This window comes from Toxotes jaculatrix, chromosome 21, assembly GCF_017976425.1.
Source record: "Toxotes jaculatrix isolate fToxJac2 chromosome 21, fToxJac2.pri, whole genome shotgun sequence".
NCBI classification, from domain to species: domain Eukaryota; kingdom Metazoa; phylum Chordata; class Actinopteri; family Toxotidae; genus Toxotes; species Toxotes jaculatrix.
In genome coordinates this window covers 4,167,686-4,237,203 of record NC_054414.1, presented here as the reverse complement: position 1 = coordinate 4,237,203, position 69,518 = coordinate 4,167,686, and the positions used below count along the sequence as shown (strand labels likewise).

The following is a 69,518-nucleotide window of genomic DNA, read 5'->3' as shown; positions in this document are numbered from 1 at the left end:
GATAATGAGTGTGAACAAAAGTCCTATTGTTTAAATATGAGAAATCCAAACAGTCCAAAATGTTAAATCACTTTATATCCATAACAAAGTCCTTTTATTTTTTATTGTAATCAGATGAAAGCCTGGAGACAGACAGACAGAGCGCATCATTATTCCAACAAATCCATATGAGCACTGTTTGGCATTAATTTCTCTCTATTGTAAGCCGTGGAATGAGAAAACTAAACAGGGGTTGCTCCATTAGGCGTGGAGAATGTCTATGAACCTCAAAATGAGCTGGTAAATTTCACAAACACACCCTCGTGGACATACTCTCATGAGGAGAGGTCTTTTTTTTTTTTTTTTTTTGGTCATGACAGTGGTTTTTTATAAAAGGTGAAACAGGAAACGGGATGGGATTACTCCCATATTGCTATATTCTCTCTCTGTCTTTAATCCCCTTGCAGAGATATCCCTGTACAAACCCTGGATAACAGATTTATCTGGGATAACGTCCATGTCGTTACATAGCCTCCCCTCCTCTCAGAGGCCAAGGGGAGCAATAATCCTTCTCTTTTTACAATGGGGATGTTAAACAATGTTAGCAGATGTGTCTGAAAGCCTGTGGAAATGAGGACAGGCTTTCCAGCAGGTAGTCTTAATCTCTTTTTTTCCTAATCTGCCCCCCCCCCCCCCCCTCTCCTACGCACTCACACACTTTATCTTTCTCTGCACTCTCTGCCTCCGAGCTCCAGGACATTAACCTGTTGCCTCTAGCAGTTAGAGTCCAGTGGTGAGGCTCGGTGAGGTTAGGTGAGATCAGCTATGTATGTGTTGGTGAGCATCTGCATACAATTACTCTTGCCTGAGTGTAATAATACATTTTAATGGCAGAAAATTGCTCAGAAAAAAAAATGCTGCTGGTTCTCCTTGTAAAAGCTGAATCAATATGGAATGTAAGGTGTTCATGCTTCAGCTGACTGCAGACGGGTCAATACCAAATGCATCGAGACCCAGGGAGAGGCTCTTTGCAATTACAATTCATTATTATTCCATTAGGATCCATAGAGAAACACTCTGTCGATACAGTCTCTCGCAGCACCTGCGGGGTTGGTCCTGCTTCTGAACAAAGTGTAAATGCTGCCCACCCTTCCATGTAAAAAGCCTTCATCCCTTCAACTGTGTTAATCTTATAGCTTAAAGAAGTTAGAGGCTGTGGCTCAGCTGATTAGCCCGACTCTGCTGCATTGTGGAGATATAGCCATGCTGATAGTGCCGTTGGCACCAGCAGAAGGGCATTAGGGCAGATTAGGGTCGGCCAAGCAAGCTCTTTAAACTGTTCTTGAGCTCTGGAGGAGACGTGACAAACCACAACCTCTGAGCAAGGACACGCAGTGGAAAATCAAGATATACTGAGGTAAAACAGGTCAGTTTAATTGCCTTAGTGTGCTTCAGTGTGTTGTACAGTGTGTTGTCCAGCCACATTGTAGCTGGCTTTTTTTCCTCCAGGAAGAAAGTCACAAAGCAATGAATTGTACCAATCAGGATAGCAGTGCACACTTTCACACAGTCTCTGCCTGAAAGTATTCATGGTGTTGCACATGGCTGTACCCATGATGTGAGCTGAACCCTTGAGAGAGAAGTTCAAATCCTTCTAGGATGCTTCTCTTTGGAAGTGCTGGTCACACACACACATACACTTTTCAGAAGGTAGGAATTGGGGGGGGGTTGACTATTTCTGTAGCTCATTATAACGAACAATACAGCATTCACCCCCACTCCATGCTGTGATTGGTCAGCTGTTTGGAGGTGAGAAAGGCACCAGGCTTTGAGGTCTTTTTTTTCCATTCTGTACACAACTATTACTTTTCACACGTGCAGCCGAAGGAAACAACATGAATGCCTTCCAGGAGAGACGGGAAGTGCACACCTCAACCCTTGCTGCCCTCTCTATGACGGCCAGGTTTTCACTCTGCCTTCAAGTGTGACTGTGTGGAACACTTTCGCCTTGTGGTAAAGTCGGATACGTCATCATACTATCAAGCATAAAATATAGAATTGGAGTTCCTGGCAAGTTGGCGTGTACGTTGCGAGCTATCTTACAGCTAATGTCCGCAGAGTTGGCACGTGTTTGTTGGAGGTGAATGGACACATTCCTCTCACAATTATGCTCCTGAAATTTTTTATTATTATTATCATGTAGTTGCTCATATATAGCACTAATGATTCAATCCAAAGAGCTTGATGCCCATTCAGGCCTTGAAAGGACTCAGGATGTCTGTCAACTAATACTGTCTAAACTGAAAATGAACCAGACATTTACTTCTGCCAACCTGGACAGGTTTTTTACTTTGCAACTGTAAATGAAAATGGTAGTGTTGATGAAGGTCTTTGGAAATGTTGGAAAAGTTTGAGGCCTGATATTTAACTGAAGGTTAAAATCTGACTAATTTCTCTATTAGCAGTGTTTACGTCCTTTATTCTGGCTGAGAAATGCATGCAATAATTCACTGTAAAGCTCACGTCTAAAACCTGGCCACAGCCTACAGACTTACTTAATTGAAACAGCTCAGTAGATCAGTGGACCATGACCTGTATTTTACAACCACACAATAACCTCATTGCAGCTACAACACGGAAGGGTCAAAGAAACACCTTGCTCATTAAAACCAAAACCACATACACATGAAAAAGGCCTGAGTGCTTACCACAAAGGAACTGAACACACACACACACACACACACACACACACACACACACACACACACACACACACAAAGCCCTCCCCAAAGCAGCATAAGTAGGGCTTATCCCTTCTTGGAGAGCTCTGATCTGATCTGGCACCTACCTCTCATCCCTGTTCACCCTATGGGTCAAACGCACACACACACACTCACACATGCTCACTCTTCATCAGGACACTGTGTGGTTTCTTGGCCAGTGTGTGGATCAATGACAGGTGGAGAAGGTGCTGGGGGTGCAGGAGGTGCAGGCCTCTGATCTGGGTGTGGTTCTGGCAGGACTCAGTGACCCTGCAGGCCTCCAAACCAGGGACACAAGCAGGACATCAGGGGAACTGAATACAGTAATTAGGCCACTACTACATTACCTATTAATTCATGATTCAGTTGAACTGAAATTCAAGTTACATATATAAAATAATTCCTCAATAAAACCAAATGGTAGTGAACAACACATTCGAAATACATTCCATATATTTTTAGCTATACATTTAGTTAGGAAGTTACTTTGTCCTTACTCAGGGGTAAATAAGACAAAGTGGACATCTCTGCCGTAAAGATAATTTTCCATTTACAAACAACCGAGGACATGCATGGAGCGGGAGTGTTGAAAACTGATGGCCATACATTGATAGGTACATGTTGAATCTATCTAGGTAATATAATGCATAATCCAGTGAGAAATGGCAGCTTGGCTACAGTCATTATAATGTTACCTGAGACTATACACAAAGTTTGCTCTGGCAACATTAGCATAGAAAAAGTAATGTTAGCATAGACAGTGTTCAAGCAAAACTTATCTCATAGAAAGCTGGCACACTGGGTTTGATTAGACAATAAATATTATTTATCAGGCTCACAGAATCATGGAGGGAGGCTCTGCACACGTGTTTGAGATTCTTTCATATGAAAAAAAAACAAAGTATGCATAACATTGTGGTGCATTTCCATCCGAAACTGCCAGCCACCTGTCAGCTGTCACCAAATTACACACTGAAACTCTGTCAAACTGAACTAAAACGTTGATCACAGAGACTGACAAATGTTTTGCAATATTAATTAAAATCCAGAAATAGGCAATAGCAGTGTGAGGAAGGAAGGCCCTCCTTCCTCACGGATCTATGTGCAAAACCACCTTATTAAAATCCATTTTCTGCATTCTGGTGAATATTTATGCACCAATTTGTGCCGTTTCTGCATCAGTTTATGGTGGAAACGTCTTTAGAGGAAAGGAAACCACAAAATTCGGTGACAATTCAAAATATAATAGAGCATAATGCAGTCAGGCTGTCAGGCATTCTTTATTGCTCTCAAATATTTATTCTCCAGCAGATCAGCTTTTCTCATTTAATATTATCCCTGCTGAGTAAACACACATATGGGCATGATTTACTCTTCTGTTCTCTTCTGTGTCTTTTGTTTGGTAACCTCCTCGAATGTGCATGTGGCACCTATTCATGCCAATGACAAATCAGTTCAATTTAATCAATTTATTAACTCCTGAACTTTAATAGCTCACGTGTTTGGGCAAGAAGTGAATGAATGTATTCTATAGCTGTCGACTTTACTCACAAACTTTCTCTAAGAGCCTAAAACGTTGCCTCCTGTTCACCTTGAAAACATCTATTATTTAACACTATGTATTTATAATGTGAATAGACTTCAAGTGATGAAATGAAAATTTCAAAAGCCTCATGCTTTCAACAAATCACACACTGCTGTTCTTTTGACTGTCTTTGGACAGCTGCTGCACAGTTAATGCTGGATTAGTTTGTCTGATGCTATCTTAGTTAGCTAGGAAGCTTTTATGGGCAGGCAACAATTCTTTAAAATTAGTGAGCAAAGTAGCAAACGACACTTCTAAAAGTAAACTCATTACCTAGTGGCTATCAACTTCCTTGGTTTTGAGACTTTTTGAGAAGAAACGTCCTAATATCAGACCTCCTCCTCCTCCTTTTCTCTTCTGGCCCATTCATGGTTATCAACTTGCCTATGGGCTACCTGAGATCACAACATGTGTGTGCATGCACATGTATGAACCCTACACATGTTTGTCACCAGACTCATTTCCTTGTTTCTGGTTGTGAAGTCACTAACAGTTTAGTGGTGGATCACAAGTCAAAGTCATCGACTGACAAACACTTTCTATCACCAAAGATAATGGTTGAAACGCATGGACAACAGAGCGTGTGTGCATGAGAGATGCCACTGAGTGAGGCAGAGGAGAGAGAGAAAATAATTAAATGCAGATAAGCTCAAACAATATCTTGCAAAGTGTAGGCTGCTGTGGAGTGGGGGAGTTAATCAATTATACAAAAGAACTGCAATTATTTCTGCAGTTTTCACTTGCTCCCACAATCTCACTGCAAAAAAACATCTAAAAAAATGGCAGCACGTATTGCAATTTTTTTTGAAAAGCTTCCATGAAATTAGACATTTTAGGCCACAACAATCCACCCCCCCAAAAAAGCTTGCAAAATCCAGAAGAGAGTGATATTTGTGTCTTTTTGCTAATTTCTGCTTTCATAGTTTCCAGGAAAGATTACGAGCATTTGAAAGTAGGTCATATCAAACTGGACTGACATAAAAAAAAAAAAATATCATGACATGTAGCATTTGTGGCAGATCAGGTTTAGAAAAAAAAACCACCTTTTCTCTCAGTCTATCTGCATGGCTCAATGCCATTAGTGGAAAATATGTTTTTTTTTGTAATTTGGGTGAAGTGACCCTGTAAGTGCACCACGCAAACCACTTCAGCACAGCCTGAGGTGCTGAGAGAAGTTACTACCAGGTCCTTATATTTGAAATGGATGGTGAGGTCAGCGGTCAGTGAGTGCGGTTCATTAGTTTGTGACTGTGATTGGCTTGCAGGTATAAGGCTCTCCACTGAGTGACTTATGGCTGTAATTTAGCCTTGATTACATACACCATTACTTTAACTCTAATTAGACTGTCACTCAGGGGACGGATGAAGGATGCAGACAGCCTGGCTGTATGGCTGATGACAAATATGTTGATTTAGAAAACATCACACTGCATTAAAGCAGAGTAGATTCCTAAAACTGATGACATAGACCGGAAACGTAAACTCATAAACATCCAAATACATCCTCAGAACTGCCAGCAGCTTAATAACACAGAGACTCATGTGTATATTTAAAAAATAAACATGTCTAAAGCCTCTTCATTTTATACATTGTGATGCAGGAGTGTATTAATCAGCTTACTCTGGCCCCGTGTCGGGTAATGAATCACTGCCCGAGCTGTGGCCCTGACCCCGGGGTCACGCTTTTATAGGCGGCCACTTCATCACTGAACAATCTGCAGGGCGACTGCAGACAAAAGACACACAACCTCATCTGATGACCTTGCCTCGTGATCCATGGAGGGAGGTTGGAGACTAAAATAAACAGGAAGTAATAATAAGAAAAAGACATCAACTTATAGCTGTTCATCGCTTCGTAATGTCTGTGTATAAATTTGGTTCTACCCCACTTCAGAAATGTTTGTCATGTTGAGGTGGAGTAGAGAGATGCTTTAGAGTGACTTGGTGAATTATAATTATATTTAAAATTAATAATGTAATTATAATTAATTATTATTATATTCAAAGAAAACTGGTTGAAGTTCACAACACAAGTATTATTGGTAAGCATTAGCAGTGTCATGCACAATTTACCTGATTAGATATTTTCATTGAAAATATCTGAGACTAACTATTATAACAAATAACTAATAACTGATAATAATTTCAACAAATATACAATGCCACTAACCTCCTGAAAGAAAGTCACCTGAAGAGCTGTGGTTCTGATGTTACACACAGGAGTGTCAACTTACGGCAACACGGCTAGAAAGCCTCAGTCGCTGTCAACAAATAAAATCCTATATAAACACTGATCGAACCTATTCAGCTAATTTAAAAGGAGTAATACACTGTTTTTTAAAATCTGGTTTCACTTGTTAATGAACCACTCTAAAAACCCAATGCAGTGAAAGTAGCTCATTTAGGCTGTTTTAATATGTGACTGTGGGGCTATTAGTGGGGGTAACCAACTTGGAATAAAGTGTGTGCACATCCAAGTTGGATTGAGAAGTTTCCCTGATTTCTTTCATACTTCAACCAAGTGCTAGAGATGGCTTAGTCAGCTTTTTCAATACGATTTCACTACTTTACCTGCAAGGGTTGATTACAGTGGAAAGTATATTTCATTAAGACGGTTGTGATGGGATACAGAAAGAGTCCTCGACTGCACCTGTTTTTCTTGACATTCACAGAATTTCAACTCTCCTGGTTCAAATGAATTTGCCCAGTCTGGTGGCAATTAGAGCAACTCGCCAATAAGGTGTTAATGAGATAGTAAAAACTGTAGCTTATTGACAGTGAGCTAATAGTACTCAATTTTTTTAACAGTCTAGATTAGATTATCTCCCTTTTCATTCAGTTTGAGATGAAAACTACAAAGTCATGACACGCAAATTAATTCTCATTAAACAGAGTTCATCATCATACACCTGCCATGTTACATTATAAATCCAGTCATATCTGGTGACTGGTTGTTTTGGTCTGTGGATGAAGTAGAAGACAGGACAGTGAACTAGCACAAAGTTTTATCTTGTTGTAGAAAATGGATGGCAGATCTTTTTAGTCTCTCTTTGCAGGACAATGCAGTGGTTTTATGGCAGGGGTCACATCTGCTGTGGGATAATGACAGGGGTAAGCCAAATGGAACATGAAGTATGTGCGTATTTGTGTGTGTGAGTGAGTGTGTCTGTGTGTGTGCGTGCGTGCTTGTGCACATGCGGTTGGAAGGGGGAACTAATGAGTCTCCTATGAGCTATTATCCGTACCTTAGCTCCGCACTCTGCAATAATAAAAGCCAACATTGCACAGCTCCCTAACCGGAGACTGCAACACAACACACTCCTCTGCTAATGCAAGTGATAAAGCATCCACCCAGGATGTGCAAACCTCTCCTTGGATCAAAAACAGTAAATTGCCAGTGTGTTTCTTTAAGAGCATTTGTCATTTGTTTAGAATTATGTCAATTTCAAATATTTATTCTGAAATTATCTGCTTAAGGGATCAAATGGAATCACTGTATCTCACAGTGTAGTGTGATTCTAAGACACTGAGACATTTCTGAATGATGCCCGAATGTGGGTTTACTCAGTCATGTCCTTTGGGGTCAGGATCAGCTATCTATTGGCAGCTGCACTACATAGTCTAATACTGTCTGACCACTAAGCCAATTATGTGATCTGTCTTAGAGAGCAGAGTGTCAGCAGAGTGTGATAAACCCACTTCCAAATCGCAGCATGCCCCTTGCTTGTATATGTAGATCAATTCCTGCCAGCACTAAATGTCTGAGTGGCCATTTATCAGAGAAGTAATATTATTAGATGCACGGTTTCATGTCAGAAAGTTGCAGAGAATATAACACACTGTCTGGCACCATCAATCAATCAATCAGATGAGAGATGATCGCACATATGAAGTATGGCACATGGTCTGCGCACTGGATCCATCCCACCCCCAGTTTCCCCAATAAATAATACTGGAATTAGAAGCGCCTCAGGCCATGACCCTCCAATCAGAGGTATCTAAGGAGAGGTAGAGAGGGGGAGAGAGGGAGAGAGAGAGGGTGAGAGAGGGAGAGAGAGAGAGAGAGAGAGAGAGAGAGAGAGAGAGATCTGGATGCGAATCCCCGTGAGATGAGCCGTGGAGGAGAGACGCAGAGTAATCCCGTGGACTGAGAAGGGAGAAAGATCCCCGCACCCTGTCGACTCTGATATTAGAGATTTATTCTTCTCCCCACGTTACCAGGGTGGGTGAGGAGGTGGGCGCACATCCTGGGTGTCACGCAAAAACTAGTTCCACTGATTTATTTGAGGCTGACTGGTTGGCTGATTTGAGGAGCCCAATGCGCTCCGAGCGCACAACATGAAGGAGGAGGAGATCAGCAGAGCGCACTAAACAGAGACTCTCCAAGAGTTAACGGTGTGTTCACGGCGTTAGAGTATGACGGGATGTGAGCTGAACTTGTGGTAGAATGGCACCTCATCTCCCATGGATCTCTGAGGGATGGCAGCTTTTCACCACCACCATCACCACCATCCGAGCGCGGACCTGCGGCGGCTCTTCCACCGGCTCACCATCGCGTCCTCTCTGAGCATCCTCTGCTTCTCCCTGGTCTATCTCCTCACTGGATGCTGCGAGTCGGAACTGACAGAAAACTCTGAGATCAAGACACCCACGCGCGAATTCCTCGTGTCCGGGTCAGGATGGCCGTACGAGAGAAACGGAACCAGCGTCGTCCAGGAGGGTATCAAAGCTGCTGGCGAAGGCGCTTTCAGTGGTCGTCCCGGGCTGGAGGCGAACAGCTCGGGGAAAGAATGGACAGCCACTCGGAGGCTACCCCAGGCTTTGATCATAGGGGTTAAAAAGGGAGGCACCAGGGCTCTGCTGGAGTTTCTGCGGCTCCACCCGGACATCCGCGCCCTGGGGTCGGAGCCGCACTTCTTCGACCGGCATTACGCACGGGGACTGGACTGGTACAGGTACGCACACATTACGCAGCGAATCCATCTCAACAAAGTCACTGAATCCACCACTGAATGCTGAAGAATTTCTGCTCTGTTTTTTTTTTTTTCGTTTTATAATCTTTTAAAGCTTTATTTAAGAGAAATTTGGTTTTATTTTGGCTGAAATGTACGCCTCTCTCCTTCTCACTTCATTTGCAAATTTCTTTTTTCAGTTTTACAAAATGTTACTCGGTGCCTGAGGAGAAACTTAGTGATGGGCACTCCTTGTCATTTGAATAATGGACGTTCACTTGGGTCCTGCTTTTTGTGTGATTGTGCAATAGAATGTTTTTATATCGCTGCAATCTAAGTCCGTGAGCCAATTAGGAGCCTCCAGCTTCCGCTAGAAGGAATGAATCTCTTTGTGTTGTTTGCATACCCAAACATATCCACGGCTATTCCGCGGAGGTTTAGGTGACAGTCAAAGAGACTCTGCCATCTGGCTATGCCAATCTGTGCGTGTGTTTGTGTGTGCCTGCAGTGCTTTCTGTGTGTGTGTGTGTGTGTGTGTGTGTGTGTGTGTGTGTGTGTGTGTGTGTGTACAGTAGGGAGAGAGAGTGAGGCCTTGCAGGATGAGTTCTCACAGAGCAGCAGAGTAATCATCTCTGGAGCCGGAGCCAGATGTTACTGTTGTCATGTGGCTCTGTTCTCAGCCTGTTCCACGAAAACTTGGAAATACTCAGAACACACACACATGAATGAGAGTCAGGGGAACCAGTTTGGAGCGACTCGTGTCACTCATAAGTAGCTGAGAATAATTTGGGGAGATAAAGGAAGGAAAAAGGGGTTTTCGACAGACCCAGGATTCCAGATTTCTGGCCTTTTTTCTAAATACTGTATGTGGATGCACCTATAGACACACAAACTGTTCCAAATATGACAGATTAAAAATGCATCCAAATCTGGCGTGCTGTTAACCAGCTTACAGTATATTACTGGGGGCTCAATAGTGGTATTGGCTCAGTTCTGGGAGCCTGTTTGGCATGTCAGCTACAATTTAACCTATGAAGGAGATAAAGTGGAAGGATAAACAGAGCCAGAAAATTCATAAAATCTGGAAATACTGGAAAAGCCTCTGCAGCCTTCCCCCGTCTGCCAGCATGTGCAGCATGTCTGCTGTCTGTGCGTTACACCAGGTGATGTGAACGTGACACCAGATTGTCATGTCTTCCCCCTCGGGCCAGATGGGGCTCGCTCCGTGTCGAGCCACTTGACATCGCTGTCAGCTCTGTCAATTGACCTCTGACTTCAGGTCACTTTACACTGGGAGTTAATGATGTGTTCACACCACTTCATAACAAACAGAACAGACCCAGAGTATACAGACTGATGAAGGAAATGTGGCTTTGTTCTGGTTTCTCAACAGAAAAATACTAAGAAGCTGCAAAAGTGTAACTTTAAAATGAAGACGTGTATACCTTTTATCTCAGAGGATAAATCTGGCTTATTTTCATATTTTGACCATCATATCTACCAGTTACGATAACACACAACAAAGTAATTGCTGGGATCTGGGACAACAGTGACTTTACTACAACAAAGTCTAAAAAAAAAGTCAGAGTTTAGCCAGATTTCCAAACCACCTAATATGGAAGGAAAATCAAAAGCGAGCACACCAGAGATGATGTTTTAACTGTGGTGGGAGTATCTTTATGAACTGGGTATGGTTTGTTATTTGGTTATGACTCAACAAATACATGAAGGTTATAATATCGTATTTTCAAAGGACGTTAGCTTGAACCAAATGAAAGTTTATTTTATTTCTTTCAGAATCGTTGTCTTTACATTTGGGATTTTTTGCATTGATTCCTGATGAACAGAACCTGAGTCTTAAGTGTAAGACCCAGGTTCTCATGTGCTTTCATATCACGCAGCAAATGGAGGGTCAGCTGTGCTTCTTACTGAGTCAACATTACATTTCTGTACCGCTTGCTTTTTTTTTCTCTTAAACCCTGCGTGGACAATCAAAGAGAATGAGATATAGAGTATCTTCCTCTGAATCACTCCTCGTCTCTCTGAGAGTAAAATAACATTTAGCTTCAGCAGGGCAATTGAGATCAGAGCCCCTGACAAAGATCCACTAATGGCGTTTGGAGCAGAGATTGGATCTGGAAGAGTGCTGCGATGAGCCCTGAGATGGGCTGGAAGTTTCCTTCTTACTGTGCTGTCTGGGATCGATAGCTCTATCTCCTCGCTCTGACCTTGGGTTGACTCCAGCATTAGAGCGGTTAGCGTTGGTCAGCTCGGCTTCTGTTACAATTAGCAGGAAGCTTTATCCTACATTGGCATATTCCCCCTGCATAGGCACACAGGGGTCATGTTGCATGCAGCTCTCTCTCTGTACCTCTGGAGGAATCCATTAAAATTACTCAGCTGGAAATTCACATCTCACTCGTGATGGTTTCTCGTTGAAAGATGACATGACATGTGGATAGGAAAAAAAATAAAGGGGAGATAAAACACAGGGTGAAGAGATAAGACTCAGATGGGCCAGAGGTTAAAGGGTGAAGTCAGTGTTACCGCAACCTCACACATCTCCGCTGACCTTTGGTTCAACCCAGGAGACTGTCATCAGAGCTGGGCTTTTGTGTGTCTGTGTGTGTGTTTGTGTGTAAATGCTGACTTCTTCATGTTCTGTCCCAGTCTGGAGACCGCTCTGTCCTCCAGACAGGGCGGCTGGTTGTATTTTGTTCTTGAGGTACAGAAAGATTTATCGATATATTATTGACTCTGAGTTACCAGCACGGCTTTAACCTGAGAGGCTGCAGCGTCAGTGTTTGCTGCTCCTGTTCATTTCCAAGAAGTCACATTTTTCAAAAACATCACAGAAAACACCTCTCCAAAAAAAAAAAAAAAATGGTGGGGAATATGGATTTTAACAAGCCATTCGCTGTAGCTAGCTTTAAGATAATGTTAATCTTAAAACTTTGTGTGTAAAAGGGTCTTAACTTAAATATGCACATGATGACTGCATACATGACATCACGCCAAAAGACTGAGGCTAAAGCTACAAGAGAATCCGATTTGAAGAGTCTCTCTCTGGCTTTATTTATCTCTTCTGCAATTTCTCAAAGTTCTCGTTTGTTGTCCTGTCAAAAATCTTTGAATTTAAATTCCTCTCCCTCTCTCTGCCCATGTTTCCTCTCTTTCTCTTTACTGACTATCAGAGAAAGAAAAAGACAAATAGACAAAACAATAACAACAACAGCAGCAGCAGCAGCAACAAAACTCTTTGAATTCCATGTGTAGACTCTTGACTCTGACATTCATCCCCTCCTCTTCTACACTGCAACTACACTTCTACTATTTACTTTGGTTTTGGTTTGTAATGCTTGTATTTTGTCATGGCCCAACTCTTTCTGTTCCTTTTAGAGCCACTTTCCGTCGAGCTTCATCGGTTTGGGAGACTTTTAATCTATTTGCGGGGAAAGTGTTTTCCCAAACTGCTATTCTCACAGACACACAGGCAGAAGCTCCTGAACTTACATGTTTGGACAATTTAATGTAAAAGTAATTTTTTTTCAAAGGGATCAAAAATGTTGTCAACAGCATATATTCTATCTCTGAGGCCCTCAGCTGGTTTGAATTCAGTTTGAGACACCATGCCTCTCAGGATGTACAATGACAAGATGGGAGGGACTAAATGATTCTGTCTTCTCAGAGTCAGCTGCTCCGACGGCACAGATTCATTTGCAATTCATATTAAACTCGTTAAGAGAGGCTTTTAAATTCATACCCATACATTGGCGGCTTTGTCCTGCCATGACACAGCACATGGTGCTACTTGTGTTTTTTTGTGTTTGTACAATGGCATATAATTGCCATGCAAATCACAGAAGAATGGCTGCCAAAACATTTGATGTTCAGCAGGATTCAGTGGGCGGGTATTAGCAGCAAACATGAAAGGCGGATTTTCTGATTCTTCTGATGAATCAGATTTGTTGATCTGCAGGAGGGAAAGTACTATAAGCGGTATCAAATATTATATATTTTTAGTATTTTGAGCTGTTTTTGCACAATGAGACATCATGCTCAAGTGTGAAGTCATTAAAGCTTTAAGAACAGATTAGATTTGTTTTCCACGCTAGTTTTTGTTTGCTGCGTGTGTGTCGCTGGGGTTCAGGTGTGGTCTGTCCTGTCCCTGTACTGTACTGGTGGTGATCAACATAAGGCCCAGACGGGTGAGGTTGATCTGGCCCTCATTAAGTCCCTCCCCTGGGGCTTGGAAAGCAAAGGCGGGGGGGTGTATGTGGGTGGGGGGGGTCCTGGGGACCCTCTATGATGGATGTCTCCTGGAAGTGGACAGGGCACAGCCACAATGGACCGACTCCTTAATGGTCCCCCATACAGAGGGAATGGATGAGCGGTCTCCCAATAACACACTCATGCCTGCATGCGGACACACACATACACACGCAAATCTCATGTTTGACTCATAAATAAATAGTCAGGTGTGTATAATGAACACAGTCAATACGTTGCTCTTTGATTGGCTGTTGTTTCCTCCTTGGATCAAGCATCAAAGGTAAACAGACCAGATTTTACATCTTTGATCCACCCTCAAATCCCACACTCCTTTGCTGCATATTTCGTGCTGTACATGTGATGAACATTGCAATTGCTTCACATTTGTTAACAACACACACACACACACACACACACACACACACATCACATGACACAACATGCTACTGATGGGGCTCCAGAGGGTCCTGGCTCCCCCAGTCTCCACCTGCCACTCTTGGTCCCAGCTGAGGCCCAGTGCTGCATTACCATTCTCAGTCTGTCCCCTTACACTTACACAAGCAGCTTCCTGCCTCATACACCCCATCATACAGCTCTCATCCCAATACGCACAATCCCTACTGTTCTCGGTTGTACACCATCCACACCCACCTACGCCTAGTTAGCCTAAGCCCCCCATAGGATCAATAGCCAGTGGCCTTGGCTGGCCTGCGGTAATTCACCGGGGAGGCCTGCTGAAATATTGGGAAATGGACGACAAAAGAGAGGTCCCTCAAAGGCAAACAGAGGCTTATTATAAGCTCCTGGATAATCCCTGTGTTCATCATACTGGATGTTTGATCTTACACTCAGTAGTAAATGAGCAGTGTAAGGTTGTTGCTAAAACAGGGTTTTTAAACTGCCAATTAATTCAGCTTTTTTTTGGAGGGATTTCCTCTCCAACACATGGTGTGGCCAGTCAGTTCTATTCACCTGCCAGTGAGACGCTCTAACACTTGGGATGTTAATGCTCCCCCTGTTGCCCATTTCACTCCCCCGTTATGCAGACCAACCAGTAGAAGTCCCACACATGGTAGTGTGGAAAGAAGAAGATCGGCCAACAACTGCCTCTGCTGGGAATCAACCCAAACGTGATTGAAGTGGGCAAGAACTTTACCCCCCAGTGCTACTGACTTCAACAAAGTAGTTTTAGTTCCCTGAACCAAACCTTAACCATAGAGGTGGGAATTCAGAATTTGTTTTTTGGAACAATCATATGGCTCATTATGATAGCATTTAGGTGTGAAAAGTATTCACTTTTATATTTTTCTTTATGTGTCAGTTCATTGATTCATGACCTTGGCAATCATAAACAGACTCAGTTAAACACAGGACAGACATACATTCAAGCCTTAGAGAATTATTTCCATATTTATTACAATGCACGAAAACTGGGGAGTACTGAAGCTAACATAGAGCTAACTTCAGAGTTAGTTTAAGAAATGAATTCCATGTTTACCTGTTTCACACAACACATGATTCAACCGTGATGCTGAATTGCTTCTCAACATCCACATTAGAAAATCTAAATAGAACCATGGCTCTACTCACTCAGGTTCAGCTCAACCAAAAACTTTATTTCTCTCTCTGAGAAAATGTTGCATAACTAAAAAAGTCTGAAACCGAAGTGAAGTAACAGACATATCCTCAGGATCACCACGTTTTCTATGCCAAAAGTAGGATAAAGGCATATTTAGCTATTAGAAAAACTAACAGCTATTTGTCTGTCAATTAGTGCATCTGTGCAAAGCTCATAGCAGAAGCATATTTATAAAAGACCTTTTCTTTTGATGGTGCTCTTAGGGGCAGTAATTAGCTCTTTGTGCTTAGGTAATGGTATGGGGCTCTTGGCTCTGAGGCTATTCACAGACAGATTGCTAATGGAGGCACGTTTGTATCCACTCCCATCATTCCTTCATCAGTCACCCACCCCTTTCATTTAAAACACTCTAGCAAATGCTCTGAGACACACACACACACACACACAATTGGATGAAAACACACACACAGCCTTTAAAGGGTCGAGTAAAAATCCACCACACCCACCCTTTATGTCTTCAGAGTGTTTGTGTGTATGTGTGTGTGTGTGTAATTGTTTTTTTTTGTTTTTTATTTTGTCTTTTTATATGTGTGTGTGTTACACTGAGAAAGATGGTGGTCCATTGGGAGACCAGAAGCATGATACCAATTGCTTAACTAATGAGTGAATAATGACCGTATGTTTTTGTTTTGGTGTGTGTGTGTGTGCACCCATGTGCCTCCGTGCATGTGTGTGTGTGCATGAGTGTGTAACAGACTGTGCGGCTCCTCCTGCTCAGGGTATTGGAGTTAAAAGGGAAGTCTTCAGGCTAAGTGGCGGTGAGCGCTGCCTCACACCGATCAGATCAAATGAAATCACTGTGTGTGTGTGTGTGACATTCATAAAAGTGGGGCCAGTTTAGGGGATGGATGTATTGACAGGAGGTCGTGTTGCAGGCGCATCTGAAACCTGAGCCGATACCAGAGGACAGTCAGAGCATCCTGTCCTCATTGTATCAGCTCTGTGTCCCCTCTGGTCTCTTTCTGTTTGTCCTCCTTTTATTGACATGACATTTCTAAGTACTTGGGAACATTTTTATTGACCGCGCGTCCCTAAAATAGGAGATTACATAAAAAAACACAAGGGCAGTTTTCTCATTATGAGAAAACTTAAAGCTGCATTTGAGAATAATTTTATATGATCAATGGATTAAATGATTGTATGATGTGAAAGGTGTTGCTTGAAGTGACAGACTCACAGAGAATTATCACCAGACTCTTTTCCTTTCAGCTCCATGGAGCTTTTCAGCACATTGTTTTGGTTTTACATCCAACATTAGTGGTTGATATAAAGTACATCATATGTTTTTAATTTCAAATCTGCAAATTTTAAGATGGTTTGATTGACTGAAGAGTCAAATTCTTGAAAGATCTTTGTGATTGTTTGGAAAATTCAGGCATTGAAATCTTATATTTATAAATCTATCTCCGTTGAAAGGGACCGGGTACCAGGGATTTTATTTTGTAATTTTCATTCAGTGTGGAAATTAATGGAAACCAACAGGTTAATTTAAATATCTGAAACTGTTTGCATGTATTCAGAAATGGTAAGCAGTAAAATGAAGGGTATGGGAGTTTTAGTTAAAGAGAGAGAATTTGTAAACACACTGGTATGAGCCTTTAATTCCCAGTTATACAAGCCAAGATGCTGATTCAGAGCTGTGTGTGTTCAGCCAGTCAGTCAGGTGTGTGGCAGGTGTGTTGGCAGATGTCCCTGTGTCCCCAGATGGTCCTGTGGGGCCTCTGGAGTCATTTATCTCTAAATGAGTCCCATCTGCCGGGCTTCTGGTGTGGAGGTGGAGGTGAACAGAGCGAGACACGTTCAAGGAAAGACTCCTGTGTTTATGTAGCACGGCTGTCACCTGCCTGTTCGTCAGGATCACTGGAGATCTACTGTACGGACGCACACTGAGTCTGTCAGAGAATGATGTGTGTGTTTAAGTGACTTTTGGGGCTTGTATGAGTCAGAATCAGTGTGTCTCTGTGTGTTTCTGATCACTGTATGCCCTGAGGCATCGCAGGAAGTCATCTCAGTTAAACAGTTTAAGCACCTTTGCAGCCAAATACCTGTATCATTAACTTCTTGAGTTCATTTCCCTCCAAATTCCCCCATAAAGAGCCGTAAAGTTTCAAAGTTAATAGCTACTAGTTCAACATTTGGGTGGTAAAATGCTTCTTACTGAGCTCAGGATGGCAGCAGCCACTAAGATGTGCAACCAGCAGGAAGAAGCACAGCATAACTTTGTCTTCTACAGACAAACAGAAACACAGCAGCAGAGACTGGCATTGATTTTCCACCCACTCCCAGGACCCACCAACTGACTGAAAGCCATCCAATATATAAAGGCACCAACACCAACCATTATAAATACAAAAGGGGTGTTTCTACAAGAAGGGGGCTGCCATTATGTGCTACTAGTTAATCTTCACCTTTACACATTTCTCCAGAAATACCATATTAATATTTATATTATTAATATATACTCAGACTACTTTACCACACCCCAAAACAAATCAAAAAACATTAAACCAAACCTAACCCAACTCCCTCAAACCTCCCTCCTCTCCTCAGTCTGTGTGGTTTGCCCCAACAGGACTGATTGAACGCACCAGGCCCTCGTCAAACGCTGATGAGCGTGCCTCTATGACAGTGCTCATCCCTGGAAATACCCAAAGAAAGAGGAGAGACTAAAAAACTAAAAAGCACAGCAAACAATCATCACCATCACCAAACATCTCCTGAAAACGAGTCCAACTAATGCATGAATCAGCCAAACAGGATCCATCTTTAGCCGATTAACACACTCAAAAGAATCACTAAACAAATAACTGAAATTAATAATCATTGTCTGAGGTCAGTCTGTAGCAGCGGAACAGTAACTTTGGTACATACTGCAAGACACTAAATGCAATTGAAAAAACAAAAAACCTGATGCTGATGCTGATAATATTTGCCTCTGCTCTTCTAAAGGTATTCTGCCAGTAATGAGTTTATTGAAGTGACCATATTTTTCCTGCATTCACAGGAGTATGATGCCCAAAGCCCTGGATGGCCAGATTGTCATGGAGAAGACGCCTCGTTACTTTGTTACTGTGGAAACGCCACAACGAGTCCACTCAATGTCGCAGGACGTGAAGCTGATCGTGGTTGTCCGTGACCCCGTGACCCGAGCCATATCTGACTACACACAGATCATCTCCAAGACCCCTGACATCCCTCCATTTGAGAGCCTCGCCTTCAAGAACCGCACCACGGGTACAGAATGATTCTGGTGTTTGAGTTCAAGGTTTCTGACCCGGTACTCAGTACACACACAAAAGACACACCTACAGTGCTGGCTGCTCAAAAAAAAAAACAAATAGGTAATACTGATCAGCACACAGCAAACACTGAGGCTCAAGTGCAAGCAAGCAGCATGAAACAAATCATCATCATGGGATAACAAGCTTCGGATAGAAGGCTTAAAGATCTTCTGCTAGGCCAATAGCTAGAGGATAATAGCTTAAATGTAAAAGCTGGGTCAGGATCTGAGATGACAGCGACAATAGCGACGATGGTTTTGAATTAAAAGACTTTGTATATGTCTTTTTTGTCTCTAGGTCAGATTGACTCTCTGTGGAGCCCGCTGTGGATCGGCCTGTATGCCCAGCACCTGGAGCGTTGGCTGGCCTGGTTCCCTCGGACTCAGATCCATTTGGTCAGCGGGGAGAGGCTCATCTCCGACCCGGCCGGAGAACTGGGCAAAGTCCAGGACTTTCTGGGCCTCCAGAGGATCGTCACGGACAAGCACTTCTACTTTAACAAAACGAAAGGCTTCCCCTGCCTGAAGAAGCCGGAGGGCAGCAGTAAACCTCACTGCCTGGGGAAGACAAAAGGGAGGACACACGCCTTCATCGACCCGGAGGTGATGCAGAGACTGAGAGATTTCTACAAGCCACATAACCAGCGCTTTTATCAGATGGCAGGACAGGACTTTGGATGGCAGTGACCCTTTGATTGTGTGGAGCCAGTGGCTTTTGTTAGAATTACACTGCTTTGGGTAGAAGCCTGCACGAATCTTCCATCTGACTGAACCAGATGCAAAGACTCAGAGTACAAAAGATCCAGAAAACAGAGCCAATTATCCACCTCGGACCAGCAGAGCTGCATCTCAGAGACTTAATCATAAAAAAGCCAGTGTCAATACGTTCACCTCTACCGATCAATTATCTTGTTCAAGTGTTTGAGCGTCATTTTATATATCATAGATGTTCAGTGAAAGGGGTGAGTGCACTAACAGTTTGTGGTATGTAAAAAGGGTGTCATTTCTTAGCTTTCTTGTTTGGTAGGATACATATTCCTACGCAAATAAATCATCTATGTGCAAGTTGGTCATAAGGCTGTGTGTTGCTATAGGTTAAGGGTGCATTAAGTTGATGGGTGAAATACACAGTGTAGCTTTTAGTGTCTCTGGTCTGCAGTTTAATTAGGTTGTAGTGGCACAACTAACCCAGAACAGACGATACATTCTCACAGTCCTGAATTTCCATAACTTTCTTTTTCTACCCGTTTGTTCTTCAGTCCGACTGGTTAAGAATTTAAGGGCAATCAATGCATACATATTGAGTATCGTTCTCCAAGCTTTGTTCCCGAAAAAGGGGGGATGAATCTTTTATGTGGCGAGCAGCAGAGGGGTGAGCGAGAGAATCTTTATATGAGCTCAGATTTGACTGAGTGGTTTTGTATTCTTGAATAATGAATGTGGATAAATGGATGTAGGGGAACTGGTGTGGAACACTTGCCTCTTCGCCTACTGGCACATCTATGTGCCTAGGCTTAGGTTAGCTTTCCAGCTGCAAAACCACCCCCGCTGTACCTTGAACGAAGTAAAGGGACCACTGGAGGACAACCAAAATAAGAGCAGGTCAAATCAGCGAGAGAGGGTCGACCTGTCACTTGTCATTTCTACTGGATGTGATGTAGGAAACTTTCAGGCTTAACTGTGTTACTGTGAGGGCCTGCTTACAGGGTTGTCTGTTTTCAGTTTGCATGTATTTGCACTAGTTTGAAAGCCTAAAAATAAAAGTATTTTTAAACATGGACCTTCCTTTTCTTTCTCACGGTTCATTGTTTACTATAAAATGCTGTTATTTCACGGTCTTTTAGCCTTAATGGGTAAGGTTTGGATTTATGTTGAACGAGAGCTCAGAACACCAGTGCAATTGGTTTGCAAATACATTTATGTACATCACAGGTGTAGGGGCTACAAACTGCCTTGTTGATAAGATGCAAACGGTCTGTGGGTCATTGTAATAATGTGAATAATGAAATTATTTTAATGACATATCTGAGTTTGGTTACACTGTTGGTTTTTATGGTTCATTCTAATTTTAAAATGATAAATTAAAAATAAAATAAAATAAAAAACAACCTCAATGTGATATGTCCTGTCCTGTCTGTGTGCAGTTGCTATCAGTAACAGTAAGGAAACGGTGCCCTCTTGTGGACAATACATGAAAGCTTTGGGAAAAAGTTCAGCAGCAAAACATAGTAAAAACATGTTGCTTTATTTTGATATACCCTTCTCATTTACATTTAAATTAAATCTTCTCATAGAAAGTTTTATTCATAGTAATATATTAAGTTGCAAATAATTATCCACAAAAATGTCACTAAAGAACACTACACAAAATGTGCCACTGCAAAGAAGTCTGGCATACACAGAAAGACCACGATCCATGCTTCAGTATTCACTGCAACTCAGGGCGATGAAACGGAATTTAAACCGAACCAGAAATAATCTGAAAGTCGTCTGCAATACATTTCATTTTGAACTAACTAAATAAATAAAGTACACAAATATAATACACGTTTTCCAATGCACTTAAAAGTACTGTATATAACAACATTCTTATTCTGAGTCTCTCTATTGATACAATTCTCTGAATATATAAGAAAAGTCCCCATCATCAAGTAAATATTAACACTGAGAGCTTTAAAAGAGGCGTGCTCCTCTCACTGATGAGTTTTGGCAGTTTGCACAGACAGCTAGGGTTTCCTCTAAAGCAGTTATTATTCGGAGAAACAGCATTGCCTTTGCTGAAACGGCGTGAGCGCAGAGCATGCTGTTTGATCAGAGGCATGCTGCTGTAAGGAAAGGCACTCAGCATGGCCTATAGGCATCTTCTAACCATGTAACCATCATCCTTTACTCTTTAGGACAGTCCTCAGGTCCACCCTGTCCTGCTACAATCCCTCATCTTCAGTCAAAGCAGTTCTGCTAAACACTTCTTCCTCCATAGTGAGACACAACAACGCTGAATTCTGTTGTAGTACAGGGTGTGTGTTTTAAGCTACCTAATGCTACTCGGTTCACGTGTGAGAGGCAGTGCGTCATCACTCCAGTACAAAGTATGAGTACCATATTAGAATCCATATCATTGCGCCATTGTCCAGCAATTTGTATCTACAGCTTTAGCAAATTTGTACATTTTCCTCAGTGAATAAAATCCAACAGGCAGTGAGCCCAGAGGCTGGAGAGTCATCAGAGTGTGCTAGTTGTGGATGGAAGAGTGTCGGCTGAGGGGGGTGGGGGGGGTCGTTGATCAGGCCCTTGTCCTTTCCACAGAGCTTTATCTTGCCTCTGTTTGGTTGTGTAGTCCAGTCCTCAGCTTCACTCTCCATTTAACTCATAGATTTTAAGCAGTGACCCTTCACAGTAAAGTCTCTTGGACAGAGGTATAACATAAGTCATCACGTATAAACACCACAGTAGAGCCGATGTGATGCGTTCTGCAACACTTTATGTGGTTCAGCACTTGTTCTTGTGCTACATGTAGCCTTTTAGCATCAACACACCATCACTACATCCATTCAGAGACATTAATATAGTTACAGTAAACAACTGAGACCACTGCTGAAATCACTGTAAACCTCTAATCAACCTTGTTTTTTTTTCCCAGCAGGCCGCTGATTTCAGTATAAAAGCACAGATAAACCCACTGTACACAACCTGCCCAGCACTGAATGGCAGCCAGAGAAACAGAGTAACTAATTAATGAACTTTACAGATCATTTAGCAGCTAAAAGGCCGAACATCTTTCTCACAAGTTAGTGATGACCAAAACAAAGCAGAGCTTAAAGGAGAATATTGAATTCACCTTTGGCTTGAAACACAACTCCAAATGAAGGCCAGTGTTTCTGCATGTCTACTGGATGTTAAAATTGGCAACTGCTTTAAATAGTGTTACACATATTAGCCAACTTAATGGGTCAAATGTGTTTTCCAGTGACCTAAAAATATAGTTAATGGGGCTTAAAAAATATTACAATAAAACAAAATTGCTGACTTGAACATACAACAGTCTGTACAGGTAGGCTCAGTGTTTTCATGTTTAAATAGGCAACTGTTTTGAACTTTATAAGACCATAATATGTCAAACGTGTGTGATATTCTATCGCCAAATGGCCAAAAAAAAAAAAAAAAACCCTGATTAATTCAGCTTTAAAAATCACTAGAGCTCTCAGCTGGTGGTCTCACTTTGTCTACAGAAATTATCTCTCATTGTGTCAGACTAAACATTCAAACGTTGCTTGAAAACGCTTCTCGTTGCTCCTCTAGCAGTACTCCTCTCCCTGTGGGTCGGGCAGGTCGTTGAGGTCCAGGAAGATGGAGGTGTTGGAGAGCTTGCGGCCGTTGGACGACAAGTCCAACAGCTCCTCGGCAGTGCTCGGCACCGAGCTGATGTACATGTCCCACACCTGCTCCGGAGAGTCCAGCTCCAACAGCTTCTGCTTGATCTTCAGGTTCTTCTCAATGTTTCTGCGTTTGTGCTTGAACTCCAGGATGGTTTTGGTGTAGCGGTTGATGGTGGTGACCGAGGACGCCATGCAGGCAGTGAAGGAGCTCCATGCCAGACTAAAGGAGAAAGACACCAACAGATTCGACCTCTTTATTCATCCAGATATATCATCTGAGAATGTAAAAAAATATGTCCTGGATAATGTCTAAATCAATAAAGAGATAATAAACCTCACTCCAAACGGGCTAACAGTTTAGACTAGATAATATTAAAAACAGTTCTGTGAGCCAGAGGCCAGAGAGGGAGAAAAAGAGGAAAAAAGTGTTGTTGTTTTTTTACTTCAAAATGTCATTAAAGTTACTTCATGATCTTGACATAAAAAGCTTATTTTCTTGAAATTTCTGAATAATTATCTCTGCCAACACGTTGTCTTATTATTTCATTATCTTGACATAAGAATTACTCCAAGCTGCCAAGGCCATTTTCGTCCTGATAAAGTAATTAATGCGTGACAGGAAAACAAAGTCTGTACTATAAGAGATCACAAGCCAAACAAAATGTAAAGACATAATGATGTGTCTGTTTTGAAGACTTTTCACAGTACACTTATTAAAGCTGTAACATGAACAACACCGTATAAGATGCACTTTTGTTCAAAGGCTGTTTTTCCACCCTTTGGGTTGGGGCTCCTTAAGTTCCAATTAAATCTTAATGCTCCAGCGTGCAGTGACATTTCAGACAATAGTGTGCTCTCAACTTTTGACAACAGTTTGTGTTCCTGTTTCAACGTGACAATGCCCCCATACACAAGGCGAAGCACTGTACATAGAAAGAAATTACTGGAGGAGAAGAGGCTGTTACAACAGCACATTAAATCCCATGGTTCTCATATGAGATTCAACAATTTTATATGATTGTAATGTTTAAGATGTCCACATGGACTACATTGGACATGTAGTCCGTGTGTAGTTTAATATTCTGTAGCTTAATATTATTTTGATCTGGCAAGGTAATAGGGCCATTTGAACATGTTATTTTTTGAGATGCTACATATCTATATTCTGGATCTGGATAGTACTACACTTCTATGCATCATTATGATTTATGGCTTGCATGCATAATAAACTACTCTTAAGTAAACTAGTTAACCCATCTCAGATAGACCTGAACAAGCAGGAAATTACGAGCTGATGAACAAAAAGGAATCAGTAACTCCTGTGAATAACATTACATTTGATTTGGGTCTTGGAGTGTTGGTTGGGCAAAACAAGCAATCTGAAGATGTCACCTGGGCTTAGGAAAATCATGGTGGCCATTTTGAGTGACAGATTAATTAAAATAATGTTGCAGTGGTAAACAAAATACACTGCTGTACACCCCAGGCTTTGCAGATTTAAAAAAAAAACCCTCCAGGTTCAGCTCTGAAGAAAACTCAGTATTCTTAATAATCTCCTCCCACGCTTGTTTAAATTCATTATGGTAATTAAAGTTATTATGTTTCAAAGCATCTTTTTTAACTCTAAAAAAAACCCTTTCCTCCACTGGCACCACAGAGTGTATCTGTACGTACCTGCAGACTGTCAAACTGTGTGTAAACTCACATGTATGACCAGCTGTAGTCCCATGTCTGAGGCTTCCAGTCCTCCGGGCCCAGACTGACAGTCAGCTGGAAAGCAGTGGTGAACATCATGTGGGCCACCATACCCAACAGACCTGCCACACACACAGAGGAAACACTGCATCATCACACTGGAAGAAGAGGACTGAAGACAAACTCACACTGTCATCCTCCTCATCCTCACACGAACCGCTGCGCTTACCTTTAGTCACCACTTGGTGGCAGTGTTGCATCATGTGAAGATGAACACCCACTGAAACCCAGTGTAAACCTATTTCCTCATGTCATGTAAGATTTCCCAGCATACTCCAATGAGCAAACTAATCAACAAAATTTAATCTATCATATCACATGTCCTCCGACATGTGTGACCTTTGCTTTCCATTAAAATCTACAGCATCAAATTTGATGTAATGTATTTTACATTAAAACGTGATTAACTTATAAAACACAGCACATTGTCAAAGATCACACCAGTAGTTTGTGAGACCCCTCACAAACTTGTTGGGGCCCTCTGTCAAGTTTCAGGAGTCTATGAGTTCCACCAAAGAGATATGTCCCCTCTAAACTTCTTACATGATTTAATTCAAAGAACTGTTCGTTGCTCAGATGAAAAAAAAAAAGGGAAAAAAATGGATATAGCTCACGTCATATCATGTTTAATATGCAGCTGATTCTGTGGTTTGTAAATGAGCCACCAGTATTTTTTGGTTGCCTGTTTGGGTGCGATTACACCACCGGACCACGATCACACATCCATATCAACAACTGCACAGACAGAGCAGCAGTCCAGCTTTATAAGGGGAAAAGGCATGAGAGTGAGTCTACAGCTTAGAGCTAAGGCTGCAGAAATGATATCACTGCCACAGTCAAACAGTGTGCAGCCAAATTAGGATTTAGTTTTGTGTTTCTTTGGTTGTTTAAGACATTCTCATAAAATTCAGCCAGTAAACAACAATGTAGATAAATTATTCGCTTATGCATGAATCATAGGCCTCTGCCTGGGATGAACTGATGCAGTGGAGGATACTGAAAGACAAATCTGGAAATCACATTCAAGTGTTTTACAGAGAAAAAGAGTCAAAGACAGAGCTTTACAGAGCTAGATTTACAGTAAATATCATGATTATTATTTTGTTGTTCATATCCTTAAAGACTATGTTTGTAACTTTTGTAAGATAAAAGGCTTTGAGGATGAGGACTAAACCAATTGTCTGGCAAATTGCTGTGGTTGCTGAATTGTAAACTTCCCTAAATTTAATAGTAATACAAATAAACTTTATTTAAATAACATAATTCATGGGAAAAAGAAATAAAAAATTTAAATAATACAAAAACACAAAGTGGGTAACATAAAAAGCAGATAATTATAACATTTATGATAAAGCAATAAAAACAAGACAGATAAAACTAAAAAACAAACTTAAAACAGCAGGATGAGACGAGATAAAACACCTCAGGAGAAAGATGTGGTAAAAAGAAGTGTCTTAAGATTTGGTTTGAAAGTGTCGACAAATTTAGAGTCGCTAAGACCTTCAGGCAGACTGTTTCAGGGTTTGGGGGCGTAATTAACAAAGGCTGCTGCTCTGTGCCTTTTAGATCTGACCTCAGGAACAATCAGGAGATTTGAGACAGACGATCTAAGGGGACCTGGCAGGCACATGTGTCTTAACCATGTCAGACAGATAAGACAGGGCAAAGCCATTCAGTGATTTAAAAAAAACCAATAAATGAATTTAAAAATGAATTCTGTGACAGACAGGTAACCAATGTAAAGATTTTAAGTCTGTCGTAATCTGGACTGTCTCTCTGGTTTTCATCAGAAAATCTGCTCCAGCATTCGAGTTGTAACTGACCAATATCTTTCTCAGACACACCAGACAGAAGAGTGTTAGAATAATCCAGCCTGATGGAGGTAAAGTATGTTTTAACTTTTCTTTTTCTTCCTGGAAGAGAAATGGTCTAAAATGTTCCTTAAATGATAGAAGGACGCTTTGGTCACGTCTCTGATGTGACATTAAAAATGTAGATCAGAGTCAGTGATCATGCTAAGTTTTTGACCTATTCCTTGGTGTTTGGACAGTTTTCCTCTCTCAGATTTTGCTCCTATAACTAGGATCTTGATTTTGTCTTAATTTAGCTGTGAGAAGTTCTGAGTCCACAGACTTATGTCAGAGAAGCATGAAATAAAGTCATTGATAAAAGCGTAATCATTTGAACCTACAGAGACATACAGCTGTGTGTCCTCTGCATAATACATAATAAATTGACATTGTGATTTCTAATAATATTACTAAGTGGTAACATTTTCACTGGCGGTATTTCTGTACTGTGTTGGACCCTGAAACCAGACTGGAATGTTGCAAACACACACGTCAGAGGAAACTAAAATCTCATTCAGTGAAGGCAGGTTGGAGATTGGTCTGTCGCATGAGATAACAGGCCAATCTAAATTGTCTTTTTGAAGCAGTGGTTTAATTAAAGCGGTTTTAAAAGCTTAAAAGAACAGCGAGTGATTCAAATTTCCTCTGCAAAACAGTAAAACATTTTTTTTTGAAAGAGTGGTGGCAATGGGATCAGTGGCACAGGGGGAGGATTTTTAAACTCACCTACAACTTTCATGATCATTTCCAGGTCCACTGACGTGGAAAAGGCTAAAAAAAATGTTCAGAACCCTCCAAACGCTTTATATAGAGAACATGTCTGTTTTTGAATGTGGAGAAATCCAGAGCTTGGCAGACCAGCTGTCAGAAATGGGTGCAGAGCAGATTAGCTCATTTAGCAGAGCTACAACTGGTTCTGTCTGAACATTTTCACCTTCTGCTCCTTTAGTCAGAGTTACTCATTCCTCAAGTACATGTCTTCCTGTCTCTCCTTCTCTTCCAGCTCATCTGGTTTTCTGTTTTCCCATTCATTTATCATTCCTTTTCTGTGTTTTTTTTTTTCTCAGTTATGTGCTAGATTTTGTTATAAAGAACGTGCTCTGGCTCTCATCACACTGGACTTCTCATCACCCATAAAACAGAGCAGGAATAAAAACCAGCATGTGTAGCCTACCAATCCGATTACCACATAAGCCTCCCAAATCCCTAGACTGAACAAGAGCGCACCAGATTCAGCACCAAACACCTAAATTCCCATCTCATCCCCGTCAGTGCTCATGTTTATTCCTAAAGATATCCCAGTCCAATATTATCATAATGTTATGCAGATCAGAGGCAGCTTTGTGTCGGGATGAGCGGGACAAATCTGAGATCTGAGTCTTGGCACGTTCATTCTGTCATGTGGAAATTATGCGTGTTCTGCTCACACACAAGGTCAGTTTATTCTATATGAAGTCAAAAAATGTCAGTCCAGGTTGTTTATTTTTACACAGGACACAATAGATGCTCCTCACACAACTGAGCGGCAGTACAGAAAGGTTTAGCGACATCTGTATACACTGTCATGCCTTCTATGGTCACTAGGGGGAAGCAAGGTTAACCATGACTGAATAAATGAATTCATGAATGAACAGGTGCCACACAATATCCCATCTTTATTTCATTTTTTTTTTTTTTTCTCTGTTTTAAGCAGTTTTGTTGTCCACAGGCCTCATTGAAAGTGTTACTATTAATATGATCTCTTCATTATTATGATGTCTGGAAAACCTTATCATTCTATTCCAGTTTGTTTTAACGTTGTATTTGTTTAATCAAAAATTAAAGATTCACTGGGGTACGAGAGGCAGTTGAGCCTATTTTACACTGGTTCCCAACCAGAGGGTCAGGACCCAACAAGAGGTCTCAAGATGATTAACAGACAGGGAAAAAAAAAAAAAAAAAACCAACACCACCGCTCTCCACCCTACTAAAAAATAACTATTCAGATGAAACAAAGGGGTAAACATCACTGTGATGCTGGGTTACATGTAGACACTGCTTCTTGTTAAAGATCCTTATACACTTTTGTATTATGATCATCTAGCAGGTTTTCAGAAAACTGCCTGGTGAATTGTAGTGCTACAACATAAACAATAACAAAAATGCAAGTTAGAAACAAGTCGGCAGTTTGCATCATCCGTCTGTGTTGCTCTTGCAGCCAAAAAAAACCCCAAAAAAACATTTGGCCACAGCGCATGGATCTCTTAAAGCCCCTGAAAGCTTTGGTTTGAAATAACTAAATAAGAAACAAAGTTAAGATTGGAAAAAAACACCCTTAGTTTTTATTAAAGTGTTTAACACTCAAAAACTATCCTGCTTCATCAGGACTGTGTGGGTGTGGTTTAATCATGTTTGACTGACAGTGGCCTGGTTTATTTAATCCAAATCCAAAAGCAATGTAACACAATATTAAATGTATACACAGAAAATTCCATATTTTATTATTTCAGTATCTTCACAGTAAAAGCACATCCCGTGCACTGGGTGGGTGAACCTCTCATTAATGCCTCATATATGTATATATGTATAACCTCTATATATATGTCAATACAGTTATGTGTACATCTCTATATGTCACCTATATGTCACCACACAATGTATGTAATTTCTAGTAATTTCCACATACACTCTGGCTTGTTTGGGTTGAAGACCAAGATTTCACCAGGTTCTTCTCACAGTCCTGAACTTTCATCTGGCCTAAAACTAAACGACACACAGTCAGCTGAGAACCACTGCTCTGCTCCATTTCCATGTGGCACTATACGTAAGTTCATTGTCATTATTACCGAGGTGCAACACGCACAAATGCAGCACAGAAAGCCACTATTACCTGTCAAACCTGGAGACGTCACACATCTTAGTTGGCTGTAAAAACAGAACTAGGTGTTTTTCGTTCACCTGCAGCACAGTCACTTCAGAACAGATCAAAGTGCTGTTTTTACAGAAATTGTAAAATTGATCACCCACAACAACACCCATCACACCCCAAATGACTGACAGCTATAATAAAGATTAATCTGGTCCTTTCTATTGTTCCCCCAGACCTCATTACCACTCAATCTATTCACCCCATTAAAAACAGAAACAACTGCCTTCATTCATTCAAACATTCAAACAAGCACGCTAAGCCTTGATATCAAGAATGAAAAGATTCTGTTTCGCCAGGACAAAAACTACACTCAGTATGAACTTTAAAGGGTTCACATCCCCATTTATACAAACAGCTCACTTCTCCAGACAGTGAGTCACGTATAAATTAAACATAAGACGAGCAGAGAGATTTAGTTGCTGTTCGACCGAATGTTAGAGCGGGCATGCTGCCAGGGCAAGGCCACGAAAACATAACTCACTGAACCCTGAGTATGAGAGGCTTCGGCAGCAGGAGAGCATGCTGGGTTCAACTCCTGTCAGCTGAAAATGAAAGGCTGAGGACACTACAGCTGGATGACTGAAAGATGGTCTACAATTCCTCTGTTGTGTTACACTGATATTGAAAAGCTGTGCCTGTGCACTCCCCTCTGCCGGATATAAAATGCACCTAAACACAAATATTTTCTGACAATTTCCCAGTGTCCAATCATGCTGGGATGATGAGCTGGAGCTGTTTTTCTGTTCAGGGAATTTGTACTAGGTTGTTAAGGACCTTGTAAGATTTCCAAACATTGTTGGCCAGGGCAGAAGAGGCAAGTGGGAGCTAGTTAGGTTGCATCTCACCTCATTGTCTATTCCCGTTTGGGTGCCAAAAATATTAGGGTTTCAGTACAGTGGACCGGTCCAGCTCTCATTGTAAGGAGGAGCTGAATTTGCTGTCTAGAAAAAGGCATATTCAACATGGTTAGGTAAACATCATGTAACAGTGCATTCCCCAGGAATAACACAGGATGCTGCACCTTGTACTTGAAGGCTCTTAAAGGATAAATCCCATGAAAGACTCAAAACAAACCAATACCAAATACCTGTCTGTGGCTCTCAGCCCGCAGACCACTCTCACCTTATGGTGATGCAAATCATTAAAAAGCAATAACAAATGTATAATTTCATTTTTAAATAAAGTTTAGTAATAATTTCCTAAATAAGCTGGGCCATGTAGTTTTTACCAAACATTAATGAAACAAGAATAAATAGTGTATTTGTTGGGAGACTATTTTCTGCCACGGATGGATACACATTTAGTGCGTGTATGAGTATTTACTACAGCAAGAGCTACAGTTTGCGGGGTTGATTTAGAATTCTTGATTTCTTGACTACTCAAACTTTTATGTACCTTACAGTGTTACCGTGAACTTTGCTGACATTAAATAAATAAACAGATCATTGCAGTTTACTGCACAACATGGACTGATAAATAACAGGACTCTAATGAGACACCAAACAAGTAATACAAAGCCTGGAGGATATTTAACCAGTAAGGGCACAGCCTGTTCATTGCTTCACAGGCCAACCAGATCAAGGGGGACTTGGCTGAAATCAAAGCATTTGTCAGAGCAGGAAAATCTCTAACTCCAAACTGATCAATATGCAGCTTTAGGCTCAGGAAAGTCTAAATGTGCCATGTTTCTGAAAAGAGTTTCTTCAGACCTTTGTCAGTAGAATAAGAAGTGTAGCCCATGAGATTATCTAAACTTTGTTTTCTGATCAGGGCGTTCCTTTATAGACTTCAGAGAAGATAATACTTGCTGATCTCAAGATAGATCCAGGAATATGGAAACATGTGCCTCCTACAGCTTTCCAAAAAACTTCAAACAGAAATCACCTGTCTTTGAGCATGACTAAGAGCAAACACACAAAGTGGTCCTTTGAAAATACCTGTAGCTGTTATAGCCAACTGCATCGCAGAGCAGATAAACTCCATGGTCATATAGCCAGCTAACGTACATGCATTTGCCAGTGTGAGTTTGTGGCTTACTTTCCAAGTGTTTGAGATGATTTATGCTAAATTGAAGTTTGTTTTGAAAGCTGTTGGAGGCTCGTCCTCCTTGCCCCAGTGTGTGGACTCAGGTTGTACAGGGGGTACAACTCTTCAGCCCACGCCTCTTTGAGCCATTTCCTGACTCTGACTCTGACCTGTCAAGTCAGTAAAACGCTGAGAGTCATTGAAGTTTAGCGGAGTGTCTTTTGCAGTTGATTCCCTGCCCAGAGTGTGGTGGTCGAGATCATTTTCACAGAGTGGATTAGAGAGAAGGTCACTGTTAATTCCTTCGCCGAGAGAGGGAGGCAGACTGCAAACTGGCTGGAAATCTTCTCAGGGGCAGAGAGGCTGCAACTGGCCTGAATATGTGATTGGCCAAATGCCAGCGTGGAGGCAGAACTAAGGACTCAATTGTTTTAAAGTTGAACTGATTTTTGAATTTTACAGTTCTGCCAGGAAATCTGTATCCTCAGTCAGCGTGCGAACTGTGCCGTGGCTTTCAGGGGAGCTCACTTTTTCTCACTTTCCCGTGGTCAGAAACAACAGATACATCATTTATAAAGCACTTGATTTAACTTTTGTTTATTCTTATTTCTTTTAATAAGAATATGAATAATGAGAATAAGAAAACAGATGGCGTCTTTCAGCACCACAGAGGCGTTTTACTAATCCACCCTCCTCTGTGGAATAAGTACACCTTTGAATTCCTGAGTGCTTCGGTTCATACATTAGTAAGCAGTTTTATTTTTCTGTTTTACAAAGACGAGAAGGAAAACCAAGTCGCTTGCGCGTGCCACAAAAAGAGAGGACTCACTGTGACTCGTGCTGCAAAGAAACATTCATAGCTGCAAGCATGTAGACCTACGTCAGCATGTCTGACCTGTAATGATCAGTTAATGACCACATCAAACCTCCGGATAGGTCAAACAGCAAAACAGCCGATAAACACAAAAATATATGAGAGTTAACTCAAAAGTAGAGCACGCCAGGCTCCCAGCAAGGGGTCAAGTCCTCATCAACAAAGGTTAAAGTTCCCCATCACATACAGATGAGACAACAGCAGTCCCAGCAGGTGACACCCCTGACTCTAGCTGCTCTTCAGAGTCTATTGGCTTCAGTTTTTTTGGTGAATCCAAAAAAATTGCAAGTAAACTGCCTTGTTTTCTTTCCTTTGTTTACTCAGTGGAGTTTATGAAATTGCGTCGCCATGCCTCAGTGATGATGGCACATTTAACATGCATGACAGGATCTTTATTAAAGTAAAATGGTGATGACTCACCCTCATGCATGAATCATACATCAATAACAACCTAATTTTCCACATGATCCATGATGATGAAGATACCCCAAACTTAAGACGCTATTTCTACAAACATGTCCAAAAAAAACCATTTGATCATCTTTTGAAATGTTTAAAGTATACACAAAAATTTTTGATTTGATTTATATAACTGTTTTCCATTTGACATCACGTTGCTACTCACCTGAGAGCACAGTGAAAATGGCAGCGAAGGCGTTGAGCTTGAGGCCGTCAATGACATTGCCGAAGTGACACACCTCTATGGACATGAGGATGCCTCCGGTGGCCAACAGGAGAATGTACAGGCACTCCGCAACAATGCACAGCCACAGCACTCCTATGGAGAGAATCGATTATAGCAAAGAGGAAGTAAAAGAAAAAAAAAGGGGGGGGGGGGGGGGGAACCCCACACATTCATGTTGTGGGAGTGGGGATGAACACGGTTGAGTAAATGATGGAGGGGGAGTGGAGACAGGAAGTGAGAAAGAGGAGTGATGGGGGTGGGGAATTGAGAAAAAAATATAGGTAAGCAAGGGTGAAGGGAGAGAGGACAGGGATGAGAAAGGAAGGAGGCAGGGGAGGAGAATGAGTCTGGAAAGGTGGACCAGTGACCCCGTCACCCATATCATTAACCTTCACAGTCAGAGAAAGGATATATGATCCACCGAGAGGCGTACAGCATCCTGAGCTCGTGGCAGCGTATGTCGCAGGACGAAATATCAATGGATTTAAAAACCTGTAAATGTAAGCTGTGGTGTAATTGAATATATCACCCAAGGGCAGGTAGTTAATGTGTGCTTAATTAATCACAAGGTGGACTAAAGTAATATGTCTGTTACCTAAAATATCCCTGTATGAATTATGAACAGAGTTATAACCTTCAGCTAAAAAAGTCTTTTTTTACCTTCTCTGAATTGAATTCCACACTTCAGTTAAAGATGCCTTCAATTAAATTTAGAGAGAGAGAGGGGAGAGGATTAGCCAAAATGTTATAGTGGACATTTAAGGCCTCGAAATCGGCTGCAATTAAATACATTTTGTAAGAGCTTTCCTCTTATTTTCCTTTGAAATCTGATATTTTAATCATATTGATATCAGCATGTGGCGGAGCACCATGCAGATGAAAGTGAAGCAAAAGATACGGAAGGTCTCGACTGCACTGGCAACAAGCTGTGATTTCAGTGTCTCAGTGATTCAGATCTCTGTATTTCAGGGTCAGTGTCTGGTTGTCTTTGAAAAAAGGCAAATATGGACTTGCCTGGTTCCAGACCTCTACGTCGCTGCTCACACAGGTCTGCTGTGGTGCAAACTGACAATAGTTTCCATACACGGAAAAGAACCAAAGCCAATCGGAGGTTTGTCAGCAGGATTAAAGGATAAAGATGGTGTTTTTCCTATTCTTTCCTTTTTGTCCACAAATCCCATGAAAAGACCAAAACCAACACTGTCGAGTGACACTTAATGTGTCACTCGACACTGTCTGACACTGTTAAGCCATTTGAGGCAAATTTGTGAGTCTGGCCTATATAAATAAATCTACCTTGACTTGACTTGGTATTAGGCTCAGTTCGTTGTTGGTTTTGGTCTTTTCATATAGTTTGCTGATAACAAGAAAAATACAGAACATCACCAGGTATAATCTCTGGATGAGGACGTCATCTTTCTGTGATTGAGTCCGAAAAACCCTGACAGAAGCGTGGCGCTAACACCAGGAGACGATAAAGACCTGGGCGGTATTGTTGTTCTCATGACAAAGCGAGCAAATGAGCATATTTCCAAAAAGGCTTCCAAACTGTCCCTTTAAATCGTTTTATTACTTTGATTGACGTGACAACGGCTAACATGAGCAAGATGTGAGACTGACTAATGAGGTGAAAACAAAATGACGCTTCAGCCTGATTATCAGGCTGAGCATTGAATATGCATTGACAGGTTCGTTTCTGCTCAGGAGCTGATTAGGAAGCACGAGGCTGTGTGGAAGTGATTGATTTGTTGAGACTCCACTTAACTTATTACCTAACAGTGCAAGTGATCTGTTAATCCACAGCTCTGTTGACACTAAACCAAGAACTATTGATTTTGCCAAAAACACTGTAATGAGGATGATTTAACCTGAGCTTGTTGACCTTACTACAGCTGACCTCTCCTTAGATTTAGAAAGGGGGAGATTTAAATGTGTGAGGGAGGGATAGGCCTACAAGAAGCTTTCTGTTGACTCACTCCAGCATGATGGACATATTTTCATTGCAGTAAGCTCACTGATGTGGCTCTGAATTCAGTGTAGGCTTAAAGATTAAAGGAGGAATGGATGCGGCTTTTGTGGGGCAATAGATGTTCTAACAGCTGTTTGACTGATGCAGGAAAACCTATTGGCAGGACGCGTTGGCCAGCATTTCATCACAGTGACAAAAAGGTCTTAAATTCCTTTTCCAAAATGTCCCCTCCAGTCAAAATGGTCACCACCGCTCTAAGCAGCTTAGTTAGAGCAATCAGAAAACAGCCTTTCTAACACAAGAGCTAAAGATTTAAAGCCTCAAGATGACAAACCTGGAAAAAAAAAAGGTTTTGTTTTTTCCTTTTATGAGCAACTTCTCAGCCTCTCGTGAGATTTAAACACGTGTGAGCAGCACAATAAACTTTTTCATTTTAGAAAACACAGCAGGGTGATGCCTTGTTGCTTTTTAGGCTGGATCTTACAAACATTTTCACATTTAATCTCGGAAAACATGATCCATTACTTTATGCTCCCTTTGCAGCAGTGAGACTGCATTGCATTTCCACACGCTCGTAAATAAGGGTCTAGCTGGAAGTATGAATTTCTCCATTTCTCATTGGCAATATGTGAATATACAACAATATTTCATAAATATGTGCTTACCTCTTTCATTTGAAGGTGCAACATAAAGGAAATTTCTGCATTTTTCACCTGTAAAAAAAACAAAAAACAAAAAAGATTGTACATTGGACATTTCACTGACACGTCAGTCGCAGGACAGTCACTCCTACAAAACGATGATAAGTGAGACAGGGACTTCACCTGTAATTCATCATTTTTCCAGATTGGAATAGAGAGTCACAGGTAGCCTGTTTCACTTGGCCTGACAAAGATAAAACTGTGGTATAAAAAGAAATCCCCATTTTATCCAATCTGCTAAGGGATTTCCTTTCTTTGTGCAATAACAAGCTCTGCCACCTCCCACCAGCAATGTCAAAATCTCCTGCCTCAAATCAAGCTTGTGGCCAGAGTGTTGGCCAGAAATTCTCCTGTCAACAAAACAAATGCCTGCATGGAGCTCTGCAGACAGACACCGATTCTCTAGCCACATATTCCTAGATCCACAGTTGGAAGTGGCCCATAAATCAGATGAACAGCTTTCACACACAACAGTAAATGCTGTTGGTAAGAGAATGAAACATCAGCTCTGAAGTGGAAAGAATTCACCTTTAATCCTGCTGCTTTTTGTCCCTGTTTTCCTGTGACATTAAAATTAAACTGCAACCACGAGCCAATTAATACAGACACAGGACACAAAGTTAATTAGTAATTAGTGACTTTCAAACAAAAATCTATCATGATAAACACTGTCTGGTTTCAAATTTTAAATCCCCTAAATTAACACAAAAAACTGTTTTTCTAGTGAAATGTAACTTTCAAATTATTTTTTCAGATTAATCAGGAAATCCAGACTGTGTTAAAGCAAGATAAATAAGCTTTTGATTGGAAAATGCAACCAGAGGCAGGACTTTGCCTCATTTTATGGGTTACTGGATCAATGTGCCTCCGTGACGCACAGCCCGTGCGCCCAGCTGCGCTCCGGTCCCATCACCGGTGGACAGGTGCCTGTCTTAATAAAAAAAAAAAAAAAAAAAAAAAAACTTACCGGTCATGTTGATGTTCTGCTCGCAGGAGAACCAGATGCCGGTGTGAAACTTCCTCATCACGTACTTATCCTCCCCGGTCTCCCAGATGTACTGCACCAGACGCGTGTCGTTGATGTTGGAGCTGTTGAACCTGATGCAGAACGACTGCTTGGTGGTGACCGGGCCGGTGCAGAACGGCTTCACCACTTTCCGCGTCCCCTCGCACCAGTAGCTGGTGGTGAGCGCGGACACGGCCAGGAACAAGGCGAGGAAGTTCAAGGTGAGAGCCAGCGATGCTCTCCGCCGCCGGTCTATCCCCATAACGGCGACCGGAGGAGTGAGGACGCCTAACTTAATCCCTCGCCGTGTATGACACCGGATTCTGGCGACTTCTCCTCCTCAAATCCTCATAATCCGGTTATTCCCGTTAATATATCCGCGGCTAATTATCGCGGCGCGTCTGGCCCCTACAGTGCTCCTCTCACATCTGCTCCTCCAGTGCAGCTGACTCTTTTTGTAGGCTGCCCCCATACCCACCTGATACACCCCCCTCACACACACACACACACCTCCTCTCAGCCTCCTGTCACTGAGGAGAAGCGGGGCTCATGTGGTCCTCCGTGGACCCTCGATGGCATCTCTGTTAAAAACCCATCATCTGCGCTCCACATCCGTCACACAATAAAATGATGCTTTTCTTTAACCGACTTCTGTCAGTGGGGCTGTTTGGCACTTTCTGTTGCTTCCAGTGCAGTTGCCTTCACTTGTTTCAGGAATCTTCTTTCTTCAGAACTTGAAACAAAGCAGAGAGAGGCGGATCACTTCACTGCGTCAAGGATGTTAAAGACTCTTATTTTATAAAAAGCAGAAACAGGCTGCACTGAAAACAGGTGAAAACCCACTGGCACAGTTTTGTTTTTCCTTTTTTTCAGACAGATTTGTTAGTCACTAAAATGATTTATCCAAGTTAATAACATATAAACATGGATTTAATTACCACTGCACAACCTGCACAAGAGCCTATAAAAAGTATTCAACCAATTTAGGTCTGAGAGGAAGTGACAGCATCATATGGTTAAAGCTCCAGAAACACTGGATCCTGCTACATTACCCACAATGCTACCAATTCCATCTTTTCGTTAAAGATCCTCTCTGCCTGGTAAATGGCCATGTCTTTCAAACTCTGTGTCCACAGGTTGTAACAAAGACTTTCTGTCAAACATTTGTCGTCTCCGAGCCCCTCTAATAATCCACACAGCTGATTTATTGAAATATTTCTTGCACTGATCATTTGAATAAAAAAACAGATCTGTGCAAATTTATTTATGCAAAACAAATATAAAACACTAAATAACTGACTGGTCCATATTTCCCTCCATCACAACATTCACAGTGTGAAGGATATATACCATAAAAACAGAATTATACAACAAAAGGGAAAAATCCCTTTCAAACCCATTCTGTACAGCAAGGGAGATACATGGTAGTTAAATTTAAAAAAAAAAAAAGAGAGAGAGAGAGAGAGAGAGAGAGAGAGAGAGAGAGAGAGAGAGAGAGAGAAAGCAGTCAGGATTCCCACGTTATTGAAAATTTACTCTTGCTGGTGAGATGTATGTGAAGATTAAGATTAGATGCTGTGTGGTGGAGTGAATCTGTGAAAAAACCCTTTGAAAAACAGCTGCAGAGGGAAACCTATTGGAATTTCAAATCATGTGCCTCAGTATTGTAAATCAGGGCTATGAATTCTTTTTTATATACAGTATCCTTATCTGTGACTATTGATAGGATTGCAACATACTATGTGATAGTTCACACCACAATAATTCGTCACTGTCAAATCATTGCAGTGGGTGTTTTCTTCGTATTTGCTGGCAGTTTAACTGTGTCATTTAATACTTCTGGTGTGGAGGGAAACATTGATTGCATCAATAAAACAAAGGTTTTCAATAAAGCTTTTTTTCTCGCTCTGCCTGAAGAACGTTTTCTTTTCTGTGACCAGTTTTCCAACCTTAGGATATAAATAAAGTGAGGATTTCACTCGCTGAATTCTATGTTGTATACAAAAGTACATATTTGGACATTAACATTATAAAGTGAAATGAAAACTTCCAGTATTTGCCTTTAATGCTGCACCTCACAACAACACACCTGCATCTGCACCACACATTGTGTATATTACATACCATGCACTGCACGTTATATACAGCATAGTGCCAAACACTTCCTACTATATGTTGATTTCTGCACAAATATTGCACAAGTGTCATATAGTCAGTTTTTTTTTGTAAATGTAGGTTTTGTATGTAGCATTTAATTTCCCTAATTTCTAGTTTTAAATGTATTTATTAAATTCCAACACCTCTTTATCTGTTCCACTTACCTCTTAGCCCGTCTCTTCTGCTGCTCTAATGTGAATTTCTTATCATTTCTGCTCTGAGTCGTACAATAAAAATTATCTGAGGCAGGATCCAGTCAGCTTGAATGAAACTCTGCAGGGAGTGCATAATGTCACAGATGTCTGGAACCTGGAGAAGTTGCTAAGAATTCAATGTATAATAAAATAACTACGAAAAGAGGCTATAGACTGTAGGTTTAAAAAGAAAGTTTGCACCCTCCCCAGTTTTTTTTTTTTACTTTTAAAAATGTAAACTCCAGAACCCAAACAGAGTGTCACGATGGGGGACAAGGATTAGGACCCAAACGCAAAAACCCTCAAGACAGGCAGAATGGTAGAACTAAAAGTCTAATTAACCAAAAATCACTGCAAGTGTCCAAGGCCAAGAATCAAAACGCAAATAACCAAAAATACAAAAGTCCTCACTTGAAAACAGGAAACCAATGTAAGTCCATGAGGTGGGGAAAAAACACAAGGCACAGGTACGGGAACAAACACCAGGAAGACACAGACTCAGGAACAGACTTGGGTATTGACACAGGCATGGGAACAGGCATGGAACAAACCAGAACACAGGCCAACGACGAGACTTAAATACACAAGGCTATGGGCAACAGGTGAACCCAATTAGGGTGGGGCAGACAATCACAAAGGCGGGAAACAAGACAAAGACAGGAAGTAGAACAAGACAAGATACACAAGGGCCATGATTTCAAAATAAAACAGGAACTATTAACAGAAGCCCCCCTTAGGGGCTAGTCATGACACAGAGGAGCAGTCCCCATTTTTTGTTTTTTTAATTCCTGCATAAATACATGATTTATTTTTTTGGCCATAACATCTGGGACCTCTTCAGAAAGACCCCCGCCCCCCCCCCCCCACCCCCACCCTCCCTCCATCCTTCCTCCATGAAAGGAGAGAAAAAATAGCTGCTGACAGTAAAAGTTTATCAGTCCAAAAAAAACAGACAGATAGCGCCTCCATGTAACTGCTGCCAGGGGAATTACTCTGCTGGTGTCGGGTCAGAGTGGGCAGGACAGCTTTCAATCAGGGACAGAGACTCAGAGGAATCTGTGAGGGTGGTTAAACTGTTGGAGGTGTGAAAATATCCAGACTGTCCCAGAGTCACTGATGTTTGGGTCTGGTTTTATCATCGTGTCAGTATTGTGCGGACGTGCTTGTCTGAGGATATACAGCACACTGCGATGTCCATCAGTAATTTCCTCTAACTACATACTGTAGATATGAATAATAATGTGAGAAATGGTGTGTGTGTGTGTGTGCGTGCGTGTGTGTGTGTGTGTATGTGTGGGTGTGTGTGATGGAGCGACATGGTGGGGGGTGTGTGTGTGAGTGAAAGAGGGAGGCTGTGGGACTGCAAACGTTTGTCCCATGAGATTAAAAGTCATCATTCTTTCCTCCTTGCCCTCCCCCTTCCTCTGACCTACACCACCCCATTACACACACACACACACACACACTCATACACTTACACACACACACTGCAGCAGTTTCATGCTGCTGTACCCCCAGAAGTGATACAATACGGTCGTTCAATTTCAGCCCCTTTCACATTTGTCGAACTACAATCATCATAATTAATATCAGTGATGTATGCACTGCCTCTGCTTGCCATCACATCCAACATATCCGCACTGTGTGTGTGTGTGTGTGTGTGTGTGTGTGTATGTGTGTATGTGTGTATGTGTGTGTGTGTGTCTGTGTGTGTGTGTGTCACTCCCACGGGGCACCACAGATAATCAGTACTGGGTTGCAGTGTCCACAGTACATGGACATGTGACACACACACTGTTTGATCCTGCATCCTCAGGCCTGTTATCCTGATCCAGGCTCTCTGTCACCTTCAGGTTGATCTATAGTGCTACTGTAGGAGGAGGGAGGAGGAGGGAGGAGGGAGGAGGGTGCACTCAGACCAGAATCTCACCGAGGGCCAGGGCTGCTGCTTGACTCGTTTTCTGCCCCAAAGCCAGAGAAGAAAAACTCCAAGGATGAGCAGTGCGGTAGATTCCGGTCACATGTGACGACCTTGCGAAGGGTCCTTGAAAAAAAGATCTCAGGTGTCTCGTGTGTGTTCATGAATATGTGAGGATAAGCAGCAGAGGCAGAGTGATAAATATTGGAGGCGTCTCATCCTAACAGTACAGCTGGTTTGCATAGTCAGTTCAGGTGATGGACTGTCAGGGTGAGGGAGCTGCTACCGAGTGAGGTCAAACGCAGAGTTGGGGAAAGTCATAACTTTCATATTTGATTTATTCGTATATGTTTACGAGGGAAGTTGACAAAGGACTGTGCTATTTCCCAGCAGCACGCTGCGTTACAGTAAACACATTCACACTTGAAGCTGCTCTGTACGGTCATAGGCTGCGTCCAAAGGGTCAGGATCATCTGAAGCACCACATTTCTGGACCGAATACATAATAACAGATGGATGAGCTCTGTTTTATTTTTGAAAGTCCTCCAAGAAGGAGAAATATATTTGTTTTTGGAGAACACAAGCAGCCTGTCCTTAGCAGCAGTCAGATCTCATAGTCCATAAATCTCAGCCTGCAGGTCAGTTGTTTAATGGTGTATTCAGGTGATACCGCTCAACTTGTTAAATAGGGAAATAGTATGAGCATACAAGTTACTGGTGTATATACTTCACTCCTATAGATTTGAGCTACAGACTGCAGCAGGTGAAAGTTAGTACACCATGGACATAATGCCAGCGATGTATAAACTGCTGCAGACTGGATATATTCACATCAAATAACTACAAGTTATATGGATGTGTTTGACCACCCGTGTGATTTTTAAGGCTCCTGCACCTGAAATAGGACGCAGCTACATACAGTAATGCTGCTACCACTACTTCTTTCTCAACTCCCAAGGATTTAAACCAGCAACCTTTGCAGTCTGACCTCCAAGTGTTGTTCCCATTTGTTGATATAGAGAAATAAAAGAAAAAAGGGGAATAATGGAAAGGATTATGAAATGAGGTTAATAATATTTTATTGATGATTAATTACAGTTTTATAGACCACTTTTATTACAGTGCCTGACTGGTTAATTGTATGATGTGTCACAGTTGAGGCAGACAGATTTAAATAATGTAGGTAATAACAGTGAAAATAAAAATGGTTTATAGTCAGGGGTATTGTAGTATGCTGGACACATTTTTCCTCAATTATCTGACAGGCTCGTTTGAATAAAAACACACTGTTTATGTGTCTGCAAAACACCTTTAGGGTCATTTAGCTGATTGAATTCTACATTTGCTACTCACTTATCTGCGTGCTGGGGTGTGATTTGCAAAACAGATTCCCACTATAAATGTGAAGAAGTCTGCTGTGTTGTTTCTGTTTGATTAAAACTGCCTGACAGGCCTCACAGGCCGTGAAATACGCGAGTGGAGAAATTTAACGGTCGAGGCAGGTGAGTCACTTCCTTTCCTTCCTTGCTTCCTCTCTCCTTCTCCTCTCCTATTCCTCTCTGTCTTTGTTGATTCATGTGCTGAATGACTCTGAGCTGTAACCAACGGACAGACTGTGACAGATGCTGGCAGCCGACTCATCCCTCTCACCCCTAAAATGCATTCATTTACATAACTATTCTCTCGTCACCGACGGTGGCCGCATACACACACGTAAAGCACACACACACACCCACACACATACATCATATATACAGTTCATTTACACACAGTGTGAAAGAATGGCAGCACTTCCATATGCTTTGTATTAAAGCATCACAATCACAGATGTTGTCACGTTTGAAAGTGCTCCTTGTAGCTGTGGTTGTTTTATATTTCTGACAGAACACACATCTGTCAGTGTGTGATGGGTTTTCCAGTCGATGAGGCTGAAGTTTCAGTAGGTGGCACACTTTAAATACAGTACATGTCTGTTAAACCACGTAGCTGCCCTGATTTATGCCTTCCAGGCCTTCCTGCTCTCACCTCGTTCCCTGAGCCTGTGGCAGATCAAGCCCTATGCCTGACAGGAACGTTTCTGATTTGATTTTAGATGATTTTGAAAAACTTGATGATTATATAACGCTCAGTGATTAGGGAAAAAACCCCACTCACCCTGATGATAGTGTCACAGCACAGGTAAAATCATTAGTTTTTAGGTTGAGTGGATTTTATTACCACTAAGCCTCATGGCCTTATGAACTACTAGCAACTTATCCCGAAAGCCCTTATCGCCAGCACGATGAACTCGACTCAACTTTCACTCCACTTGTTGTCACTTGTGTCTACACAGGAGGACTTTCAGCCATGTTTTTTACAGTCTTACATCTCACACGCGTCTGATAGAACAGATACACTTCCATTTCAGTTAAATCCAGCTGTCTACACAGGCAGCGTAATGGCTCATGTTACATCACAGATGAAGCTCTGACACTAACGTGCCTCCTTGAAGACACAGTGTTAGAAAGCAACACGTTGGCTGCAGCAACGTTCACCAGGAAAGGTCCATTTGTGAACGTCTGGTCTTTAAAATGACATGTGCTGCATAAAATGCATTCCTGTATGAGCACAAAGTGCACCACTGCTCACAGAGTACTGGTGTTAGTACCATAGAGTGTTTATTGTTCACACAAAATAAAGACAGTAATTTACTAATTACCGCAAAATAGGAAAACTCAAGCTTGAATAATTACAATTACAGTGTAATTTGCTTTTCATTTCAACCACACGGGACAAATGTACAATCGTGGTGTGACACTATTCTGTACACACATCTCAATATTGTGATTTAATGGGGTAATATGTTCATGTGTACATGGCCACATGCTGGTTAAGAGTGGCTGAAATGCACATCATGGCTGGTGAAGTGAAATAAATGCACATTTTGTTCCAAACTACAAAGCTAAAGCTACAAATATCTGTCACTGATATTTATATTCTAATGAATTATTATTCCAAGGTCTCAATTTTGTGACATTTATTAATTCATGTTTGTGGAAATAGAAATGCATCTGTACTCTAAACTATTGGCATTTAGTGGCCCTTGTATATTTTATGTAAATTTTCCATTTAATACCATAAAACACATATTTAGAGGCATGTGAAGACATCTACTTCCATGAGGGCTGTCAGAGTGGGGAGTGGTGGACGAACTGGCCCCCCGTTTGATTTTTGGCTTCTCTGCGTTTCCCACTTTGACCTGCACACTCCATCAACCTTCTGCCTCAATTATCTGGTTTGTGGACAAACCATGGACATACTGCTCCCTTCACACACACACAGACACACAAACACACACAGAGGACTCCCGTCTCCCATTGTCCAGCTCACTGAAGAGGACAGGGCTCATCACATCCAGTCCACCCTCAGCCCTCCGCCGTACGACACGTTGGTTGACCACAGCCTCTGAGGTTGTCCTCTTATCATTGCTTCCCTACAGACCCTCGTTATCTCATCTCCTCCATGTTTCCCACCGCTGATGATGTCTGCTCGCTCTGATTATGAGCGCCTATAATGACTCACAGCCCTAATGCGCCTCATTTGGTGAAATGGACAATCGTTTTCAAGGTTGAGAAAGTGCATTTCCAGTGAAAGCTTGTTTGTGAGTGTCTGGGGTGTGAGTGAGTGAGTGCGTGAGTGAGTGAGTGAGTGAGTGAGTGAGTGAGTGAGTGAGTGAGTGAGTGAGTGAGTGAGTGAGTGAGCGAGCGAGTGAGTGAGTGAGTGAGTGTGAGTGAGCATGTCTCTGCTCCATAAATGTCAACATGAGTGTACGAGTGGTAACAGGGTTTGTAAGAGAGCGCTGACTGTGTGTCAGTCTTTCAATGTGTCATTGCTGAATGTCAGAGCTTCTCTTCCTAATAAACTAATCCCACCTCAGGTAGAAACTCATCCTCCCTTAAATGTGATTTACGGCTGACAATAATGTCCAAAGTGCATCACTGACTCGTTACCTCCCCGGCTAATGGAGAGACTTGCCGCTGTCTTCCTCTGAGCCAGTTTGTGGGAGTCATTACTCCTTTTGCCCCATCTCGGGCTTTTAGAGCTCCAGTTCCACACATATCATTAATCAATCCTAAACATGCTGTTTTCACAGCTCCTGCAGGCTGTAACAGGACAGCAGAATGGGTGAAGAAATCAGCACCCATCTGATGAGTTTATTGGCTTTAGAGATCTTACCAATAATTGTTCCTTAGAGGCAAACTAACACCCAGTAGTCTCAATTTACATATATACAGGAGTACTGGGGAACAAAGAAACACAACAGACTTTTCAGTAAACCCCTCCCACTAACATTGATTGTCCAATTATAGCTTAGTAACCGTAACTAGGGCGATTAAGCCTGCCAGTTTTGGATTGCTCCAATGAGATGATTACCAGGATAGATTATAAGAAATATATGCAATCCTGTTAAAGAAATATATCATTACTTTAGGATTTCTCTCTTTTCATGCTTCTATAAATGATTGAAAGGGAAAATCACTCTTTGCCATCCAGAGCCAAGATTTTCTAAATACTGATGTCATGAGTCTCAACTCATTAAACTCCCTTAGCACATAGTTTAGGTGTGAACAACTTGTGACTTAGTTCATTAAAAACATTTTTTGATTTGCTGTGCTAAATTTGTGGTGTGAAACATAATTTCTAGGAGACAGGGTTGGGTTCAGGTCTTCTGGTGTAGAAAATGAATATGGAATAAAATAAGACATTATACATTCAACATATTTGAATGCTCCAATGTTTGATTTTTTCTATTAGCCCAAAATGTAAAACAGTCCACCTTAAGCCCATAAATGACAAGAAAACAAAATTCTGATTGCTTTATGTTATAATACATTTTCTTCATTGAAAACGTGCAATACCCAGCAGGCAGTGTGTGACAGCGTTCTCTGGGATCCCAGCCACCATCACAAAAGTGCCATCCGACTCAGTGGCCTACTTTTCAACAAGCTGATTTTGTGGAGAAAGAATCTCATCCCCCTCCTTTCACTCTTCTCTTGTTTTTTGGGAGGTTAAAGGGAGTCTCAGGTGGTGGGGCGCACTCGCCAATTACACAGCAGATAGGAGTGTAACAGGAAAGCAAGGACAGTCATAGGGCTGGGAGGAAAAATCAAAGCCAGCCTGTTTCAAGGTAGCACTGCCAAAGCCAGATGGAACAGACAGGGATTATGCCTCTGAGACCCCATTGTATATACCAGTAATATACATCTGCACAATATCAGCCCAGGGTGAGGTGACAAGTGGAGAGGATGAGGGTGGGAGGTAAATGGTGATCCGCAGTCACAGCAGATGGATTTTGTCTGAGATCAGAACACCTGGTTAGCTGCCTAATGAAAATGGCAGTGGAGGAATTAAAGTCAAATGTCAGACAATGTAAGAAATGATTGTGTCAAAGGCTGTTAGAGCTGTTCATTTAGATCAGGATCGAGGGTCCTTGAGCATTTTGACATGACAAGCTAATAGATGGAAAAATGATACAGGTAATGGGCATCAGGCCAAGAACACTGGTTCTGATTTCAGAGGTTGTTTCATCCAAATGAGAACACATGCACTGTCTTTTCTCTAGCGGTGTCTAAATATCAAAACTGTTTGCATGGCTCGGGTTGTAATCTGGTTCCAGGCTGACAAAATACCCAGATTCACCCTAACAAATGTCTTAACAAACATTTTTTTTTCTCTCAAACCTGTTTTTCAGCAAAGTACAAAACATTAAGTTAATGTTTGCAGGCGTCTCATTTCTAGGTGGCGTCTACCGTCGTTTTTACCAGGCCGAATGGCAAACATTACCAGCAACAGATTATGGGAGCTGCAGCTAATTAATTAGCTAATTAACTAATAAAACCTTTGGCTGTTTTGCTGTTGAAGAACTCTCTGTAAAGAATGTTTGGGAGGGAGAAGAATCATCACCCTTTCACTTCACTGTGCATCTGCAAGTGGCCTATGTCTTTTGCTTGTCCAACAAAATCCACAAAGAGATAAAGTGAATCTTCGCTGACAGTTTCAGGAATCAGAATCTCACTCTTGAAATTACACACACATTTTTTAAACCTATTTGTGTGGGTGCTCAATGCCGTTTGACAGACGACAGTATAGAAATGACAAGAAATTAAAGGATAGAAAGAGATGGGGTATGACTTGCAACAAAGGTCCCCGTCCAGAAAAATACCAGAGACGTTGCTGTACACGGTCGTTACCTTTACCTCTAAGCAACAAAATAGGGCAACCCCCAATGTTAAGCACACATGTATTACATCTGTTCATATCTCGTCTCTTTTCTAGGTCTATCTGGTTGAGAGTGATCAAAGATTTGAATTAAATCATGTAGTTTTAGTTGTAGTCACTTTAAAATGTTGGGAGTTAAACCTTATTGAATTTGATGTCATTAAATTTCATGAGAGATTCAAAAGGATTAAATTCAATAAGCTGCTTTGATACTGCATTCAGATTCAATACAACACCAAACCTAATAGTAAATAATTAACTGATGTGACTGTTCATAAGTGAGAAAATGTGTATTTTTGTAATATGGATGAAGAACCCTTTAATCATGGGCTTTAAAATATAAACATGGTGTATTAGAATAGTCTAAAAAAACAGTTTTTGAACTCAAGAATCCTCTGTGAAGAGAGACTGAGGCAGCAGCTGAGATGAACATGATAACTAACAGTACATGTTCTGTAGCACTTCTCTGTATTATATGGCTCCTTTCATGAATGGATCACATGATTCTTTTATATGCTCCATACTTCACAGCTGTATTGTCCACAAGCTCCATTATCCACCCCCATGCAGCAGATGAGATATTAGCCAATATGGCAGCTACAGAGGGTCAATAAGCTTTTAGTTTCGGTTCACTTAGACCCTGGCGCTGGCCTGAGATGTATGACCAAGTAACATGGGGACTGCTGTATCCATCTTACTGCTGGTTGGTGCTCGGCTAATTCAATTAAACCTAGCCTCCCCTTTGGGGAGTAAGAAGTTGATGAAAATAATGGACGCTTTAAATCAATTGGATATGCAAATAGTGGTATTTCTTGTTGGAAAGCCAAGCACTTGGCTTCATTATGTGATTGTTTTGGGTGGAAATTTAGTGAGATTCAATCAGCCCCAGAGGACATTAGACCAGGGCTGATGAATAGCTGTCTCTGTACAGTTACTAATCAACTAATAATGTTTCTCTGAGTGTTTGGAGTGATTGTGTGAAGTGTAAAAGATGATTTCTTTAACGATTAGAGACAAAGAAAAGAAATACTTGCTCATTTGAAAACTAAACGTGTGAACTGAAATGATGGCACCAGAGTAAAGGTCACAGGGAAAGGTCACAGGGTCAAAATCAATAGGTTTCCTCCTCTGGGAATGTGAATGCGCAGAGAAAAGTTCATGCCAATCTGGCCATCAGTTCGCTGTTTGGCAGAGGTAAGCAGACTGCTGTCTGTACCACCACTGTGAATTTACAGGGAGCTAATGTTTTATAACTTACTTTCCCACACAGGTCATCATTTTCTGCTTTGGCATCCCTTTCTGCTTTAATGCTGCTGTTTCCCACAGGAGTGAATGGGAAGATATCGGAGACGACTTTCACGTGTGGGTGTTACCTGTACATGTGGTAGACATTTTCTCTCCTTGCCATAGCAGCAGCAGCAGCTGTGTGGCAGTCAACACTTTGCTGTTCTCTCAGCAGTAAAAAGCAGCCGTCAGCACATTAAGTCACGGAGGCCCTGAAGTAAAAGGAGCTCCCAGCTTTAATACTCCAGCTCCTGTGGCAGCAATTCAGCATAGATACTCGAGGTGATTGTTTCAGGATGTTTACTGTTCATAAAGGTTGGTTGTGCAGTGTAGTCAGCTGTTGCTGTTTTACTGTGCCACCAAGGACGGTTAAATATAAGCACGTTTTGGACACTGAACTGCCTTAAAAGGTCGAAAGCATTTAATTTAAATTCTTTAAACTCACTCAGTCAGGCTATTACTGTCTCTCTCTGTGTTGTCAGCACCATCACCAATATGGAAAATTTACTGTGTGCAATTTAAAAAAAAAATGTCTCCTTGGAGCGTGCTTCAAGTACATTTTGAAACGGGAAAATGTTCAAATCAAGGTCACAATGTGTCAGCACAGAGTGACTCCACCTATATCTGTCAAAAATTATGAGCCTGGCTCATAAAATGAAATTGATAAAAATGAAATTAAATCCTCTTCCCCTCCATTGAATTGGGTTCTCCTGATCCTGGGCACTTGGACAGCTGAAACCTGGTCACATAGCGTCCATTTCACCGGTGCAATCTGTGAGCCTTGTTTAAAGCGTTATCCCATTTCACAAATAACTGTCACCTGCAAATTGCAGATCAATTTGCGATGCATGGCCCTCAAGTATAGTTCAAGAATTGATGAAAGAGGAAATTATGTTTGCATGCTGCAAATGCATTGAAGAGTTTCCAAAGACGAAAAAAATCCAAATTACAAATTGTGACTGGAACTCTGACTGGAATTTTTTACTTCCTGACTGGCAGTAGCCACAAAACTCAGAATCGCCCAGGCTCTACCAAGTAGCTAGCTTGCTGTGGATCCTCCTGCAAGGCTTGATTGGTCTGGTTTTTCTCTACCCAGTGGAAAAAGCCACCAACATCCGATATTCAGCAACATCACACCCTTTCAGTTGAACTGGTCCTTTAAATTTACAGCTGCAGCGACATCAGTGGGTGGCTCCAGTGATGTACTATTGGATTTTCATATATTTTGAGAGTCTTGTTGGCGTGTGTGGCATTAATTTCTCTGCTGTGGCAGTAAACACAACACACGGGGCCTGTCCATAACAGACCTATAATCAGAGTTTATTTATTTTTTTATATTTAGGGATTACAAACATTAACTGCAATAAGCAGGAGGGCTACAGCTACTGACATTCAGGCCAGAGAGCCTCTTGTAGTACAGCTGTTAACTCAGCTACGACACCGTCACCAACACAGTGACTCCCAGCTCCCTCCAGCAGAGAAACAGAGAGTCTGAAAGGAGCTTCTCATGGCAGGTTAGCTCGGACTACCGGCTCTACGTTGCTGTCCATGCTGCATTGACAGATGGTCAATCGGTCTCCACCATGTCCCCTGACCCTCTGTGTCACACACTACGTACCCACAAGGCCACACCTCTCATCTACAGTCGTTGTTTTCCCACTCCTCTGTTCCAATTTATGTAGGGAGGGATTTGAGGGTGTAGTTACCCTTTTTAATGAGAGCATTGTATGGCATTAAACACATGAATGCTTCTCAAAGACTTCATCCTGTTCTTCCATAATTTTTTGACAGGATTAAATTGCATCCATTAGACGCATACTTCATGTGGGTGGTGTTTGTTGTTGGCTCTCTCTCCACCTCCAGACTAATGCTCAGCAACTCTCCTGCTTGAGAGAATGTGTCTCTCACCGTCTCTTCCTCATTACCCTGAGATTTCCGGACACTGTCTGCATGTTGTCAAACAAGGACACTGAAGAAATGTGTCTCGGTCCTCTGCGACATCTCTCACAAAGACGCTGTGTCTCACCTGGAAATAAACAAAGTGGCGGCAGACAGATTTCAGGACAGATAATACGCTGGGTTGTAAGTCACCCTGAATTACAAAGGTGGGTGAGATATGTTGCAGAGGACAATAGAGGAGTGAATTGATAAGAGGGTCTGACATTGTAAGGTAGAGAAAAAGGAAATGACTGGGCTGAGAGGACTAAATAAGACAGAGCTGTGTAAATAGAAGCAAAGACGTGAATTGTAAGTAAACAACTGGTTGGTAGTCTGGACTCTTAAGTAAGAGAAGTGATGGGGACTGAAGGAGACACTTGAGCAATGAAGTGGTAGATCTCCAGACTGCTGGAAAAGATAGGTGAAGACAGTAACAGCGGGCTGTGACAAAAGAGGACACCCTTTTGAATTGTAACAGGGCAACTCATCAGCAGCTAAGCTCCTCTTAAGCTGTGAAACTATCATCATAATGACGATGGCACTGATTTGTCTCAGGGGACAGGCTGATATGAATGTGGCACAATCAGACCTGTGCATGAGGGGAGAAAGATTTTAACTAGGGCTCCTGAGAAATATGAAGTGAATTGTGGCAGATTGAAATAAAATAGTTTCTGACACTGATAAGACTCTGCACCTTAGCTAAGATGCAAAAGCTGACAGGTAGCCAAGCTAACTAGAGGGACCTCACCAAGGAGTAAGACAGTCCTGTCAGGCAGGCAGACATCCCTGTATGGTCCACCTTATTAAATGTGATGCAGCAAGTAACCCAAGTGATTTTCTCTGCTGCTGTTGTTTTAAATCCTTTTCTTGAACTGATTTCAGTATTTCATGAACAATATGTGCAGCCGGATCAAATGCTTTAAATCTATAGAGAAAAGTTAATCATAGCCTGAAATACAAATCAAGAACACAATGTCCCTGGTGCATTCAGCTAAAAAAAACATTTTTATAGAAACAGCAGATCAGAAGAGCAAAACAATGGCTCTGTACACAGTGTCTTTAAAGTAAAACATGCAGACATGTGCATTTGAGTTGTAGATTTTCAAACCAGGCCAGTGGTGCGGCTCTGGCAGAGTCGTTCAGTCAGCTGCTTCGGTCCAGGCTGAAATATCTTCACAAATATACTGGATGGATTTAAACGGAATGTTGCACAGACAAAACTCCAGAGTATGAATCCAACTGATTCCCCTACTTTTTTATCCAGTGCTAAGAGGTGAACGTTTTCAGGTTTTCAGTAGAATATCTTAACATCTTTAAGATGAATGAGTTTGATTTTGGTGGTCACTGCTCAAAGGTCAAAATCACCTCATGTCGCACCACCACAAAGCAGTATTTCTAGTTTCTTGATTAAATCTGGCCCAGGAACAGTTAGCAGAAACCTGACCAAGAATGTTCATCACTGCAATTACTGTAGAAAACCACAAATAATACATTTGCTTTGTTACCATGATGTCATTACTATGCATCTCTTGGTGTGGCCAATTAAATGGACAAATGCGATTTGACTGTTTGCTGCAAATACTGAGTAAACCTGAATAAATCCTGAGTCATCGTGTAACAAATAACTGCTTTCTTGCTCTAAGCTGTGTAAGGTTGTTTAACAGCTAAAGCAGCAATAAGTTACGTCGGTGTTGTGATCAGTTTGAGCAGCTGATAATGCTGAGTGAAATGTTTCTCACAGTGCGATAATCTCACCAATCCATCTGGTGTGTGAAACTATTTTCAGCCCTAACAAGAATAAAACACGCCTGGGGAAACTCTGAAGACTTCTCAGCCAGAAAATGATGAAACGTGAAGAGTCTTATCTGACCTCAAAAACCCACATCAGTCGATCATAATTTTGACACAACATAACTGGGCTGACACTGTGTCCGGCCCTGGCTCCGCGTCTCATCTGTCAGAGGGGCTAAATGTTAATATCGGGTCTGGGATCTCCGGGGTTAATGAAGCTCTGCTACATATCAGGCATATGTCACGGTGCAGAAATGGCCTGGGTTCTGTCTCCCTGGGGGACAGGTTCCTGATAAGAGTGTTTCAGTCAAAAGAGAAAAGCAGATCAAGTGAGACGGATTAAGAGTTTGTTTGGCGCACAGCTGTGATTGACAACAGTTATGTAATGAGCCATGGCTCACTGACAGATGACCTCCTCTGCTGGACGCATGTGGAAACTGTCAGTCAGGTGATGAGTGATGATGCAGGTCAAGGTACCATGCAGCTGCACTCTCAACAGGACACACTGATTCATGTAAAACACACGAATGAGAAGCCAATCAAACCAAGTAGGTTACAGAAATACATAAATCAGATTAATTAGTCTTCAGTGTTTTGACTTCAAAAGGATAATTCTGATTTATTATAACCTGGGTCTCGCTCATGGTTTTGGTCATTGTTTCTGTCAGTTATGATGAAAAACACAGTAATTTCTAGGATCTGCAGCATCACTACAAAAGAGTCGACAGAGCAAGAACCAAGCAGTCAGACACTCAGACAGGTTGTAAACAGGCCAACAGTTCAACCACATTTTTATCTAATTATCTAAACCACTTAAATGTTCTGTGTTAGAATTGCATTTGCCACCTCCAGTTTAAAGATTAGAGAAATGCAGACTTTGGCAAAAACACATATAAGCGATCACGACAGGCAGCGTTAGCCTGCCAAAGCTTTCAAAATAAACTCTGATCTTACATAAGCTATTTCAAGTATTCCCAGCTACCTAAACTATCTGCCTATTCATCTGCAGTAATAACAAACATGCAGCACTTCACTAAAACTGGAAAAATAAGGCCCAAATTGTGACAAGTGGAATAATCCTTTACACATTTCTACGTCTGGGTTCAGACTTTTTAATACCATCTTCAGCTCCTGAGAAATCAGCTAACAACAACAGCTGTCTTGGCAAAGAGCAATGGTTTTCACTGCTAACTTTGTTTTACCTCCAAACATTTGCAATATTGTACAGTAAAAAAAAAAAAAATACTACAGAACCTCTACATGAATCTGCTCAGAAAAGATCTTATTTGTTAATAAATAATGATACATATGATAATCAAATTGTCATCCTACTGCTTATCCCAATTCAATTAAAAAATTAAGGTAAACTTCAGTGTCACAAAATGAAAAGAAAAAGACCAAATGAATGAGAAATGAAACATGTAAGGAACCAGGCATGCCCAGATTTTCCATCAGCCTGGTGGGAGTGGTGAGGGGACGGCTGAGCCAAGATCATCTCGTCTAGACAACAGCAAGACAGCAATCAGGCTCGTACTGAAAACAAGGTGAGAGCTCAGTGACCGTGCTGGGACATGAATGGTGTTTGTACACAGTGGGCATGCTGATCCTGTAGGATAAAGGTCTCCTGTCAATCCCTAAGTGAGTCACCACCGCAAACTGAGGTCACAGCCTCATCATGTATTAAACTGCGAACTGAACTTCCTTTAAACCCCTCCCTTGAACAGTGATTGTCCAGTCATGGCTTAGCAATTGTAATTTGGCAAACAGACCTGTTAAGCTTTGGATTTCTTTACATGTTGACACATGTTTAGTATTTAAAGAGTTTGAAGAGTGGTGTCTTTTTGCAGGCATTTCCAAAACCAAAAGTGAAATAGTATAAGGAATGGATTACAGGTTCACGAATGCCACATCTTCTGTGTGGAGGACTGGATTCTCTTTGGTTGCACACTAGAAATGAGATGTTTATTTCCATCTGAATTCAAGGTCCCCTTCTTTAAAAAGTGCTGGGAGGAGTAACTATGCCACCATTATCAGTGTAAACTTCATACGTATCATGTGAATGTGAAGCTTAAAAGTGCAGTAACTGTTTCCTTATTATGCTTCAATCTTATGTTGTATCAAAGATGCATGGCTCAGTATCGGGTAGCGATGCTCAGTCTGGATCATACATCACAGGAGTTTTAATTGTTGCGGAGAAATTTTGGCCATTGACTCGAGATATGTTGCTGCATTGCGGTACATTAAACTTCAGTTTCTCCCATGGTGGATGTGAGATACTAAGCGGAGGCAAACAAGGATGATTCACCAAAATCCCATTCCACACAGCATCAGCCTCCATTGTTCGTCTCTCAAACGAGATCCAACAAAACTGGTCGTGACGGACACGTACAGCACAGGCCAGGCAGCAGCTTGGCCGGTGCTGCGGTGAGTGCAGTCGATCACATTTTGCTGTGTATGGGAGCAGCAGGAGGTATTATGGCTACTGTACAGCCTTGGCAGGCTGAGCTATATTAGTTATGCTGGCTGGTCCTTCATCCCAGCCTACACTGAATTCCCCAGCTGACTGAGCTGAGTGGGGCTCCTGGATGATTGCCTGGGACCTTTCAATTTACCACTCCTCACACCTGGTCCCATGGGGGGAAGGGGGAGACAAGTAGAAACCCATAATACCCCTTATGAAATTGTGTAATGGTGGATTGCATACAGTTTTAATGACTTATATACTGTGCATATAATACAGCTCATTACAGCTCTTAGAATATGAGCAAACACATATTAGTGGGAGCCTGTAGCACGTCCCAGAGGAGTGGGATGAGCCACAAGTTTCGTTTTTACACATCTCTCGCGCAACACGCCGCTTTGTAGCTGATTGCCCTGCATGGTATTTAACAGCCGAGCACATTAGAGCGTGCTCCTATCAACCGTGGTGTGAAGAAGCAGCAATAGAGAGGCGTAAAGATCTAGGGAATCACAGTATGATCAGAAAGGCTCTCATACACCCTGAAACCATATACAACACTGTACCCCAGGGTTAACCGCTGCTCTGACCTAGATACACAACTTAAGCTTGGGAGCACTGGGGCAATTACTGAAAAGAAGATTCCACGGGCACAATGCCTTAATTAGACATGCGGTTTTAACTGCTGGCTGATACTGGTGAAATTAATCAGAATAGAGAATGGGCTTCAGGACGGAATAAAGAAGCAGGAGTAGGGAAAACTGCAAAGATTAAAACATATGAGCAGGAAGGGAAAGTTGTCATGGGAAAAACTCTCTGTTGTGTTATGTATGTATGTATTTTTAACTAAAGCTCTGCCAAACAATAGAATTGATTTTCCTTTATATTCCTGCTTGGGAAATGCACCTGTGTGTTTCTTGGATGCAGTTATATGTGGTGTTTTTTTAGTAAAGCTGTCAATAGCCCTGTTACTCCAGGGTGTCTAAAATGGATTACTTCTGTGTTTTGCGCATCCCTTCATTCTGGCTGTTTTTATTTTTGATCAATCATTACAAGATGAAAAACGAGCAACAAGTATTTATGGGAGATGGAAGCAGGTCAAGATGGTTGCTTCCACCATCTAGAGCCGTTCGTCTCTTTGTATCAGCTTCCTTCCTGTGAGCTGCTTTGTTGTGGCCACAGTCAATTCAATCAATCCCATTCTGTGCCAGACAGAGAACAATAAAGGAAATGGTTTTTATTTGAGTGTACTTCTGTGTGTTTGACTAGACGGAGACGAAGAGGCAGAAAGTTATGGCAGACGGGAAGGCCATACAACAGTATACATCAGATGGAAAGACTTTCCTCATCAGAACAATAACAGCATTGGTAATTTATTCAAACATTTAAAACAATCTACTGTGTGTTACTCTTTTCTGACAAGTGACCTGTTGTAGCAGTGATGTCTTTAAGGCTGGAGTTATGCTCAATTAAGAATTAGATTGTCATGTTGTCTGACCGTGTAGGAAATTGTTCACACCACACTTGAGGACATTCATTGACTGACATTCATAGCGTTACACTCAGTTATACACACACAAAGTGCCACAAACAAATGCAACAAATGAAAGTTACATAACCACGGTTTAGACAAAGGGGGTCCAAATGAAAGCCCTCTCCAAAAAGTCAATTTCCCACAATTCTATGATATTTATATATGACAAATGGTATGTTTAGAACATAGTTTTGAGGATGGCATTAACCATTTGAATTTATATTGTGATTTCTCCAAGAAAGTGGCTGCCCCATCCACTTTGTTTTGCTTTGTTAGGTGCTTACTGTTTGCGCACCTACCAATTGGAATTATGCCTTTTCCAGTAGTAGAGAATCGGATAGCTTCCAATAGGGAAAAATTACATACCCAAAGCATTTTCATGTCAAAATCAAAGTCTGTGCATTTGAAACGGCTAATGTGAATGAAATCATAGAGTTGTACAACAACAACAACAACAAACAACAACTGAATATGAAATCTTGATTTTAAACCACTGATCTCTGCCTGGTTCTGTCGCTATAATCCTGTGAGTCTCCTGAAATAAACTTAACATATAGTGGGAAATAACTGCAAATTTTCAAAAATGAATCAATGACTGGAAGCTGGGCGTAACCACTCATTCTTTGAGGTGGGGGGCATCTCCCCCCCCAAAACAGAGAAAATACAATTTTTTAACCTCACAATATACAGTATATTAAGTATGTTCTCCTTTTATAAATCCAGTCAATGAATCTGTGTCTTGTCTTATCTTCTATTAACGTCCGTTTGCTAAGGGAAACAGAAGTCCCTGACTCCCCTCTCCCAGCTGTACACTTGGTTGCGCCCATGGTTAGCTTAACGTGGTTAGTCACACACGCAACTCGTTTATCTGGTTAAATGCATCGTTTTTGCTGTGTGTTGGTAATTTCTCTTTAAATTCGGTCTGTCAGCGGAGGTGAACAAACGGAGGAAAAACCAGCTGAAAAACGGAGTAAGAAGAACCAGCAAGCAGCACTTTACCACACACCTGAACAGGTAACATTAGCTCTGTAAATAAAGCAATAGCTAACCGTCAAGTAACTGTGTGGTGGGAAGTAACTAAGTACATTTACTCTTACGTGCAATTTTGAGGTACTATTCATCCATTTATTTATTTATTTATTTATATTTTATTTTTATTATTATTATTATTATTATTATTATTTTACAATTTTATGCTACTTTATACTACTATATGTCATATATATCAGTCGGAGGGACCAAACCAGTACATTTACTGTAATACTACATTTTGCTGCTAATACTAACGTGATTTTTCATGTAGTAATTCTACTTGTAATGGAGTCCTTTTACTTTGCCCTATTGGTACTTTGAATTAAGTCAACGATCTGAATATTTCTTCTACCACTGACACCTGTACATTGTACACTAACTAGCTAAACAACATGATAATGTTAAAGTAAATAAAACTAATAATACAAGCAGGACAATCAGTGTATCAAATTAAAGTGATCATCCAGGTCAGTCATTGTTCCCCTGGTAAAATAATGATATCTGGCCACAATGCAGACAGCACAGAGAGACGGGGACAGGGAGAGACATGATGAATCCAGTGGACAGACGAGGACATGCTCTAGAGATACAGATGATCAGGTGAGAAATGGGAACCATAATGGAATTTAGTAGAGTATGAATTACTGCCGTTACGATTCATTGATTCATAGGTGAAAGAATGCAGTTATTTCCCACTATATATTACGTTTGTTTCAGGAGACTAACAGGGATATAGAGACTGAACCAGGCAGAGAGAGCAGTGTTGTTGTTCTAACCACAGCTATCCTATTTGCTACTATTGGAAAAGGCATAATTCTAACTGGTAGGTGTGTGAACAGTAAACAGTAAGCAACTGACCAAAACAAAATGAAGAGGAGGGACAGCCTCTGTCTTAGAGAAATCACAGACTATTCATTTAAGTGTGAATTCCAATTGTCAATGCAGTCCTCAAAACTATGTTCCAAACGTGCCAGTTTTCATATATAAATATCACAGAATTGATTAGAAATGCATTTCAAATACGTTTTGGGGGCGGGCTCTCATTTGGACCCCCTTAAATGTCTATACCATGATTATGTCCTTGACTCCTCATACGTGTCTATTGATGACAATTCCGCCTGTTATTTCCACACTTGCACGTCCACTGCTCCTCCTGTCTCTCTCTTTGTGCTTGGCTTCTGGAGGAGGATCAGTGAAAGCGGTGAACAGGTGTGAGCAGGTGTGCTGAAGGGGTTTGATCTCTCCCTCTCTGGCCTCATTCATCTCTCTCTGTCACATCCAGCTGTGGCTCTCTGTCGCTACCACATTGTCATTCTGGAGGGATGTCTGTCCTCCAAACTTATCTGTAGAGGAGTCGGGCTCTTACACTGATTATACAGATCCTTCAGGAGGAGGAACTCGTAGCCAGCTCGCTCTATCTCCTTGCAGTAAGTGACACAAAGAAGAATTGCTTGCAGTAATTTAATGGGTCATCTGATATGGGAGATTTAAGACCAATGGAAATAGTTCTGTTTTCAGACTTCTTCTTCAGCCCTTCTTTCCAATAACCTCATGTTCATATTTTTACTGTTCCCCACTGAAGCTGCTTTAATCAGTATGATACTAAAATATCGCATTATACTAAAATACTACATTATTGGGAAATAAAATTGAAAGTGAGCATACCCAAAATCCCTTATTGCACAAGAAAGCTCTGCACAAAATTAGCAGAAGTATTGTACAATAAGTCAAAGTGTTGTACATTTCTCATGAATGCCAACAGATGTAGGCGCACACTGTATGTTCGCACACAAACCCACGGGTTCACTCTTATTTCCTGTTCCTGGGCAGAGGATATCTAATATCACTGACGAGAACAGGATCACCCTGTTCTGGGAGAAGTAGGTGAGGGAACAAAGTGCCCTTCAGACAGCCGTGTGGCAATGGACTGACGTCATATGAAACAAGCTGCACAGGGGAGTGAAAGACAGGGATTGATGCTGTTGGGGGCCCGGTCCCATTTAGAAAATGAACTGGTGAAAAAATAAGAATGATAGAGTTAATAATCATATGATGCTAAACTGTTAGACCTGAAACAAAAGACACTGATACATTTGTAATAATGCAGTTTTTTCATAGGTGATTTACCTGTGATTTAATCCTGATTCAACCCAGATTCACTTGCATATGATATTTTTACTTGTTCAAGAAATAAGTGTATCAATGTTGACAGAAGGACTAATTTTTCACCTAAATAGTAGCGACCAGCGTCATCCATCTACATTCAGTATTTTCAGCATTGTTCTTTGTCCTTGTAAGTAAAACAGCTTAAGCTTCACTTTACATTACATTTGACTTGGAGGAGTTCAGGGTTAGTGGAAGCTGCTTGTCTGCTAATGCTAATATTTGTTACCTCGGGTTGACTGCCTCTGCTGCTAATATTACTGTGTGCCTCTTAAATTAACAGCCAGGTTTTCATTTGTATATGTGTGTGTGTTTTGTTGTCTGTAAATGCAATAGAAAGATTTCAGGTGGCATGTCATGCAGTCAGAGTTGATTGCAACTTTGATATGTGTGGGGAAAGTCAGAATAGCCACAAACACACACAAAATAATTTGACATAAAATTTGGTTTGAATCTCTTGTGTTTTTTTTTTTTTTTTTAAATCAGTGAAGTCATTTCACTGACTGTCATTTCCAGTAGAAGAGTTCATCTTTATACCCCTAATTATTACTTGGTAAAACCACACTTTTTTAAAGGCATTGGAAAATTTTGATCACTCTATTTTCTTTTTAATCAGTTTATTTATTATCCTGGTGTGAAGCCTCTGCTTTGACAGGAGGGAAAAAGTATGATGACAACAAACCGCAGGGAGTAATCATACTCTCATTTCCTATATGGGCGTATTTTGTCAGATAGGCAAGATTGTTGATATTTCTTCAAAGGAAAGTGGGATGTTCTGATTGGCTGATACACCTGGACTGACCCAGTTTAGATCCCCTCCCTCTTCCTGCCATTAGACATAACCAGACAGCTGCATGATGTAATCAGCAAAATGGGGCCTGTGTCCAGTCAGCACAATTACCTATAGGCAACACCGAGCTCGGGGATTAACCCTATATATGTGGTTAGTGCCTTGTGGTTAATATTTATGGACAAACATTAATTTCCCACGGGACTTTGAAGATAAGACTTCTTGGAGAGCAAAAAAAAAAAGCCGATATACCAGTGAGGACGATTTCTCCAGGCTTTCGTTCAATGAATTATTAAGGGGTTGGACGAAAACACAGGCTGTGGCTTCATACACACTGGATTCATTAGGTGATAAGTACTGGCTAGTTTGCTTTTTAGCAGAGACCTTTCATCATCCTCAGAGAGAGAGAGCGGTAGATTAGTGTGAGGCGATTTTTATTTTAGCTCTCCTGCTTATGTTATGCAACAAACATCATTAGCTATTGCTGAGCTGTTTACTGTCGCTTGTGAGGACCTTTCATCTCATTTCGGGGCAACACTGGAACATCAGGGTACATACATTATCCACTTTTCAGTACCTTATAAAGACTCACACCATATATTTTTTACTGTGCTCTCCTTACCTGTTAAAATTACTGTAATAAAGAACTGCTTTATATGCCCCTAACTACTTCTCTTGCCCTCAATTTCCCATCCATTACAGTTCCTGTGTGGTTATTACAGTAGTTAAATATAGTCTAATCATGGGGGTAGGAGCCAATTTCCAGCTGCAGCCACCACCTGCCTGCTTCTGCTGCACTGTCATGTCACTGAGATGAAGAGGCTCACAACTCACAAGGAGGGATTGTCAAGGCAAAGATGAAAATCTTCCCCTCAGTGCAGAACAACCAGGTTCCTTCACCCCAGCATCACTGTGTAGTTAGCCAGAGCTAAAGCTGAAGGAGGTTAATTTGAGGTTCAAAGATAGTATCTGTGTTATCGGGGGTTTGGCACCGCTCCCGGTCCCCGGTAGCTCCGCTCTAGTCTGCAAATGAAGCTGTCCTGATACATTTTAATGACGTACACTTTGGCAAAGGAAAATTCATCTTGGGATGGAGGACAAAGACACAGCCATTCTTTGAGGTCAATCAAGATGAGTCTAAAATTGCCCGCTGTGTGCTAATGTGCCTGTCTGGTGAAAGCGAGATGTGAGAAAATGCTGAAGTGCAGCTATTTGTGAAAAAGATCCCTCCTTTCACAGTGAAGTAGGCCAAGGCCTTTTTGTTCATTGTGTTGTGGTATGAACAGGCTGCATACAGCACATATTCAGAGGTATTAGCACCTGCTATTCAACAAGTTTTCACACTTAAATGACAAAATAGGTCTTTTGCTAGTAGCTTCCAGAACTAGTCTTATGACCATGGTAAAATCTGAGTGGTAAAAATCACCCTTGAGTGTTATTATCTGCCATCATATTGCTATGGGTCCTCGTCGTATTCTTATTACACATGGCAATTTCTTTTTGTGACTTTTTCATGTTGTTCAGACAAATACAGCGAAAAATAAGCCCCTCTTCTTGCTGTCAGGAGGCCGGCCTCATATTTTGTATTGTGCATGTATGGAACATGTCTTTGTGCATAGACCCCTGATTGTAGTATCTATAGGTACATGTATGCATCTGCTGCTCACCTGCAAGCCCTCAGGTGCTGGAGTATGATCAAGGCTTTAAGGGGGCAGATATACTTGCCCACACTTCTGTTCATACTACACTGAGTGTTTGCATACACAGACGTGTTCACAGGTGAGAGCTTTAGAGGCTCTGCGTTATAACTAGGGCTGCAACTGAAGCTTATTACATTATGTTGGCACCTGTGACTCTGATACTCTGTAGGCACATTCTTGTCAGCACAACAACTCAAGAGCAGTACAGAGCAGAAATCTTATATAGAGTAGACAGTCGGATTAAATTCTGAAGCACCTGCATGAATAACAATACATAGTACAGACTTAATATTTACCCCACCGGTACTCTGTATGGAAATAGATGGTATGATTAGGTTTGATTAAATATGCATATACTGAGGTAAAACTGTTTTTTATTTACTTCTGTTACCACTCACGATGAGTTAAACTGATTTGATTTTAATAACTGGTGATTAATCTTATGTCGATAGACTTATCAGCCAATCATTGCATCTCTAATAACATCTTTGCGTTTGAGAGAGGACAGCCATTATTCACATGAACGACACACATCGTTTTAGGTTTTTGAAAAACCAACTGGTGCCATTTTTTTTCTGATTATGACAGCGTCAGTTCGAAAGATGAATCTCTGAAATTCCACTGTTTTGTGGTTTTGTGTTATGTTGTAATCACGCTGTCCGTAGTCATCATCAAGGCAGGAGGAAGAGTGAACTTAGAGGACTCCTGTGAAACGGGGTACTGTGGTTGGAAATAATGTGATGACACTCCAACCCGTATTAGAGTGGCATCACATTTGTTGAGATAACTGATGTTCTCGTCTGTCAAAAAAAAAAATCCTCAGTGTCTGATTACCAGCAGTGTCTGCCTGTTGCAGACATCTGTTGAAATGATAAATATCAAAGGACAGAGGAGAGTGGAAGAGGGCTGCAGAGGCATTTCTTAAGACAGAGACCTCAATCAGTCAACAGTCAGCCAGATAAATGGAACCGAGGGATGGGATTCGGCGGTGCGGCTCCTCTCCAAAGAGAGGTCGCACTGCCAAGATCACTGCGAGAATGATGTCAAAGCTCATGCGGGTGTTTTGCAGGCATCACTTGACTTGCACTATTGAATGTGTTTCTTGTGAGTCAACGGTAACAATAAATCCGGCAAGGAGTTACAAATAAACGCCTGATCTAAAATGACAAACATAATCTGCAGCGATGGTGGAATTTATATTCTGCGGGCAGGAGGAAAAAAAAACTTTAAAAACTTTGTCCAAAAGACACTATGTAGAAGAGCAGGGGGTGGGTTACAAAAAAAAAAAAAAGAAGTCAACTATATTGGATTTCGTCATGCAAATTTTTGTCTTCCTGGCCAGTGCAATGAATACTAATTCATTAGTTCTGGTTTCATTACAATGCTCTGTGTGTTTTTCATCATTCAGCACAGCATCTTTAAAAGCAGTATCCAGTTATGCTTTGCAGCAGTGGATTCTTATTGACATTTCAGCTGGGCTTACTTTTTACCTCCACACATATGAGAGTTTTCACCTTGGTCTGAATGTGTCCTGACCTTAAACCTATTGAAAAAGTGCTATAGTGAGCGATGATGCAGGACAGCTACAAAATATTGATTGATAAATTTCTTCTTCTCTTCTCTTATATTTTCCTGTAGTATTTTTGTGGTATTCTGGTATGTGTACCACAGGAGTGTTTCCCATACAGTCAATTAATTACAAGATATGGTACATATATGGTACGTAATGGTACAATACTGTAGAATAAGCTGAGAGAAACAAACAACTCAGAGAATTTGTTTGTCTCTCATTGAGAGAAGTGAGAAATGTGCCAGGAAAATGATGAAAATGGTGGTGTAGATGGAAGCCAAACAAGCAGCTCTGTCCTGCTCTTTATTGGCTCTATGAAGAAATGTCCCCCTCCAGAAGCTCCGGCCAAACTCATTACCCGGGATAGTGTTGTGCGTGCCAGACTCGTCAGTCAGTCCCTCTCCTTACAGCTTTTTGACTCGTACATGGATCGTTAGCTGGTGAAGATGCTAACTGTTTGACATGTACTGCAGCTTTAGCATCAGCCTCTTAGCAGGATATCACATATGTAGCCATCAAGTGAATATTACAACACTTTTGCAGGGTTGTTGTTTTAAAACTAATCAACAAGAGACAAAGTGCCAAAATCAACAGCTGCAAGCTAGAAAGAAGAAGCCTGCTTTTGTTTAGATCTGTCTGTAATCAAGGATGCATTGTTTCAGAAATGAGCAAGAATTTCAAATCTGCCACCACCCTCGCTTAGTGCTGTGACTGATTATGTCTGATATAACGATTTGGGAGCAGTTATTGCAGCTTTCTAGGCTGTTCCTCAAAAGGTTTCCCAAACTGTCTCAGATCTGAGCACAGATTCTGCTGTCAGATTCTGTGAGATTCGAGCGACACGCTGTTTGATGTCCATTGTGGCAGAAGTAGGATTTCTCCCTGCAGACGATGTGGCCAGTGTCACAGAAATGTCACCTGTCACGGCACAGCACCGCCAAACTTTGTCCTCGGCGGCTTGCTTTCTGTGCACTCTGTTTCCAGAAATTTCCACACACTCCAGGCTATTACCCTGCTGTCTGAGGGACCTCTACAGCAGCATCTCTCCTTGACTGTGTTCTTGTAAATGCAGCTCTATCAGCACTGCTTTGATACCTGTTCAAATGAAAGAATCCTCCTGGTATTTTGTATCGGATTGCAGCGATAGAAGAATAAGCTGTTCCTCTGTACCTCCGCTTACAGTATGCTAAAAGTTGTTTGGCTTTGTGCCCGTGCCCACATTAGCATACTGGCGTGGCCTCTGACCTCCCGACCATCCGGAGCTGTAGCACAGATTAGCTGCGGTGGGAATTGCCGGGTGTCAAGGAGACAGAGGTTCAGCAACAATTGGAGATGACAGCTCATTCATCACGGCCGAGGTATCCGTTCCACTGAATAGAGCACATTCTCCACCCTAGACCGCGTCTGGCTCGCTTAATTAAAAATGGGAACACAGTAAACAACTTCAATGATTTCTTCGCAGTGCTACCTCATTAAAAAAACATACTTTTGATGTTTGGTATCTTTCTTTTTTTGTGAATGAAGAATGGAAGTGAGGTGTTAATTTTGAGGACATGCTTTGATTACTCTTTTTGTTCTGCTGTTTTGTTTTTCAGTGCGACGTGGCATGTAAGAGTGTTTGTGCGGGAATGAGATAATGCCTTTCTGGACAGAGGAGAGCTGGAAGTGTAGTTTGGTGAGTGTGCACAAACACACACAGACACACACACGCACCTGAAGCTGTTTTTAAGACTAACTGTAGCTTACATCCTACAAATACTCTGACAAATATGTCTAAGCTGCAGGAAGCTGTCGAATTTTGAATGTCTTCAGGAGGACCAGTTTGTTATAAATTCTGGGTTCATTTTTTTTATTTAAAAATAAAACACAACCAACTGTAAAAGCTTCAAACAGTTTAAGCGAGACCATCAGTTTTAGTCACAAGTGGCAGTTACAGAAAAATGGTGCAGTGAATTTCCCTTTTTTCAGTTTCTCACAAGTAGAAAACACCCATCATGTCTCTGAACTGACAGAGCAATAACTGTATATGCTGTCCAATAACATTAGCTCTGTTTGCCAATTTAAACTACGGGTCATCCCAGACCAGGTAAGGCTGTAGTAGTGAAACCCCACACGCTGTATTAACATGAGTAAAGGTTCATTTTACTGCTTACAAGTTCAACTTTTCATTTGGAAAAGGAAGATTGGGCTGTTTCATCTTTCAAAAGTTACATAATTGTACTTTAAACTCCATTCACTGCAGCCTCCACGGTTCAGCTTTAAAAGGATGTTACGATAAATGAAGCAATTATTGCTCTCTCACAAAACTCTATTTTCTCATTTCTCACTCCACGTGATCATTCCCTCAAATGAAGCTTTGTGTATCCCTGTTTGTCAGTGGTAGGAGGTGCGATTGTTTGTTAGAAATGGAAACACATTGATTTGCTGATTTGCAGGTGAAAAGATGTTTAAACATCAAGCTGCTTTTATTTGGGTTGAAAATTCAAAGTTTTTAGGCAGCAGCATTTCAATTTACATTTTAATGTATAATATAATAATTGAAATGCTGTGTTTTCCATCAAAAATAAATAATAAAAGTTATTGTTTCCATGCAATTGTCAAACTTTAATTTCCTCAAAAATATATTTGCGAGACCAAATTAGCAGTATATAAATGTATTTTGTGGGAGCTGGGACTGGAATATGACATGTCTGAAGCATTGTGTTTTGTATGGCAGTGTTTGTGAATCAGATGAAGCCATTATTCTCGTCACTTTGCACCAAGGCTCATGGACACACAGAGAGAAATCTATTGTAGAACAAATACTAATTTCTCCACCCACAGGAGCTTAAAACAGCAGAACATACAGCTGCACTGAGACTTGCTGTGCTTCTGATGTGTTTTAACTGCAAAAATCTTCAAAAAAAACATGATATTTCTAAAAAAGTAGGCCATCGTTTAGCCAGAAGCCCAGTACCACAGTGCATATTGATAAGTTGAAACAGAATCAGTGCTCCTCTCTTTCTAAAAACTTTAATGTCCCCAAACTGTGTTGCCGCCTGACTCCTAATTTGTGATGTGGCTGCCGAATGAAAAACATTCAGGCCACACCAGGTGGAGTTCACTCACCCAGCACTGTTAACAACACATATTTGCCTGGAATTACTTGTATTATCTTTGCCTTTTATGAATCACACATACAGAATATGAGTATATCCAATGCAGGACACACAAATCAGTCATAAAACCTTTACTCTGTTTTCTAAATTTAGGGTTCCAGGTGACGATGTCCGTACTGATCATTTGATTGGAGCATCATCTGTGTGGGTGGGATCTAAAAATAGCTAATAGTTTCCTATTCCTTCGTTCCTTAGTCTTATTTGTGATCTCACCAGTCAGGATGCTGTATTGCTCTGTGATTCAAACATGTACAGAGTGCTGAGGTAACAGGACCACTTTTTGCTGTAAGTTGTGATACTTTGGTCACAGCACAACACTCTGCCCAGAGTGGAGAAGCTGCCATGAACTGAGCAGGTGCTTAAAGTAATGTCCGGGTGCAGTGGTTTCCAGATGTTGTACTGTCAGTTGTACTGCCACAACCCTTTTTATATGTATATATTTTTTTCAGTATCTTGAACTACTACTAATCTTCCAGCGTGCCCCCAGGTAACTGTACAGGGAAAAATGGAAACTCAGCTGCTCAATAGCGGCTGTGTCATTGTAGTTTATATTTTTTTACTCAAACTTTAATTTGAGGACAACAGCAACACTGCACATACTTGTTTTTGACTCATTAAAAATCAAGTAACACCAAAGAGCCTTAGGTAGTGGAGAACAAACAGTGCTTCGAAACATTTAATGTTCCTTTTTAAAACCTGCCCAGCTTTGGTAGGAGACTGAAAGGACAAAGCACAACAATATTTCTACAGCACTTTTTATTCAGAATTAACCAAGCTGTGGTTTGTGTGGCCATATTTGTTATCAGGCTGACAACAAATACTCTTATTCTTGATTCCTTTGGAGATCCTGCACCTTTTGCCCTTTCTTATGCTTCCAGTCTTTTCTTTTGTCTGTGACTCTATCTTTCCTGTTATGCTTTTGTGCTGCCTGTCTGGGCCCATCTGTACTGTGTCTGTCCTTGGACCTGAAACGGGGCAGAGTAAGCCATCCCAGGCATCCTAATCTGAGGTAATGGAAGAAAATTGGTCTCATCCTCCTTTCCTCCTCCATCCTGAGCCTCCTGACCTCCAGGGAAGCCTATCCACCATTTTAATGAATTCTGAGTTAAAAATAAATAGCAACATTAAATCCTGTAATCCGAAGCCTGTGCAGTCTGCTTGCCAGTCCATTTTTAACATCATGAAGTCCTGAGGTGTATGCTTTTTCCTCGCCAGATGGCAGGACCTTGCTCATTTAGACTAAATCAATTGTACATGACATTATTTTTCTATACAGAGTATAATTAAATTGTATCCCGTCCTCGGCCTGATTCATGAGCAGATTCATCAAAGAAGAAGGAAACTGAAGGAAGGACTCAATTAGCAGAATAATTACAGCACAGTGACCTTGAATTAAATAAGACAAACTCAAAATCGCCTCCAACCTTTTTAAAAATTGGAATATTTAAATATTTAAATGTCTATATGATATTTTTTTTTTTTTACAAAAATAGGCAGTAAGTAATCTGAATCTCGTCCATTTTTCCCAAAATATAAAATAACTTGTCACCTTATTATATTTAGAATATTCGGGTGTCATCGTCCCAATGCACTGACTGCACTAGTTTTGTCACATCAAGCAGGAAGAGGTTGCGTTCCTCTCATAACCCTCACAGGTCATAAGGCAGCTTATAGATTGTCTCTGTCCCAGCATGATGACACTTCACTTCTTTTTAGTTGTGGGAATTACTGCTCTTTTGAGGAAGCTGGATCTTATAGCTCCGTTGCCTTCCAAGAGCCATCGTTCTGTTTTCTTTTTGGCTGGACTGCAACGACTGTGCCAGCGTCACTGACTGACTGATCTGTCATTTGGGATGCTCATGAGAGCTGCGTGTTCTCTGGGACTGGGCTCACTGGCCAATCACGACCAAGTTTCAGCCGTTTCAAGTTTCAGTCAGTTTTCGTCTTTCTGGCGGAGAATTCTACAAAGACGAGCCATGTCTCCCTGTCTCCTCGTCTCTTTCCTATATTTTAGATTAGTGATCTGTCTAGACTTCACCAAAACTGTTGTTGTTTGTTAGCTTCTGCTGAGCGATGTTTTTAACTTAACTAAGAGTGTAAAGTGATCAAGGAAAGAGTTTGTTTCACTGCTGTAGAAGTAATGCACACTGAGAGAAAGTAATTGCAGTGGTGCATTCTTTCACTTTGCTGCTACACATGCTAGTAGTAAAACATTAGCTCCGACCTCACACTACTTGTGTTAGATTTACATCCTGACTGACTCCACATCATCTGAGTTGCCAAAACATCTGGAAAGCTGAATGAGTTCAGTTTTCGTATTTCTACAAGCACAAATTGTGTTTTATGAATCTGGGAAACATCTAGAGAGACTCTAGAGAAAGAAAGAACAATGCATGCAGAATGCAGTGAATGTGTTATGAGAATATATATTGGTGGAGAATTCAGCAAGGACAAACCACATCTCTTTTTCTCATCATTTGTTTGTAATGTATCAGGATGCATATTGCTACTTATATTGCAGCCTTGTATCCATAACAAATCAAAACGATGCTTATTTCAAAGACTGGAATTGCTATGCTTTGTTTACCTGCACTTTGAATAAAAAGAAAAGGATGTGATGGGAAGTTTCCTGGAGGCCTAGAGGTCTGGACCTGGTCTGGCTCCAGTATGGCAGCAGACCTTTGTCATCCATCGTCTCTTTCCCTCTCCCCTCAGCTCCTGTTATCTTTGTACTGTCAATCAAAAAATACTTAAAAAAGAAAGAAGACTCTATGTCCTCTATCTTTCGTTCTCTGGGGGACATTTTTCCCTGCAACGATGAAGTTTGTTTATATTAAAATATTAGAGCATTGAAAACATATTAGCAAACACCTTGTTCCTTGAAATTTAATTATAAAATCAAGTGGTTGATGTTAGTTATATCTTGTAATTAAATATTTTTAAACTCTGTTATGT

The 69,518-nt window shown here is 41.3% G+C and overlaps 2 protein-coding genes across 2 annotated transcripts; one reads left to right on the top strand and one right to left on the bottom strand.

Moving 5' to 3' along the window:
* Window positions 1-8,805: 8,805 nt before the first annotated feature.
* On the top strand, window positions 8,806-19,313 carry hs3st3l (heparan sulfate (glucosamine) 3-O-sulfotransferase 3-like). Its single transcript, XM_041067258.1, has 3 exons — window positions 8,806-9,281; window positions 18,194-18,423; window positions 18,768-19,313. Exons 1-3 carry the CDS (start codon window positions 8,806-8,808, stop codon window positions 19,154-19,156), a joined length of 1,095 nt encoding a protein of 364 aa, XP_040923192.1. The 3' UTR covers window positions 19,157-19,313.
* A 3,451-nt stretch (window positions 19,314-22,764) lies between these two features.
* On the bottom strand, window positions 22,765-36,880 carry LOC121201590 (germ cell-specific gene 1-like protein). The gene is made up of 5 exons (XM_041067482.1): window positions 36,580-36,880; window positions 35,577-35,624; window positions 32,883-33,035; window positions 24,551-24,662; window positions 22,765-23,065 (listed from the first exon to the last, which is right to left on the bottom strand). The coding sequence occupies exons 1-5, from the start codon at window positions 36,878-36,880 to the stop codon at window positions 22,765-22,767; spliced, it is 915 nt and encodes a 304-aa protein (XP_040923416.1).
* Window positions 36,881-69,518: the final 32,638 nt, after the last annotated feature.

What these genes read in the sequence shown, in the direction of transcription:
- hs3st3l (XM_041067258.1), top strand. Translation starts at nt 8,806, where the DNA reads ATGGCAGCTTTTCACCACCACCATCACCACCATCCGAGCGCGGACCTG. An exon ending in CGGGGACTGGACTGGTACAG is followed by an intron (nt 9,282 to 18,193) that starts GTACGCACACAT and finishes CTGCATTCACAG; the next exon opens with GAGTATGATGCCCAAAGCCC. An exon ending in CTTCAAGAACCGCACCACGG is followed by an intron (nt 18,424 to 18,767) that starts GTACAGAATGAT and finishes TTTTGTCTCTAG; the next exon opens with GTCAGATTGACTCTCTGTGG.
- LOC121201590 (XM_041067482.1), bottom strand. Translation starts at nt 36,880, where the DNA reads ATGGGGATAGACCGGCGGCGGAGAGCATCGCTGGCTCTCACCTTGAAC. An exon ending in TGCACCTTCAAATGAAAGAG is followed by an intron (nt 33,036 to 35,576) that starts GTAAGCACATAT and finishes TTCTCTCCATAG; the next exon opens with GAGTGCTGTGGCTGTGCATT. An exon ending in GACTACAGCTGGTCATACAT is followed by an intron (nt 23,066 to 24,550) that starts GTGAGTTTACAC and finishes TTTCTCCTTTAG; the next exon opens with TCTGGCATGGAGCTCCTTCA.